The following is a 72,089-nucleotide window of genomic DNA, read 5'->3' on the forward strand; positions in this document are numbered from 1 at the left end:
ATTCTTACTTCTGATTCAGGTTATAAGTTAATATCAAACTCTTTGATTCCTTCTACCTCACCATTACTAAGGATTCTCTCCTTTTTAAATTCCTTATGTTCATAACAAGAAATGAATAAACTGCGTGCTTCATATATACCTTGGTACGTGTATCTTATTTTCAATATAAACCCATCATCAAAAACAATTGGAAAATGACGATAAAACACATTATCGCTTTCTATGTAGCCACATATTTCATTTTCTTTTTCCAACAAATCCCTACGAAAATATTCGATTATTTCCTCCGTAGTCATTTCTCTTTTCGATTCTATATTTTTAGTTATTGAAGGAGATTTTGTTGTTGTAGATATTTTATTATCTTCCACATCAACAAAATAGAATTAGAGGTATAATTGTTGAGGTATGCCCACATTTGTTATTTGTTTATTCGCAAGATCATAATTTCGATCAGCAGTTAATGGGAAACTAAGAGAAGAAGAAGAATCTGTTGGATGCTGAATTTTATGTGTTACGAAGTTGAGACAAATTTTTGTGGTTTTATGTTTTGTCTCACTCTAACCAATGTGATTTTGTATGTTTTGTCCTTGTCTAGGTACGTGACTAGAATATGGGAGTGTGTGACATGAATGCTAATGAGGCTTTTAATTGCGGTTTTGTGGTTTAGCTAATTAGCATAAAATAAGGTTAGCTAATTAGCATAAAGTAAGTTTAGCTAATTTGCATAAAGTAAGTTTAGCTAATTTGCATAAAGTAAGTTTAGCTAATTTGCATAAAGTAAGTTTAGCTAATTTGCATAAAGTAATTTTAGCTAATTTGCATAAAGTAAGTTTTGAAAGTATGTACGATCGATAGGTAGGTTAATTAGCATAAGTTGTAAAAATCATATGGAAAGTAAGTGCTCTAGTATGATATCATAATTCAATAAAAATAATAAAAACAACAAGAACGAAAAAAAGAGAAAGAAGGAATTTTTGTGGTTAAGTTAGTAGTATGAAAATATAAAATTAAATTGTTCAACTATATGAAAATAGGTACGATCAGTAGGTGGGTTAATTAACATATATTGCAAAAATCATATGGTCACTAAAATCATATTAGAGGTAGAAACACAAATTTATATGTATATATGTATGTAGATAATAGTTTATGAATGAAAATTTTTTGAATAAATCAAAGATCATTAATGAATGAAATATAAAAAAAGTAAGAATAATAAAATATTATAATTATTTTTCTGATTTACATAATGACTATTGATAAATTTGGACATTATAAGACAAATGTAACCCAAAAAATTCTACTTCCAGTAGTATAAATCAAAGATCATTAATGAATGAAATATTCAAATACACATACAAATACACACACATACACATTTTGAGGATAGTATTAACATATTTCGTTTGAAGACAGTGACTTATGGTATGAAAAGTTTTCTAGCTATTAGAAGTTTCAATGAAATTGCTAAAATTTACTCAGAATTGTTGTGTACATACATACTAGATAATTCTCAATAATTCTTTTCTATTATTTAGAAATTTGGAAATATTATTACATTTTTTTCTTTTAAATAAAAGTTTGATTTAAAATTCATAATGATTACATCATAAGGTAATGCAAAATCATTTCCAACAAGTTGTTAGAATATGTAATTGAAAATTAGGAAAACACATAGTTGTAAATTTTAATCAAAACGTGTCCAATGTTTTTAGTACTAACCTAAACTTGCAAACGTTTAATAATTTGTTTTAAAAAGAAAATATGGAAAATGAAATCTGATTCAATTTAGAAATTGAATCCTTCTTTCAGGAAATGAACAATGAAGAAATGAATAAGTGAGAAAAAGCATTCCAAAAAACAATGTTGGAAGAAAAAGAGAAAACATTGGATCTTTTGTGTCACGAAACCATGTTTGACAGTGGAGACGAGGAAGAGGAAAACTGTATAAGATAATAAATTAAAGCTGAAGGAAGAAAAAACTTAACATCACTGTTAAGGTTGAAAAAAGGGAGGATTCGAAATTTAATTTGTTGTTATGCTATTTGTTTCGTTATTAAAATTTTTAGTTTATGTATTAATAAAAATAGTAATAAGAAAAATGTAATTTAGATGAAAAATAAAATAAATATTTAAAAGAAAACATTTAAAAACAAAATTTATCTTTTTATTTTCTTTATTATTTTTTTTCAGAAGGAAGGTCAAATAAAATTTTGTGAGCAAATATGTAATTGCAAAATAGGAAAAACACTTTATATAATTGTAATAAATTACATAACACAAAATAATGTAATCATGTTTTAAAATAATTAACTGTACTACTTTATTTAGAGTTTTTGGATATCTTTTCTACAAAAACAAAAATATTTTTTAATTAGTAACCTATTTTGATATTCTTATATCAATTGTCTTAAAATAATTCCGTGGTTTTTTCTTAAAATAATTCAGTTTCATTTTTTGATTAACAAATTGATTTATAGAATATGTACATATGTAATTGTAAAATAGGAAAAAGTAATTTTTTTTTTTTTTTAATCTAATACGTGTACATCAATAATTTTTGTGGTTATTGATATTAATATTTAGTTTGTTTATTGCATATTTCAATTTTGTATTATTGACATCATTGTTGATTGTTTTAAAAAAAATTAGGGATTCCGTGGTTTAATTATGTTTATTGTAAATATTATATACCTGTAATAATAACTATGTAAAAGATATTCTTAAAAATAAATACGTGAACATTTATAAAAATTATTATTTGTATTCACGAAATACATAAATTCACCTGAAATTTTTGTGGTTGATGCATAATTTTATAGACTATTTAATTGTATAATTTATGTGAAAGAGTGTTTTTTTAAATTTAAATTATGTAAATAATATTAAAAATCCTTCTATAAAAGGTACAACATTTTCTTTGTGATAATCATAGTAAGCTAAATTTTAAAGTTAAAACATTAATTTCAAAAAAAAAAATGAGCAACATTAATATCATTGATGACGTCCTTATCATGCCAGCGCAGAAAGGAAGAAGAAGCGACGGAGAAGTAAATGAATCAGCGTCAACATCAGGGCAACACCACAACCAAGAGCGGCAACAGACCCAAGTAATAATACCATCTGCGGCTGATATAGTCAGCTTTTTAAACAGTACAGTGAATGCAAGTGCAGCAAAAAAAACGCTGCTAAAGACGAAGGAATTGGAGGCAAATAAACTATATCATATACAAGCATTGAAAAGGGTGCAATCACCCTATGGGATGAGAGTCATCGTAGAGATGGCAACAAAAATTTATTATCTAAACAAAAAATTGTCTGATACTATATCAGACGATTTTTTAGAAACTTTAAATAAAGAAAAAAAAAAGCCTATGAACCCAATCAATTTTACGGTGCAAGATGTTTTAAGCCAACATAAGCTGGCTTTTAACCAATAAAAAAGTATGTTTGTATATACAAAAAAAATTGTAGAAAAAAATAAAAATTATTTATGAATAAAAAAATATTAAGATGTTTTTATTTTTTATTGTTTTATCTTAATTTTTTCAGGAAAGAGGAGGGAATTTAATGAAAAAATATTAAGATTTTTTGTTTTTTACCTTAATTTTTCAGAATACATATTAATAAATATTCATATAGTAGTCAGATCAATCATTCTTACTTCTGATTCAGGTTATAAGTTAATATCAAACTCTTTGATTCCTTCTACCTCACCATTACTAAGGATTCTCTCCTTTTTAAATTCCTTATGTTCATAACAAGAAATGAATAAATTGCGTGCTTCATATATACCTTGGTACGTGTATCTTATTTTCAATATAAACCCATCATCAAAAACAATTTGAAAATGACGATAAAACACATTATCGCTTTCTATGTAGCCACATATTTCACTTTCTTTTTCCAACAAATCCCTACGAAAATATTCGATTATTTCCTCCGTAATCATTTCTCTTTTCGATTCTATATTTTTAGTCATTGAAGGAGATTTTGTTGTTGTAGATATTTTATTATCTTCCACATCAACAAAATTAGAATTAGAGGTATAATTGTTGGTAGTATTATTAAATGTTATCAATTTAAAATTCAAATCGATTGAAATGCTTTCATTGTTGTTGGGTAGTTTCAATAAAAAAGTGATGTTAACTGTTGGAAAATCTCTTTCCATTTTTATTGGAAAGATTGAAGCACTTGAACAAATTAATGTATGATAATATAAAATTATTTACACAAAAACTGCTTTTGTAACCATTTTATTTAGATTTTGTTATTTGGTAATATTATCTGTCTGAAAAGAAATATTAAAGTCTAAAAATAACTAATTTAAAATGCAAATTTTTATTATAAGGAAATCGTTTTATTTTTATTATCTCAAAATAGAAAAAATTTATTAAGAAATTGACATTGATAATGAACTTATGTCTAAGTATGTATGTAATGAATATTGATAATGATCTTAAATATATTTTAATCTAATTATTTAAAACTACAAATCTTACAATATTACATAGCATGTTTTTTAACATTGAATCAAAAGTTTTGTATATATATTTTAAAAATTGTATTTGCTTTGTATAAAAAGTTGGTAAATATAATATACAAATAAATAGATTTTGAATTTGGCTTATCTTGTTGTTGTTGTTTTTGTTTTTGTTGTTTTCTCAATTTCAACTTTTCAATGTTATCAACAAATTCAACATCTTCGAGATCGCTAAAAGGACAATCTATTGGAAAATGTTCTTTCGTTTGACAATTACTTTTTGCATATGTACTACCAATGATAAATAAATTCCCATCAAACACTTCAATTCGTAAATGATCTTTGGAACCAAATTCGAATTCAGGTCGTAAAATGCTTTCTGGTATACTTTCACAATTTTTCAAACGAAACAATAGAATTCTACTTCCATTTTCTGGTGTAATATATACATCCATAACACAGTTTTCCAACACTGTTGCATTTACTATACTAAAATTGGACCATGCTGCTTCACAAATACAAAATTTTGCATTGTTGTTAATTTTTTCACACCAAAACATGTTTCCATTTTATTTTTATTACTTGTATTGTCGGTTTTAAATTCGAAAACACGATGTTGCTGTACTTATTGTGTTTGTTCTTATATTTAGACAAATATGCAATATTTATGTTGTGTCAATTTTTGAAATTATATATAATTCCATAATTTTTTGGATTTCATAATATTTGAAATAACTAATGCTTACACAATGACATGTACCGGGACCAGTCTCAGCATCATTATCTGACTATACACAATCGCTGAAGTGTGTTCCATGTATACTAACATTAGAACCAATAAAAAAATAATCAATTAACTTCCGAAGATAACGTAAGATGATTCCTTTGTGTTCATGCAATATATGTTTATCAAATTTTGACATGAATTGAAAAATATCTTTTATATTATTATTTTCAGTCTTGATTGAACTCTCTTGCGGTTCGGTAATTTAGATAAAATTCTCTTACTCGTAAAATTCATATTAAACTCTCATATTTCTTTACATATATTACAAGTATATAATTATTTTTGTAATTATACCTACCTTGTCTTTTTAGCACTTTTCCAAAAAATTTTTGAAAAAAAGTGCTTATTAGTTTCACTCTGTCCGTCCGTCCGTCTGTCCGTGTGTCTGTTTACAAAACTTCTACACCCGTGAAGATAGAAAGCTGAAATTTTATACGTACATATATCTTTACTAGAAACTTATTTTCGTAGAACAAAATTTTTATCTATCTCCCCCCTTCTAGAAGTTTTACCCCCCCAAAACATTAAAAATGGCCTTTTTTAACTATTTGTTGCAATGAAACCATAAGCATTTTTGCAATTTTGCAAACGCAGAAAGGTAGCGGCTTGCTTCCCCTAGCGCGGTATACTATAGTTAAACTTGAGAAAAACAAAATGGCCGTTCAAATTTACCGTTATCTACACCCCAGCCTGTAGAAGCTTGAAATTTTAGGAGCTTTTAGACATTAACAAATAGTTCATTTTGTTAGAAGAAAATTTTTTTCCATCTCTACCCCCTCTCAAGTTATCGCCCCTTGAAATTTGTAAAATTTGAATTTTTGACACCCTATATTTCCGAAACCGCAAGTTTTTTCGAATTTCTATAAACGCAAAAAGTTAACGGTAAATTCCATGACATTAAAAAATATAATTATTTTTCTTAACTCATACAATTAAACATTAAAATCGAGCATTATGTTAACCCCTCTTTATATTAATTCTTGCTTTATTTCAAAGACTGCATGTATGCATCATCCTAAATATATGCAATCCTAGAAATAGTTTTGTATATGAATGAAAATAATTTTAATAGTGTGATAGGTATACATAGACTGTATTTAAAAGCAGAATTTTCACTTGTTTAAGGGAAAAGTGCTACAATACAAACCATTGGTTTGACCCAACTTTATTTTCTACTAATTATGCTGAAATAGCATCTAAAAATGATAATATTATGGAAAATGCTAATAAAAAAAATTAGACCATGTGACAATGAAATAGAGAAAAATGATATTGATAATGAAATACAGACTAGTGACAGCAATGAAAACAACAACAACATTGATATTGATAAACAAATGCAAACTAATGGCAGTCAAACAAAAATGCTGGCAATAAAAATAATAACAATGCAGAAATGATAAAATTCCACCAATTACACTACTTAAATCTACAAATAATATTATTAAACCTGAATTAAAAATTATATCAATGGGTGTAAAAATTTTTTGCAATTCCACTACATCATATACAAAAGTATATAATGCTTTGAGCGAACGAAAATGAGAATTCTTTACCTATGAATTTAAAAATAGAAGGCCATTTAAAGCTTTTATGTCTGGAATAGAACATATGGAAGAAAATTAAGTAATGGATATGTTAAACGAAAAAGGCTTAAAATGCACTAAGGTTAAAATCATAAAAAAACTTAAAAAACTTAATACGAAGGTGCCATTGTATTTGGTTTTTTTTTAAAAGAATTCCGTAAAAATGTTCGAACTCAGCAATAATTTCTGCTATATAAATTATACCAGGGTGCGATGGGATTATAAAATTAAAAGTGCTAAAAAAGTAACGCAATGCTCAAATTGCCAAATGTTTGGACACGGGTCAGATTTTTGTAATGTAAAAACTTATTGTGTTATATGTGCGGGTGATCATGCTACAAAAGATTGCAAGGCTGAGCAGGTTAAAAACTGCGTAAATTGTAAAGGTGACCATAGTTCTAACGATCCCGTATGTCCTCTCCGGCAAGCTTACATTAATATAATAAATAAAAAGAAAAATTTAAGAACTAGTAAAACAAAAGTTCCACAATTTTCATTAAATACTAATTATGATTCGAGATTTCCTAAATTTAATTATACACCCGTCCAAAATAATATTAGCAACAATAAATGGAGTAACGTCGTGACTAATTTTCCTAGTACATGCGGCGATTTACAATCTGCATCTAATTCAGATTTGTTTACTACAGACGAGATTAATAAGTTGAATTGTTAACAAAGCTAAATAAATGTTCTAACAAACAGGAACAATTTATGGTAATTACAGAGTTATCTGTTAAATATTTATATAATCATGATTAATACAATTTACAACATAAGATTAATTACATGGGACGCTCGATCGATCCATGGTAAACAAACCGAATTATTCGAATTTATGATCAGAGAAAATATACATATTTGCCTTGTCAGTGAAACTTGGTTGAAAACAAACATTAAAATAGGACATCCTGATTTAAATGTCTATAGAAATGATAGAGTCCAGAAAAGAGGTGGCGGGGTTGCTTTTATTATTTTGAAAACTCCATACCCCAAAGCCACAATATAATACCACAAATTAAAACTAACGTAATAGAAAATATTGGAATTGAATTATTTTTAAGAAATTCTGAAATCATTAAAATTTACGCGACTTATTTTTCAGGCAAAATAATTATAGAGAATGGTATAAAAAATACTAAAAAGGCTAAGGATCTACTATGTTCAAAAATGACGTTTTAAAATTATCAAATTTAAAAGGAAATTTTTTGGTTGGTGGAGACCTAAACTGCAGAAATCGCTCATGGGACTGTTGCAGATCAAATAGTTGGGGAAATATATTGAATGAGCTTCTTATAAAAAATAAGTTTGCATTACTTTATCCACCAGAATCTACATATATACAATACCTTACAATGACAAGGCAAACCCGTCAACATTGGATATTTTTTTGACAAACAAACAGGAAATTATTTCTCAACCTACTACCTTAAATGAACTTTCGTCTGATCATCTACCAGTTTTAGCAGAAATAAATGTAGATGTATGCAGGCATGAGCCTAATTACTTCAACTACAAAATACCAATTGGGATCTGTACAAAAAACATCTGACTGATCATTTTAAAAACTCTACAATTATTGAGCTGAATGATATTGAACAAATTGATACTTCTATATCTATATTTAATGATGCCATATATAACGCAATGAAAATATGTGTACCTGTTAAAAAAATAAAATCGTATAATGAAAAACTACTTCAAAATATATTAATAACAGTAGTATAATAGGCGGGTTCTGGAACACACGGGCAACGGGCAAAAAATTTTTTTTAAGAAAATTTCTCAGAGCATGTAAAAAATTAGGTATGAATGAATGAAATTTAAAATTTTTTGAAATTTTATATTATAAGGGTTGTGTATGCGGGTGGTTTGATATTGTAAATGGGGTGATTTGAATTTTATATGAGGAATGTATTTGGGTGGTTGGAGATTGTATATGGGTGTTATATGATATGGGTGATTTAAAAATATCAGACATGAAATTAAAAAAAAATTATGTAATTTCAAACATTAAAAAAACGGATACGAAATACGGGTTAAGAATATTGGCTACTTTCAAAAGATTTGCAGTATTTTTACCTATAAGAATCAACACACTTACCGATGACGACATGATGAAGTTAAAAACAGCATACGGTATAATTAATAAGGGTCAATTCGGCCGCACATATAAATTAAAATTTATGAAATCCCTAATAAAAGTGGACTCTGAAGAGGATGATGATGATGATGATGACGATGGGCAGAAAAAAATGCTAATCCAAAATGTAACAGATTCTGTTACATCTGATGAAGATAATGAAATAATCATGATATGATATTATTACAGTAGAAATCTGCTCGAGTGAACATAATAAAAACACAGGCTGTTCGTTCTATTGAACCTGTTCACTGTATTAAATGTCAAATAAATTAAACTAAACAGTAGTTTTTAAAGCTTTATTGTTTCGAAAAGTATTCAGTTACTTTTTTTTTAATTTTGTTTTTATTTGAAATGTTGAAAACAATATTTTCTCTTACATGTCTAAGTGTGACTTGGTCGGTTAACAAGATATCGTTGTCTGCAGCCCATTGTATAGTCTTATTTAGCGCTTCAAGGGCTTCATAATCAGAAATTTTTGCTTCAACTGTTTCTATCACATTTTCGGTTAAATTAGTAACCGAATTTGGCTCTTTAACTTCAGTTTTCTGCTATTAATCGCGCACACGGTTGATTTAGCTATACCAAATTTCTTAGATAATGTTGTAACACTTACTCCTGACTCTAAAGATTTTATAATTTTAATTTTTTCATTTAAATTCAAATGTTTTCTTTTAATATTTGTTTTCGGCATTTTAAAAAAACTTGAACACTTTTATTTTATCGAAATTACACTTTAATTGAATGCCATTACCTAACACAATGTATGACTTATATGTTAAATAAACAAAATAATGCTCTCTTTTGTAATTCAACTTGAAAAATCCCGTTACAATGAGAAAAATAAAAAGAATAATATAAAAAAAAACAGTTTTGTAAAATTTGTTCACTATACTGGGCACTTATAAAAATTTTTGTTCACAGTGTAAGGCAGTCAATGCTAAAATTTTTATGTTCACTCGACTGGGAAGTTCATAAAGTCGGGCGTTCACTAGAACAGATTTCTACTGTATTATAATTAATTAAAAAAATAAAAAAAATTAAAAAATAAAATAAAAAACGATAAAAAAAATTTTTTTCATTCATATTGTGGCTTCATTTTTAAAACAATTTCAGTTTTAATTAAAGGTTCAACATATAAATATATATATAAAATGTTGTGTGAAATTTGTGGTAGTGAATTAAAAACAATTAGAAATTTGAGGAGGCATTTAGATATTCATAAAAATAAAGTTGGGTCAAACCAATGGTTTGTATTGTAGCACTTTTCCCTTCAACAAATGAAAATTTTGCTTTTAAATACAGTCTATGTAGTCTATGTACCTATCACACTATTAAAATTATTTTCATTCATATACAAAACTATTTCTAGGGTTGCATATATTTAGGATGAATGATTTATGCAGTCTTTGAAATAAAGCAAAAATTAATATAAAGTGGGGTTAACATAATGCTCGATTTTAAGGTTTAATTTTGTGAGTTAAGAAAAATAATTATATTTTTTAATTTCATGGAATTTACCGTTAACTTTTTGCGTTAATAGAAATTTGAAAAAGCTTGCGGTTTCGGAAATATAAGGTGTCAAAAATTCAAATTTTACAAATTTCAAGAGGCGATAACTTGAGAGGGGGTGGAGATGGAAAAAAAATTTCTTCTAGCGAAATGAACTATTTGATATTGTCTAAAAGCTCCTAAAATTTCAAGCTTCTACAGGCTGTAGTTTGGAAAAAAAACGACATCAAAAATTTGCAAAAAAAGGACTTTAGATAACGGTAAATTTGAACGGCCATTTTGTTTTTCTAAAGTTCAAATATAGTATGCCGCGCTTGGGGAAGCAAGCCGCTGCTTTTCTGCGTTTGCAAAATTTCAAAAATGCTTATGGTTTCATTGCAACAAATAGTTAAAAAAGGCCATTTTTAGGGTTTTGGGGGGGTATAACTTCTAGAGGGGAGGAGATAGGTAAAAATTTTGTTCTACAGAAATAAGTTTCTAGTAAAGATCTATGTACATATAAAATTTCAGCTTTCTATCTTCAAGGGTGTAGAAGTTTTGTAAACAGACACACGGACAGACGGACGGACGGACGGACGGACGGACGGACGGACGGACAGACGGACGGACGGACGGACGGACGGACGGACGGACGGACAGAGTGAAACTAATAAGCACTTTTTTTCAAAAAATTTTTGGAAAAGTGCTAAAAATAGAACTTTTTCATGTGAGATATGTGATAGAAAATTTACTCGAGCAGATACATTACGTATTAATAAAAAAAAATTGCATTTAAAGAAACGAAAGATTGATAGTGTTAACATCGATATTCAATTAAAAAAAAAAAAAATTTATTGTGAGACATGCGAAACAGAAGTTGAAGACTCCAAATGGTATTATCATCTACGGACTAACGCGCATAGAGAAAAATGTGCTTTGATAGTAGATGCGAATATAAAATACATAAAAGGAGGTTTTCGAAACAGAATTGAAACTTACATAATTGAAAATATTGATAAATTTGAACTCTAAAATTTTAAAACGTGAAGGCAATATAAAATATAATTTAGAATTATTTTGTAAATATGTCAAACCGCAGACATTGAATGGTGATGATGACGGTTCTTCTTACCCTGAAACAGATATAAAATCGTTTATGAAAAAAATGAAGTTAATAAATTTGGAACATGACATAGAAAACTTTTTGATTGAGTGCAATGATAGAATTCGGAAATTGATGGATGAATTTCAAGAACGAGAATGTGGTTGGGCTTTATCAGATATTTTACATGTGGAAATTAATATAAATAAATATGAACCAATTTCAGGTTCAAGTTATATTGATTTACCAAAAAAAAACAAAAATAAAAAAACCTGCGTCAAGCATTTTTAAAGGTTTCTCATTCTTCTAATAGAACTAGTTCTTATAAAATTATGTGCAACATTAACCAAGAAGTTATTTTATTAAACGAGAAGATTAGTTTAAACTTTACCGGACTAGAGTTTCCTATGAAAGTTGATGATATTTGTGTGTTCGAAAATTTGAACCCAAATATTAGTATAAACGTTTTTGGGTTAGATGAAAAGTTCAATGTTATTGGGCCATATTATCATACAAAATTAATTAAAACTAATCACATTAATTTATTGTTGATTGAAAAAGAAGAACGTTTTCATTATGTGTGGATAAAGAATATCTCTAAATTATTAGTTAACAAAATTACCAAACATAAAGGAAGAATATATATGTGTTCAGGATGTTTATTACATTTTAACTCACAATCCATTTTGGAAAAACATAAACATGAATGTAATAAAATTGTAACAAGGCTTCCTACAAAAGAGAGTGAAATTTTAAAATTCAAAAATTATTATCAGCAACTTGATGTTCCATTTGTTATATATGCTGATTCAGAATGTATTTTGGAAAAAATTCAAGGTTGTCAACAAAATCTTGCTATATCATCAACAACAGATATAGAATTGCATACACCAATTGCCTTTTCATATTTCATTAAATGTTCTTTCGATTCAAGCTTGGATAAATACAGAAATTTTAAAGGTAAGTACATATAATAATAACATATTTTTTAAATGAAATGTGGTTTCAAAATGCAATATATATTATATATTTATATATATTTTTAGGTGAAAATTGTGCAGATGATTTTTTGAAAAACTTAATAGGAGATTGCAGTGATTTATTTGAAAACTATATTTTGAAAAAGAAGCCCATGATACCGCTTACAAAGGAACAAATAACTCAAAATTTAAATACAAAAGTTTGCCATATATGTGAGGAGGAAATTGAATTGGAAGATGATGAAGTATATGATCATTGCCACTTAACTGGGAAATTTAGAGGAATTTCTCATAATAAATGTAATCTTAGCTATAAGTTAAAACATTTTTTTCCAATATTTTTTCATAATTTTTCTAATTACGATTGTCATATTTTATTTAAAAGTTTAAATTGTGTTCATGGATCAATTAATGTAATTCCTTTAAACAAGGAAAAATATATTTCTCTAAGCAAATGTATTAAATCGGATTATAGTGGTAAATATTTCACATTACGATTTTTAGATTCTTTTAGATTTTTGGGTTCAAGTCTTGTTAGTTTAGGTAGAAATTTAGAAGATAATCAATTAATTAATGTTAGAAATCATTATCCTGATAATATAAAATTTAATTTAATGAAAAATAAGGGGATATTTCCATATAATTATATGGATTCCTTAAGCAAGCTAAATGAACAAATGTTCATTTCGCTTGCCACCTCAAGAAGCTTTCAAAAATCAAATTTTAAATTCAGAATTTTCAGATCTAGAATACCTTCACGTGAAAAAAGTATGGGAAACTTTTAATTGCAAAACATTATGGGAGTATTTAGAACTTTATCTTAAAACAGATAACAGTTTTAAAACAGTTAACTGACATATTTGAAAATTTTAAAAAAACTTGTAAAAAAATTTATAATTTAGATCCCGCACACTTTTCTCTTAGTTTAGCTTGGCAAGCGATATTAAAATATACAAAAATAGAGTTAGAATTATTAACAGACATAGAAATGTTAAAGTTTTTCCAAAAAGGAATACGAGGAGGTATTTGTCAATGCCCTTGTAGATATGCAAAAGCTAATAATAAACATATGACTGATTTTGTGCAGAAATTGATAGTCAATATTTATTTTATTGTGATGCAAACAATTTATATGGTTGGGCAATGTCAAGTTATCTTCCCGTAAGTTCATTCAAATGGGTTAATAATTTCTCTAATATTGATGTTCTCAGTATAGCAGAAATTGGATATGTGCTCGAAGTTGATTTGAAATATCCACCTGAATTGCACGATAAGCATAAAGATCTACCATTTTGCGCTGAAAATAAAGTTCCACCAATAGGCAAATTAAATAAGCTAATAACAGATTTAAATGATAAAAAAAATACATAATACATTATAGAAATTTAAAACAATGTTTAAAAAATGGTCTCATTTTACAACATATTCATCGGGTAATTGAATTTAAACAAACAAATTGGTTAAAAAATATATCGATCTTAATACAACTTATGATAATAGAATGAATACTAATAATCTTTCCGATAAAAACTTTTTTAAATTAATGAATAACGCAGGTTACGGAAAAACAATGGAAAATGTAGAAAAGAGAAAATTAATAAAAATAGCTTCTTCATGGGAAATAAAGGTAAACGTTTAGGTGCGAGAGCTTTAATCGCAAGGCAAAATTTTCACAGTATCTCCCAATTTACGGAAGATTTGGCAGCTATACAATTAAATAAAATGGAAATTTTATATGACAAACATATACATATAATTTTATATTTAGGATTTACTACACTTGAACAATCAAAGATATTAATGTACGATTTTCATTATGAATACATGAGGCCTAAATTCGGTGAAAATGTTAAAATTAATTATATGGACACTGATAGTTTTGTTTATAGTATAAATACTGATGATTTTTATAATGATATTTATCCTGATGTAATGGACACTTCCTGTAATCCTATAATAATCCTATCCTATTAATAATGTATATAATTTTCCTTGTGTTAATAAAAAAATGATAGGTTTGTTTAAAGATGAGGATAATGGAAGAATTATGAAAGAATTTGTAGGTTTAAAAGCAAAAATGTATATGATTGATGTTAGTAATATCAAACCTATTAAAAAAGTAAAGGGTATAAAAAAAACTGCTGTAAACGATTTAACTAATGATGGTTTTAAAAATTGTTTTTTTAATCATGATATAGTAGTAAGAACATGTTTATATTTAAAACTAAACTTCATACAATGTACACCCAAATGAAGTAGCATTATGTCCCAATGATGATAAAAGATTTATATTAGATGACAAAGTTAACACTTTAGCCTGGGGACATTATAAAATAGCCTAATTAAAAACAAAATATTTTATATATATATATATATATATATATATATATATATATATATATATTGTTACGTCACCACCATGTTTTACTCTGCATGACACGCTGAGTAAAACAGAATTGCCCGGGCATTCATCAATAAATTCAAATAAAGATTGCCCTCTACCGTTTCGTTTCAATAAATAAAACCTTTACTTTAACATTTACTTGTTGTTATTTTTGACTAATAAATGACAACTTTTTCTTTTAACGTAATACGTTATGTAATATCCATTTGCAATTCATCGAACTACCTAAATTTTAATTTAATTGTAATGAGACACTAGCATTGCGCAAGTAATTATAAAAAAAATAAAAAAAAAACATTTTTATTAGAATAATAAATTTTAAATAATAAGTGAAAATTGCCAATCAAGCAATTTTCACTTTTAATAAAAAATAGTATTGGAAATAAAATCGTGGATAATTTTTAAGTAGTTAGTTCGTAAGTGACCGCCAGTGGAAATGATAATCATAATAATAATAATAAAAGCTTTAAAATAAAAAAAATTTAAAAAAGAATTTTGAATAAAGAAAAAATTCCACAGGTAAAAAAGAGCAAATTTTTATGCGCAACCTTTTGAAATACGTAAGTATATATATATATATATATTTTGTTAAATATATATATACATATATATATATATTGTTAAATAAAATATTCAAAACATGTAATAATGATTATTTTTAATTTATTACAGTACGCTATTTATACAGATTCTGTCAGAAGAAAAATTAAAAATGTAAAAAACAAATACATAGGTAAATAAAAAGAAATCTTAATTTTTTCCTTACATAAGTCTTTATTGAACCAATTCTTTATACATTAAAAAATTTTTTTATTTTTGTTACAGACTTTCATTGATTATCGGTTTTCATTTAGATTTTTTGTTGTGTTGATTGTTATGATTTTCTTTCTGATATTGTTGTTTTAGGGCCTTTCCCAGTATGTCAAATGCATGCAACTGACGTTAGTCATGAATCCCAAGGCAACATGACACTAGCGTCATAAATCCCAACATATGTTGCTAACGCAATTGATTGTCATTTTAGTTTTTTTTCGCATGTTTTTAAAGGCTATTGCATAAGTGATTTGTTGATCTTTTTATATTGTTAAAGTTGATTTTTTATGTTATAAAATGAATGAAGAAAACAAGTATTTTATTTAAAAATATGTATGTAAGTAAAATAGTTTGTCAATTTTTTTTGTAGTAGCGAAGAATTTTGGAATAAGGAGATGACTATGTTATTGGTAGCAACACGATTGAAATACGAAAACCAGTTTAAGTCAGGAAAGCGCAAGTTTAGTGTTCTATGGAATTCAGTCGTAAATGAAATTAAGACTATTAGCTCAGATTTCCATTTTGAAAAAAAAGCGTGCAAAATAAAATTCACCAATCTGCTAACCACTTATAAGCGGATCAAAAAGCGGAATAAATTAAGTGGCAGAAATGCTTCTGTGTGGCCGTATTTTGAATTATTTGATGAGGTGTACGCTGTTTCACATTTTGTAAGTCCACCACAGGAAAACTAGTTTCGAGACATTTGATACACAAGAAGACGATATTGAACCAGCTGGGAAAAAAACAAAAAAAAAAATGAAATATTTGAGTTTTTGAAAGAAGAAGCTGAGAAAGAAGAAAAGCGCCATCAAGAGTTGGTTGAAATTGAAAGGGAAAGATTAAAAGTATTAAGAAGTTTAAGAGAGCTTTTCCACTCAAACACTGAAAATGAATTATAAGAGCCAATTATGAATTTCGATATATACTAAATCGTTAAGTTTCATTTGTAAACTACGTATAAAATTTTATGCTGATTGAACTTTCTATTAGGAAATTAGAATTTCGCGATGTATAAAATCATCTAAGTACATAAATTTTTATTTTGAAATTTGTTTTTGTTGTGGTAATTTAAAATTGAAATTTATCGATTTAGCACTAATTGAAATCTATAATTAATGCTATAGCTATTTGAAACTGCCATTATATTAAAATTTGGAATATCAAGTTTTTCTTTTCTTTGTTTTATTTGGGCTGTTAAAAAAGCCAATCGTTCAATTGAAGTACTGATCTTGTTTTTATTTTCGGCTGTGAAAAAAAGTCAATTTGTTTTGTGAAATTTGAGATTTTTTTCTTTTTTATAAATTTATATAAAAACATATTTCTATATAATTTCAACTTTTTGTAGTTATTCCTTATCACGTTACTTTGTTTTTGGGAGTCTGTAAAGCTCGTCAAATAAAATTTTTTTAAGTATATTCATTTTACTTTTCAAATTTTAAATTTTCCGCTTTATTGTAATGTAAACAAGAAATATAAAATGTCAGTTGCGAAAATTGCTCAAATTATAGGTGATTGTCATTTGCTAAATCAACCGATTGACGTGATTGACATGATCGTCAAATCTTTGACATAACTGGGAAAGGGCCATATTATGATTAGAATTGTAAAGCTAATGCAATTGTATAAAAGAACTGTAAAAAAATAAAATAAGAATCTAACATAAAAAAATTTGTTTTAATTATTTATGTTTAAGATGACTAAAGATAAGGTTATTAATTTAATTGCGCACCTCAAGAGAATCGATTCTTAAAAAAATATTTATGGAAAGCTTTTTTAATTATTAATCTAAAATATGAGTAAGAGAGCTGTTGTTGAAGAGTTGCATAAGTCTGCAAGAAGAAATTTTCGAAGACGTAGGGTTATTATAAAAGGCTATGATGTTTTATGGCAAGCTGATTTAGTTGAAATGGGAGCTTATGCAAAGGAAAGTAGGGGATATAAATTCCTATTGACTGTTATAGACACTTTCTCAAAATATGCTTGGGCTGTACCAATAAAAAATAAAACTTCTGATGCCGTCACCAAAGCTATGGAACTTATTTTTAAAGAAGCCAAACGATATCCAAAAAATCTTCATACCGACGATGGAAAAGAATTTTTTAACAAAATTTTTAAAAAGTTGATTAATAACTATCAAATCAATCATTATTCTACATATAGCTCATTAAAAGCCTCTATTGTGGAACGTTTTAACCGAACTTTAAAAGAAAAAATGTGGAAAGAATTCAACGGAAATTATAAATGGATAGATATTACTCATAAATTAGTTGACCAATACAATCATACAAATCATCGAACCATACAAAGACGCCCAGTAGATATAAATAAAAATAATGCTGACGAGTTGTTGTCAAGGGCATACAATCATATTAAGATTTCACAACGAGGCAAATTTAAAATTGGTGACTCAGTTCGGATAAGCAAGTTTAAACATGTTTTTGAAAAAGGTTACACTCCTAACTGGACTACAGAAATATTCAAGATAAGGAAAGTGCAAATAACAAACCCTGTAACATACTTATTAGAAGACTACAAAGGTCAACCAATTGAAGGTGGTTTCTATGAATATGAGTTGCTTAAATCTAAACATAATGACATTTATTTAGTAGAAAAAGTTGTAAAAACTAAAGACGATAAAGTTTTTGTAAAATGGCTTGGTTTTCCATCAAGCCACAACTCCTGGATAAATAAAACAGATTTAATTTAAAAAAAAACTTCTTTTATTTGCAACGTATACATATTTATAAATACAATAAAAATTATTTGAAAAATTAAATATTTAAAGATATTTCTATATGATATTTTGCTTTACCTTGCGTAAATCTAATATTGTATCTGCTGAAGATTCATAATCAGTATTGAAAGCGGTATATGTCTCCAGCTCACCACTGCTTGTAAGTCTTTTAGCAGCAGTTGTGATATACTCTTGACAATCAATTTTTAAAAATTTTTCTTGAAAGTTGGAATTATATGAACATCGTATTTTAATATCTTCATCTTCACCATATTCCAATCTGAAATGTCTGTAAAAGACCTGTGCACTTTGTATTATTCCACCGATAGCCACTTCTTTTGCAATCAAATCGTTTTTAAAAGCTTGGATTGCAACTGAGTCAGCTTTCAAATAATGATCTTAATCCAAATAGATTTCAGTTGTTATTGTTGCTGTTGTTGTTGTTGTCGTTGGTGTTGTATCTGATGATGATGATATTTCTATTCTTGATCCAGATTCGGCTACATGTTTAAGGAAATGCACCGACAGATTTACTTTTATAGTTTCGTTATTAGACAGAACTATATTAAAATCAGTGCTCTTATAGGATGACTCATCTAATCTTATCTAATAGATGCCCGCACGCATCTTGTTTTATTATTTGAACGATGTTAATATCATGATAGCTGACAGTCAAATGATATTGGTTTTACTTGTCTGTTTTTATTTATTGATTTCTTTTGCATGCAGGTACTTAATGTGATTTATTATTTTACACATGTACAAGAATTTTGATAAATGTAATTCTGTTCCTTGTTGAAAACCTTCCATATAATCCATATTTTCCTCATTGAATTTTTCAAGAGCTGTTCTTAGTTTTAATAATAGCTCTCCAATTTTTGCTTTATTGTTCTTTTCATTATACATATTCTCTATAGAGGAAATATACAATATTCCTTCTTCAAGTTTTTGTCTAAATATAGATTTTTTATTTTGATTTACTTCCTCTTTAAAATCATTCACTCTCATGAATTCAGGTGATAAATTTTTATTGTTTGATTCATGGGGAAATATATTTGAAATATTGCGTTCAATCATTTCCCAATCGTTTTCATTTGCAAATGGACAATTACTTGCAAAAGATTTTGGTTTATTACGAACATTGGATTCATTCAAGGCATAATGTATTTCATCCGATACAATTATATCTCCACCAGAAACCTCAATTTTTAAATGTTGCCAGTTCAGTTTCTCCATAATTCTTCTTTGCGAATCTGAAACTGATTCACCATTCCTTAATCTTAATACACAAAGCCTCTCTCCATATTCAGGTGATAAAAATATTTCTAAATTATCCGAAAATGTCTTGAAATTTGCAATTTTCATGGATTTTCACCTTTTATCGCAAATACAGTACTGCTGACCATGCGAAATTTTTTCAATCCAAAACATTATAAAGATAATTTGACTTCTTCGCTTGAAAGGTAAACTTCTATTGAAAGAAAAAGGTCAAAATATTCTTATACTATTTATAATTATAACAAAAAAAAGTTTACTCAATAGACTAGATGACTATGGCTGAAATTGAACTAAACTTAATTCCATACTTACCTTATACCCATTACAGAATTTTTTCTTACCTCTAGGCTATAGAAAAACTTTATATAGTGACACATTTTCATCAAATATAAGTGATATGTGATTATGTTCATCATGTTATAATACTTTTCTTATTATAGGGAACCCCCTGACGTAATTTTTCATGTTCAGCATTATAATATCATTTAATTTTTTAATTCCCTCATTCTCTACATATACTGTACAGTTTTAATAAAATTTCTTATCTCTTATAAAAAACTGAAAAAATTTTTTGAAGAAAAACGCAGAAATTTTTCTTATCTCAAAACTTTTTATTTCGCATTTTTAAAAACTCGATAGGGTACAATTACCAAAAATGTACGATTTTCATACATTATTTTAGAAAAACAACAAAAAATAAAAAGACCTTGAATAAAATAGTATAACCAACAACTATTGGATGCATTTTCTTAAAAAAAAATGAGTCCATATCAATTTTTCCATAAGAATTAACGATTTGCCGACGGGAAAATATAAAATTTGTAACAGAAACCCCATAATATTAGAATTTTTTTTCGATATTAGAATTTTTTCCATTTGCCGACGGGAAAACGTAAAATATGTAACAGAAACCCCATAGTATAACTACAAAAAAAAAACACATTGTTGAGTGTTGCCGTTGTAACCCAAAGCCGCCGCCAGTCTAGCATCCGCCTCCCAGCAACAAAAACATCAACCTTCTAAATATGCATGTATACATCGTAAACCATATCTCAATTCTGTAATACTATCCAATTTTTTTCCTCTTCTATCTAAAATATACTTGAATAAAATACTATAACCAACAGCACACAATCCTCATATAAAACTCAAAGCACCCATATATAAACCTCAAATCACCCATATCATATACCACCTATATACAATCTCCAACCACCCATATACATTCCTCATATAAAATTCAAATCACCCCATTTACAATATCAAACCACCCTCTACCTAACCCATACAACCCTCATATTATAAAATTTCAAAAAATTTTAAATTTCATTCATTCATACCTAATTTTTTACATGCTCTGAGAAATTTTTTTAAAAAAAATTTTTTTGCCAAATAATATTCATAGTTATAAGCGAATAATGCATGTGGTTAATTTTTTTTCATATGAAGAAAGTATTTACAAAATAGAATTTAACATTATACGGTTGTATGAACAAACCGAAATACCTAATTCTCTCCTTCATAATTTAAAACGATTAAAGGAAGATTTCAATAGTATCATACCGCATCATGTCGCTAAAAGAAGGTTAATAAATATGATTGGAAGTGGTTTACGTTTCTTAACCGGAACAATGGATAATAATGATAGAAAAGAAATTCAAGAACACTTTGATCTTATTGAAAAAAATAACGCTCAGATAATAAATAATTTAAATGATCAAGTGTCTATAAATAAACAAATTTCAGACCAGGTTAAAAACATAACCAACCATGTTAATCTAGCTCAAAATAAAATTAATAATGAAATTGATAAAATTAGAAATAGCGTTAATAAAATTAATGAAGATTTAAAATTGTTTATAATTAAAACAGAAATAAATGAAAATATTAAATTTCTGATATTAAAGAAATTATTCTTGCAAGCAAATTGGAAATTTTATCAAAAAACATTATAACACAAGAGGAAATAAAAGTTCAAAACTTTACAATTGAAATGTTACCTTTTATTCAAAATTGTGTGCTTTTTAAAGAAAATACAATTATTTTTGTTTTGTTTATTCCAAAATTTATTAAAGAAACTTGTTTTAAAACCATTGTTGAAAAAATTGCTAATAAGAATAATTTCTTAGAACTTAATACTAATATAAATGAAATAATAACATGCAAAATATTTTTAAAAATGTAGAAAAAAAAGAAATAATGAAAAAAGATTTAATATCATTTCAGGATGAATGTATTTCAAACTTGCTTAATACAAACCAAATGAAATGTCACTTTCAGGAAAATACTTTACCAGAAATAAAAAAATTATCAGATACAGTAGTAATTACAAAAAATTTGAATAAAACACTGCTATTTAATAATTGTGGACAAAATCCACAAGAAATTCCCATTAAAGGAAATAATATTATCAAATTTACAAACTGTAAAATTTCAATTAACTATATGCGATTTGAATATCTTGAAACAGAATATTATAATAAAATTTTACCTTATGTAGATCGGAATATTACTATTGACAAAATTGTCAAGGAAATCCATTTAGAACATTTGTACTATAGTCATGTTAATAATACAAAGCATATTCAAGAAATAAAAGCTGATAATACTTGGAGGTGGTATACGAACGTTACCACCAATGCCAAAAGTGGTATTTTCGCTCTATTAACATTTTCTATTGTAATAATAATTTTATGCAGGAAACCATGTGTAGGAAATTCTAAAACAAACGTTGAACTAAAATGTATTCGCCAGGAGTCGAATCTTAAGGGAAGAGGAGTTGCATCTCCATCCACTCAAAATACTGAAAACCCTAATAAGAATAATAATAACACAAATATTGTTCTTTTAGATTACCCACTACAATTATAATAAACTCAAAAAGATTCAATCAGTACTTTCTTTCTTTTTATTTTTTTTTCTTTTCTTCCTTTAAATAATTTTTCATATCTCATATCATACGAGTATTTCAAAACAAAAGTTATTGCTTGGAACAATTACATTAATGTGTGAAAGAACGACACACTTAAAAATCGTTTATGTTTCATTTTACATTTTTTATTATTATTGTTCTTACATTGTGTTAAACCTAAAATACGATACAATGCGTAATGAGAATGACTAATAATAAATAATGATTAACATTTGGTTTGCATATTGAGTAAGTATTCCAAATATTTTAAAAATTATTATTATAAGTGGTATTTTAAAGACAAGCAAAATTAACGATAATTTTGTAATGTGTTCTAAATTAAGAAAAGTATTTTTTTTTGTTTTGTGTAATTTTTGTAATTTTTAAGAACGTTTTAAATTTTTGTAAAACCAATAAAGTTGAGTTCATTTTTTGTCAATAAAGCGATCGGTTGATCGACTGAAAATATTAAAACTAGTTTTTTCGATTTTCTCACAAAAGACGCCCTTGCACATAAGTATATCTTCAAAGACGAAAATGTAGAAGAAATTTTACAAGAGAAAATGCAAAATCTTTTGTTGAGGTAACTTGAGGAATTTCAGGAAAAAAATAGTGGTTATCAATCCAAAACAACTCTTAAACTCCTCAGGGACATTATGAATTCGCCAAGATGCCATTCGGTTTTAACCATTCTCCTGCAATATTTCAAGAAATGATTAATTATGTTTTGCTTGATATACTTATTTTCGGTACCTCTCTTCGAGAGCATGAGAATGTTATTACAAATATTTTTCAAAAACAAAGGAATCACGTAAAATTCTGAAAAAAACTGAATCCATTAAAAACCTGAAACTTCCAAATTCACATAAATCAATAAAAAGCTTTTTAGCAATAATAGGATATTATGACAAATTTATAAGGAATTACGCAAAAATTGCGCAACCCTTAATATATTTCCTTAAAAAGGATTGTAAAATTGACTTTAATAATCCAAAATATATTGCTGCTTTTAAAAAACAAAAAGAAATTATCGGTCCAATCTTAAAATACCCAAATTTTAATCACATTTTTACCACGACTAGTGATGCAAGCGATTATACAATCGGAGCTGTTTTATTGCAAAATGAAAATCCGATCTCATTTGCAAATAGAGCATTGAATGATCGTGAGACTCCCTACAGTATTATGGAAAAGGAACTGTTAGCATTTATATGATCTACAAAATATTTTAGAGCGTATCTGTATAGTGTTAGATTTACAATAAAAAAGGATCATAGGCTTTTAATGTGGCTAAACTAGAACTCCAAAGAAAATCAGTTGAATTATTTGCCAATGATTTGATAATGATATGAATTAGTCTTAGTAACTTTAACTTAAAACCAAAAAAAAAAGGAAAAAAGTGCTTAACCTTATTTTACAAATTTATAATTCGATAAAAATCTTTAAAAAAAGTAAAAGAACTTCTAATTAAATAAAAAAAAACAATAACAATAAATATGTAATGTATGAAGTGTAACAAAAAATTGAAAGACCTCAGAAATATTTGGAATGTAAAATCTGTAAAAATCAATCCCAATACGTCTTGTATCTGTACTTTATTTGCCTCTTTTACGTGCGAGAAATGCAGCATTTCTCAATCTCCACTTTAGGATTAATTAGATCTGGGAAAAATTTTACTGTGGAAGCTAAATCCGGAGAGGGTGTTGAAGAAGTAAGTTTGGTTTAAGAAATGTTGAAAAATATTGAGCGCAGGTACTATCTGAAAATGCAGTTCTAACTTAGTACTAAATTGCAGCACATTTGTTTAATAAGAACTGCTTCAACTACAAAGCAGTGTTTTTAAAAATTCAGAACTGCAGTAGCAGCCATTTTGAAAACTACAACTGCAATTAAGATATTTCAGAAACTTCACGCAACATCGCATTTTTAATTTTCTAACTGCGCTAACTTAAATTGAATATTAAGCAAGATGGACGATGATGATATAGAAGATTTATTAGCGTAAGTTTTTTTTTTTTTTTTCTACTTACTGTAAATAAATAAATTCTAATAATTTAAGGAATTTACAAGAAGAAAGATTTTGGGATAGTGCAAAAATTAAATTTTTAATTCAAATGAGACTGGACGATGAAAAGTGTTTTAGTGAAAAAAAAGGAAAAAGAGTGTGTTATGGCGTCTATGTCTTCGGAAAATCAAAAATGTTGATAAAAATTTTCCTTTCACCGTCGATGAATGTAGTAAAAAATTTAATAATTTATTTACTACATACAAAAGGGTAAAAAATCGTAATAAGGAATCTGGAAACAGTAGGACTCATTGGGAGTATTATGAAACATTTGATAGAATATATGGAACTACTCACGTTATTTCACCGCCGGAACAAAATTTGATATCTTCTTTGAATTTGGAAAGTAACGAAGTAGCTGGAGATATATCAATATTAGAAGAGTCTGAAAATAATAACCCTAATCATATAGATGTATCAGAAAATGTGGCACCGCGAAAAAAAAGAAAAAGTGAAATTACCCTATTTTTGGAAAAATTTGAAAAAGAGGAAGAAAAACGTCATCAAGATTTTATAAAAATTGAGCAACAAAAATTAGAAATTGAAAAACAAAAGCTTCAGTTGTTAAAAGAAATGTCTGATGGGTCTAATAATTATGTACCTTAATAAGGAAAATGGTACAAACTTGTTCATATATGTATGTGTATATGTGCTTACATATTTTTTTAATACTGTGAATATAAAGCTGTGAAATCGCAAATTAAGTTACTTAATAGTTTTTTTTTAAGTTTTTGTTTATGACTGATTGAAATACAAAAATAAAACATAAATTTTAAGAAAAACAATATTATTATTGAATTCAATTCAAATATTCAAAACAAATTTACATATTCCAAATTTTTTCACAAAGTTCATTTCGTTTAGTAGATGCTTCTATATCGTGTTCATCGACATTATCTGCAAATACATCACTTTCTTCTTCATAATTTGCATATATAATTTCATCCAGTCTTTCATTACTGTTATCTATTATAAAATTGTGTAAAGTTACACATGCCATAACAATGTACTTAACTTGGCATAGGTCTCTACAGTTTATAAAATCTAAAATTTTAAACTTTTGTTTTAAAATACCAAAGGATTGTTCAATATGAACACGTTGCGAGCTCAAATAATAATTAAATTTCCTTTGCTTCTCTGTAAGTTTTCCGTAGTCCTTAAATGGTGTCATTAAGTAGGTATGGAGAGGATATGCACAATCCCCTACCAAATGACTGTTGTTTGGGAGAGTTTGTGTACCTTCTTTAAGGGCTTTACCAATAGGACTCTTATGCCAGACAGATGTATCATGTGCTCGCCCAGGCCATCCTATGAATACATCAAGAAACCTGAAGTTCGAATCACAAATCGCCTTAAAAAAATATCTTATTAGAAATTTTCTAACATATTAAAATAAATAGACCTACTTGCATTAAAATTGAGTAGAACCCTTTCCGATTATAATAACTTTTCTGTTCTAATGTGAGCGGAACAATTTTTATATGGGTTCCATCAACTGCACCAGCAATATTTGGAAACTTCTTATTTCGGTTGAAGTTATTTATGATTACATTATGTTGCTCATGATTCGGCCATTTTATTGTACTTAGATTGGAAATCATTTTTGTAACTTTTTTCACTGACTCATTTGCAGCATATAAAGAAACGTTAAATCTATTCGAAATATCACGGTAACAAATTCCCTTATTGCCAAGAAACCAAATGGTTATGTAAAGTGCTAAATCTAATGGTATTGATGGTCTACCATATTTTGATGTGTGCCACTGAGGTTGCAAGTCTTTCAATAATTTCTAAACATAAAGTATGCCACGCATATCATATTTAATTAAAAACATTACCGTAAAACAATCCTTTTCCATCCTAAAGTATGAAAAATATATATGATTCGGCATCAAACTTATTACTTTCATATAATTCGCAACTTTAGGAATAAGCATTTTGTTATACTTTTGAATGTACATTAAAAGTACCATATTACGCGATTTTTTCTTTCTAATAAAATTTCTTAAACTCTTATCTCGATTTGCTTCTGTAAGATATTCGAATTTATAATTTTTAATTAATTTTTTCCTTAAATCCATTTTTTATGTCTAAAAAATAACAACTTCAATTTTGTACTATTGGTAGAACTGCATTTTCAAATATGACTTAGATAAAGATTTGCAAGAACTTTTTTACTACGACAAAACAAATGACAATTTTTTGCAGTTGTCAATCAATGCGAAAAAGTTTTTTTAGTTTTAAGTTAGAAATGCGTACGCATACTGCGTTTTCAGAAGAACCTGCATCCACGAGTTATATGTCGACAAGATCTGAGCTCTGGAATGGAAAACATTACATTATTTGAAATCGTAAATATATATATGCCTATAAATACTTAAGAAGATTTTCCAGTAGCGATATGAGATTAAAAATTCGTGTGTGCAATAATTATGGATTAAGAATTAATAATCTTAATTCAGTAAGTATCCTTATTGCTCTTCTGTACTTCACTTTTTCGCATTATTGTTAAATTTAATAATATTAACATAATCAATCTGTTGAAAAAATTATGTTATTATAGAATTTATTTTACTTTAACAAATGTAAATGTAGTACGCATATGTTTTGTTCTTGTTTAAGTACGTGACTGGAATATGGTGTTTATGAGATGAATACTAATGAGAACTTTGATTGCGATAAAAATTTAAGTTTAGTTATTCAGCATAAAAAAAGTTTAAACCGGTGGCGGACGGCAAAAACATGACTGAGCTGTACAAAATATCATTAGTTGTGTCTAAAAGTACGATACATATTTGAATTGCGTAAAGAATTCTGTTTTAGGAACGTAAAAAATAAAATTTTTCACAATAAAAATAAATTAAAATTAAATTATTTAAATTTAACAATAAATACATATTGAGATACTACGACTAGATTATTTTAAGGAGGTTAAAAATCAGAAAAAGTTATTGTTGCGAAAATCTAATTTATCACTTGAGAATGAAATTCTTTTTAATTTTTTAAATCTTTATATTTTTATAGCATGTAGCACATACGCTTCGTTAAAAAATGTTGTGCCATCAGATTGTACTATATTCGTTTGCAAGACCGAAAAATTTCTTTTCTGATGCACAAGTTTTGCCAACGTTTTCTTTTTGTCAATCTTCTTTTTAAACTTGTTTAACTCTGTCCGTCCGTCCGTCCGTCTGTCCGTGTATCTGTTTACAAAACTTCTACACCCTTGAAGATAGAAAGCTGAAATTTTATACATAAATAGATCTTTACTAGCAACTTATTTTCGTAGAACAAAATTTTTATCTATCTCCCCCCCTCTAGAAGTTATACCCCCCCAAAACAATAAAAATTACCTTTTTTAACTATTTGTTGCAATGAAACCTTAAAGATTTTTGAAATTTTGCAAACGCAGAAAGGCAGCGGCTTGCTTCCCCTAGCGTGGTATACTATAGTTAAACTTGAAAAAAACAAAATGGCCGTTCAAATTTACCGTTATCTAAAGTCCTTTTGTTCCAAATTTTTGATGTCATTTTTCTTTTACACCCCAGCCTGTAGAAGCTTGAAATTTTAGGAGCTTTTAGACATTAACAAATAGTTCATTTTGTCAGAAGAAAATTTTGTTCCATCTCTACCCCCTCTCAAGTTATCGCCCCTTGAAATATGTAAAATTTGAATTTTTGACACCCTATATTTCCAAAACCGCAAGTTTTTTCGAATTTCTATAAACGAAAAAAGTTAACGGTAAATTCCATGACATTAAAAAATATAATTATTTTTCTTAACTCATGCAATTAAACATTAAAATCGCATGCTAACACCACTTTATATTAATTTTTGCTTTATTTGAAAGACTGCACAAATCGTTCATCCTAAATATATGCAATCCTAGAAATAGTTTTGTATATGAATGAAAATAATTTTAATAGTGTGATAGGTATACATAGAATGTATTTAAAAGCAGAATTTTCACTTGTTGAATGGAAGAGTGCTACAATACAAACCATTGGTTTGACCCAACTTTTTAAGTTGGCCTTTCTAAAGAAAGTCTCCGGAAAGTAGAAGGTTGGATGGATATTAGATGTTTATTATCCAAAAAATTTCTTCTTCATTCCAACAAAATGTTTTCGAAAACAAAAATTTTTGTCAAAATGCAAATCCATAAAAATAACTAACTGTAAAGGAAAATCTAAAAAATCTAAAATTTTGTTTCAAATAAAAAACTTTATTATTTTTTAAAATTTTATTTTTATTTTATTTCTTCTTATTTAATTCTAAAGTGTTTCATTTCCAATTCATAGTAATAATATTGAACTCAATTCCATAGACAAAAAATAACTCTACTTTTATTTTAATTTTACTTTATACCATGTTTTTTTAATTTGAAAATACAATTTCATAGACATTGTTGTTTAAAATGAATTGATGAACAGCGTTTGATTATTTTTGAATTGAAAATTTACTTAAAAAACGAAAGTCTTGAATGAGGTCTTGAATTCACCAAAATTGTTTGGAAAAATAAAAACTTCAGTTTAATTTAAGTCAATTTTTTTTTGTTTAATGTTACTAAGACCTAAATTTATTTTTGAAAAATATAATTTGATATCTTATTAGATTTTAAATATTTCAATTATTGCATACAATTATTACTAATTATTACTAATTATTACAACTTAATTTTTAGATATATAAGTATTATATCACAGCATAACTATTACACGCTACATATTTTTCATATTTCTCGATATCTATTTTCATCTTATTACTAACAGGTTGTTCCCCAGTGTATTTGAAATTTAGCAATCATTATATCAAGCACTTGATTTACAAATGACAATTATCTTCAATTTGGCCACTTTTTGCAATTGACATACATAAGTATTAAAATTTTATAAAAAATACCCAAGACAAAAGAAAAATTCAATTGAGTTGGCAAATTACATTTGATATTGAGGCTTACGAAACACACAAATTTTAATTGTGAAAATTTTGTCATAACTGGGAAACCTATATTTTGTCATTAAAAAATTATTTTCATATTTACTTTCACAAAAGTTTGTATAAAAAAATCCTTAAAATTAAATATTGAGAAAGATATTTTTAAGTAAAAAATTATTCAATGAAAAACCGTTTAAATAAAGTTAGGTCAAACCAATGGTTTGTATTGCAGCACTTTTCCCTTAAACAAGTGAAAATACTGCTTTTAAAAACAGTCTATGTATATCCACCACACTATTCAAATTATTTTCATTTATAAACTATTTCTAGGATTGCATATATTTAGGGTGAACCATTTATGCAGTCTTTGAAATAAAGCAAAATTTAATATAAACAGGGGTTAACATAATGCTCGATTTTAAGGGTTAATTGTGTGAGTTAAGAAAAATAATTATATTTTTTAATTTCATGGAATTTACTGTTAACTTTTTGCGTTTATAGAAATTTGAAAAAACTTGCGGTTTCAGAAATATAAGGTGTCAAAAATGCATATTTCACAAATTTCAAGAGGCCATAACTTGAGAGGGGGTGGAGATGGAAAAAAATTTTCTTCTAACGAAATAAACTACTTATTAATGTCTAAAAGCTCCTAAAATTTCAAGCTTCTACAGGCTGGGGTCTAGAAGAAAAAAGACATGAAAAATTTGGAAAAAAAGGACTTTAGATAACGGTAAATTTGAACGGCCATTTTGTTTTTCTAAAGTTTAACTATAGTATACCGCGGTAGGGGAAGCAAGTCACTGCCCTTCTGCGTTTGCAAAATTTCAAAAATGCTTATGGTTTCATTGCAACAAATAGTTAAAATAGGCCATTTTTAGTGCTTTGGGGGGGTATAACTTCTAGAGGGGGGGAGATAGGTAAAAATTTTGTTCTACGAAAATAAGTTTCTAGTAAAGATCTATGTACGTATTAAATTTCAGCTTTCTATCTTTAAGAATGTAGAAGTTTTGTAAACAGACACACGGACAGACGGACGGACGGACGGACGGACGGACGGACGGACGGACGGACGGACGGACGGACGGACGGACGGACAGACGGACGGACGGACGGACGGACGGACGGACGGACGGACGGACGGACGGACCGACGGACAGAGTGAAACTAATAAGCACTTTTTTTCAAAAAATTTTTGGAAAAGTGCTAAAAAATGCAGCTATTATTTTTACTATTTTTAAAGTCAAAATTTCTAACAAATCTTGGTGAAAATGCAAAAAAAACTACATATTTTTAATTTTGTATCAGTAGAAATGTTATGCTTTCCTATATATGGGTATACTCAATAAAAAGGGCGGAATTTCGTGTTATCGCAATAAAAATATATAAATTTTTTAAAGTTATAATTATTATTTAGATCAGTAATAATAAATTTACGGTCACACTTTAAATCGAATAATTCAAAGCAAACTGACCTACTATAACGTTGCGTAATAAAAACGTAATACAAAATAAACTTTTAAAAATTTTTGTTTGTCTTTAAGTTATAATAAACATTTTTTGTGACCTACTTCTTAATTTGGGAGAGGTTTTGAAGGAGAAATATTGAAAGTTCATGTGGTAATGCAGGTAATCAACGTAATACTCTTACCAAAAAAAAAAAAAAAACAAGAACCGCTTCATAAAAAATGTTCAAATTGGAATAATTTAATACAATTTGTGAAAATTTTACTTTAAATTCCATACATTTTGTAATTTTTGCTACATTATACTTAGAATTAATTATCGAAAAAAATGCCAAAGGTTTTTTTTGTCGCTCATGTAGAGTTCTGTTTTAATACATTAGATTAATTAAGTAAATCATATTTATTATATAAATTCTTTTTTATTCATTAACTATTGAATACACCTCGCACTTTTTCAATTACATATTTTATAATTGAATTTCGAGTTTCGAATAGATGTATAATTTTAATACATACAAACACATATATTTATTTTTCTCTTTCGTTAAATCTACTGCATGCAAAAAATTTCCGATTGCGTTACTTTTATTTCTAATTTAACATTACAAAAGTATATTAGCATAAGTATAAGTCTTAGTGCATAATATTAGTGCAAATTCAGTTATTTACAATATTCATTTCAAAAAACTAGTCATACGTTATGTTATCGCATAATTTCTTTAGAAAACATGTTGAATTGTCGATTTTTTTTCTAACATTCTAATCAAAATTGAAAAATTGCGGTTCAGCAATCCAGTAATAAAAGAAAATAAAAATAAAATTTTTAGTTTAGCTGTTATAATAATTACTAAATAAAATCAATTGTTATCCTTTATAAGAAAATAAGAGATGAACGAGTGAAATAAAAAAAAGGTTGCATAAAGTGTTTTAATCAAAAACAACTTAATAACCCGTTAATGAAGAAACGTAAGTATTTGGATCAGCATTTCAGATTGGTGCGGTAGTGAAATGCAATTAATTAAATAACAAATCTTATAATAAAAATACACTTCGTATTAAAAACTATAAATCACAATAAATATATCATCTTAAGAACAAATAAAATTGTAATTTAAATAAAAAAAACTCATATTATAATGCTATTACATTATAATATAATCCTGTATCAGGAACTTAACACTTCCAAATACAAACATACAAAAATTCAAGTTTTTCTAATATGACAAGAAATTTAGTTTTTTTGGCTTTTTTAAAATCCAACATATTAAAAAAACACTCCTATGTTAATTATAAATATCCCACTTTTTTAATATATATATATTTTTTTAAGAGTTGGTCTCTTGAGTGACCAAGACGTGAACAAAAGGAAAACAACTATTAAGCAATGGCTTGAAGGACAAAATAGTCCTGCCAAAACTAACATAAATAATAAAGAGTAAGTTATTTATTTAATAATCTAGCAATTATGAATCGTGATTATCTTTTTGATTGTTATAGTGATTGAAAATTAATATTTTAAAAAAATTTTCTGAATTTTTGAACTACACGACAAAATTAGAATAGAATTATGATATGTTGAATGATTTTAATTGAATTATGAAACTATCGTTAAACAGTGGTATTTCTTATTAAGTTTATCTTATCGGTATTAACTTTCCCAACTGAACTTTCAAAGTTTATCAAATACAAAATGCATTACTGCAAAAAATCTCTAAATCCTAACTTACATACACATATTCTTGTTGGATATAATAATTGATATTCAAGGATTTCGCAACAATGACAATAAATTTATATTGAAAGAAATAGCAGATCTCAGTTTAAACAACGGAATTCAACATTTTATTGTAAAAGTACCGCATAGTTATCATAATTTAGATTCTAAAGCAAAAATTACAAAGAAATGGTTAACAAATAATCATCACCGCTTCAAATGGTGTGACGGGATAACAAAATTTTGTAATGTAAACAATTTTCTTGAATTTTATATAAATAAACAAACTAGAATTTATGTTAAGGGGGAAGAAAAGAAGCAATAGATTTCAGGTCAATTGAAACATTATATTATAGACATGAATGAACATGATTCATTTACTATCAGAACTATGAGAAATCAATTCAAAAATTGTATTAGAAAATATTCTTTTAATCATGTTGGATGTTGTCCATTAGAAAATGTGTATTTATAAAAAATAAAACTGCTGACTTTAACTAAATAACTATATATAAAAAGGAAAAAAACTCAAATTTATATCAGTTTCAATAAGAAAGTGGAACAGAATTATATTATTTAAAAATGGATCTGTATAAGAAACCTAGATTTATGGGACAACTGAAGAGAGATATCAACTACGCCGTTTTTAAAATGAGAGTTAAAAGCAAAGATGATTCAAAAAATACTGGTACGTCAACATCATCTTCCTCAACACAACAAAGAAATGAATTGCTGAAACTATATATATACATATATATTATGTATAATGTATCATATGACACTTGTTTATAATTCAAAATAATTTTATATGTATAATATTTTTTTTTAAATTTTGTAAAATAAAATGTTTAAATCGTATAAAAAAGTTTTTAATTTTTCTTATAAAATTAAAAAACTGTAATTCAAACTTTGATAAATTTATCTCAAAGTTCGTTGAGTGGAAAGTGTTAGAGAAAAATATATATATAGACGAGTAAAATATTCTATTGCGTGGGAGTCAAATTTTATGTTTTAGATAACATTATTATTTATAACTCCTATTTCTTTCTACAGGATATAAGTTTCCTGGATGACATCATCATAAATTATAATTATAAATATCCAGACAAGAAATATAGTTTTAGTTTGTGTTTTTATTCATATCATGATATTTTTCTATATATTAATTTGTATATAGATGACATCATCAATTATAAATATAGAAATTAACTGATAAGAAAATACCATATGGTTTAAATATTCACAGATATGATTTTTTTTACATATGTTTATTTAAACTCTGGATAAAAGCATAATATATTAAAGTTCTGGATTCCTATATTTCCAGATAATATAATATTATTTCCTATTCCTTTTTATATTTTAACACATATCCTGGATGACATCATCAATTAAAAATAATTAAAAACCGAAAAAATAATATCCTTTTTATAGAAAATATTTAGTACAAATACATTTTAACAATATTTTAATAGAAATCCTGATTAGGTCTAGAAAAAACCAAAAGAAAAAATAATGGCAAATAAAGTTTTAGATTCTCTCAACAACTTAAACAAGTTATTGCCAACAAAAAAAATATATGATTTACAAGTCAAAAAATAAACACAAAATTTAGGAAACGTATTATGTGTGAGGTAGACAGCACGTTTTCTACCTTCTTACCAGCAATAACATAATCAAGATGATGAACATGCCATCAACATACGGATTTGTAATCCGTGAAATTAAAGGAAAGTCTGTGGACCTGGGGTTTGTAGAAATTGATTCACTAAAAAACAGAGCTTTTGCAGAACTGTATGATGATGAAGATGATGACATCTACCCGTTAACCCAAAAATAATACCTTAAATAAATTTTTTGTTTAAATTGAATAATAAAAAATAAAAAGTTACTTATACATATTGTACTGATAAAAAATTATTTTGTTTCATTTATATTATATTCTTAAGGAAAATATCTATATCCTGAAATATCCTTGTTTTAATTTTCTGAACTTTTTTCTATATATAAAGCAAGTATTTCTGCTTTACGAATCATTTCACATAGAATATTTAATTTGTACACTTTAACGTAAAAGAGAAAATTTTAACATAAAAATGAATAGTTTGAGTATTTGTACAAAGTGTGGAATTTCTATAAGATCGTCACATTTAAAAAGGCATCTTAGAACTATACACGGAAATACTGAGGCTTTTGTATGTATGTAGTATTTGCAGCAAAAGTTTTAACCGTTCAGGAAACTTGAGACGTCATTGTAAGCTCCATGCAAAAGAACACCTTATACAGGTATAAGGCGAAGATACTGTTGATTTATCAAATCAACCTAAAATATGTAAAACAGATTTAAAAAAAAAAATATTACCTGTGAAATCAACTCAATTAAAAGAAGAGGAAATACGTTATTGCGACCATTGAGAATTAAATGTAACACGCAAATATTGGCCGTTTCATATTAGAACAAATAGCCATAAATCTAAGTGTTTAATTGTAATTGGAGCAGCTTTAAAATGTATAAAAAATGCATTTGAAGGGCGAATAGTAACTTATATTAAGGAAAACGATGATAAATCTATATTAATTCCAAGAGATTTTCTCTTAAAGATAAAAGATGAGTTAATCACGAAAATTAAAGAAGACATAAATACACATATTTCTATTAAATTTAATATGGAGCTGTTTGCCCAATTTTTTAAAACCTCAAAATATTGATGATGAAAACAATATTGAAAATCAAATAAGTATAAAATCATTCAATGCCAAAATGCATGCAGTCAATCAAAACAGCAAAATTGAAGATGTTTATGATGATATGGTTAATGGAATTGTACCTTAAAGTGAGGAATTCCAAGAAAAAGGTAACTTTCTCCAGAGCAAGAAAAAATTATTAGAAGAAGCATGGAAAGAGTTAGATAATATCCTAGCAACAAGTAAAACTTTAGGTTTGAGACAATTACCTATGACAGACGAGGAAAGGAGAAATTTTTGGAAAGACCCCCTTCTTAATAAGAACAAGAAAAAAATAAAACAAATCAAGATAAAAAAAAACACTAAAACAAAAAATAAAAAATTAAATTTTTCGACGTTAAAAAGGTTTAACAAAAGCAAATTTTTTTTATTGTCAACGTTTTAATATTAGTAGGTATATTAACAAGAAGATTCACCAAAAAAAAAAAAATGGATCAGGTAAATAAAAACTTAATTTTTTTTTTTAATCTTAAATTATTATATGACAAGTATACACGACTAGTTTTATACAGTAATAAGTTGAGACTCAAACGGTATTGGTTATGTAGTGTAAGTACACTACAAAAACCATGGAATAAAAATATTATTTTTTCTATTAGATCAATTTAATAGAGACGTTCTTTATTAAATTTACGGAATTTGTGACAAACTTTACAAATACATTTATTAGAAGAAACCAACCTGAATCCAATATTGAAGCAGTAGTAGAAGAAACTATTCAATTAAATGTTAAAAAAAAAAATATTCAATTAAGAATCTTTTAAAAAATGGTAAGTTTTTATAATTCAAAAAATATTTTGTTTTATTTTTAAATAATAGACATTTTTCAACAAGGTACAGGCTCAAGCCTTGTAAACGTTATACATCAAAAAGAAAAATTTAACAAAAAATTTGGTGTTATAACCAAAGAAATAACATTTAAATTCGAAGATTTTGAAAATAAAAATGGATCTTTGTTTGACCATCTTAATAGATGCTTTGAAAAACTGATTTCAATCATAACAGAAGGTTTAGAGAAGCAGGATTTTATTGGCATAAAGATATCAATACCAAGTTTGGAAAACACCAAACCTATCGGACTAAGTTTTAGAAACATCCAGCAACTAGACTCAAATTCCATTTTGGGAACACGAGTATTTTTTAAATTTTTTTACCAATCGTAGATCCTTGTTTTTTAATAAAAAAATATTAAATTAATAATATAAAAAGAGTACTACAAAAGACACACAAAATTTAAAGTTCAACTGAGTCTGGTTGAGCGGTATTCTTTTTTAATACATAATATTATAACGCTAAAGTTATAACATAAAAAAATATTCTTGTAAAAAATATGAATGACGAACTTTCTCCAGAGCAAGAAAAAATTATTAGAAGCATGGAAAGAGTTAGATAATATCCTAGCAACAAGTAAAACTTTAGGTTTGAGACAATTACCTATCACAGACGAGGAAAGGAGAAATTTTTGGAAAGACCCCCTTGTTAATAAGAACAAGAAAAAAATAAAACAAATCAAGATAAAAAAAAAACACTAAAACAAAAAATAAAAAATTAAATTTTTCGACGTTAAAAAAGTTTAACAAAAGCAAATTTTTTTATTGTCAACGTTTTAATATTAGTAGGTATATTAACAAGAAGATTCACCAAAAAAAAAAAAATGGATCAGGTAAATAAAAACTTAATTTTTTTTTTTAATCTTAAATTATTATATGACAAGTATACACGACCAGTTTTATACAGTAATAAGTTGAGACTCAAACGTTATTGGTTATGTAGTGTAAGTACACTACAAAAACCATGGAATAAAAATATTATTTTTTCTATTAGATCAATTTAATAGAGACGTTCTTTATTAAATTTACGGAATTTGTGACAAACTTTACAAATACATTTATTAGAAGAAACCAACCTGAATCCAATATTGAAGCAGTAGTAGAAGAAACTGGGGAAAACGCTCCTAATATTGAAACAGCACTAGAAAAAACTGGGGAAAACGTTCCCAATATTGAAACAGTTCTAGAAGAAGTTGGGGAAAATGAAAATGATTTAAATCAACAAGGTACAGGCTCAAATCTTGTAAACGTTATACATCAAAAAGAAGTTGGGGAAAATGAAAATGATTTAAATCAACAAGGTACAGGCTCAAGCCTTGTAAACGTTATACATCAAAAAGAAAAATTTAACAAAAAATTTGGTGCTATAACCAAAGAAATAACATTTAAATTCGAAGATTTTGAAAATAAAAATGGATCTTTGTTTGACCATCTTAATAGATGCTTTGAAAAACTGATTTCAATCATAACAGAAGGTTTAGAGAAGCAGGATTTTATTGGCATAAAGATATCAATACCAAGTTTGGAAAACACCAAACCTATCGGACTAAGTTTTAGAAACATCCAGCAACTAGACTCAAATTCCATTTTGGATTTGAGTCTAGTTGCTGGATGCATTTTGTAAAAGAAGATTTTTTAGTATAAATAGTGCAAATTTTTTTATATGAACACGAGTATTTTTTAAATTTTTTTACCAATCGTAGATCCTTGTTTTTTAATAAAAAAATATTAAATTAATAATATAAAAAGAGTACTACAAAAGACACACAAAGTTTAAAGTTCAACTGAGTCTGGTTGAGCGGTATTCTTTTTTAATACATAATATTATAACGCTAAAGTTATAACATAAAAAAATATTCTTGTAAAAAATATGAATGACGAACTTTCTCCAGAGCAAGAAAAAATTATTAGAAGAAGCATGGAAAGAGTTAGATAATATCCTAGCAACAAGTAAAACTTTAGGTTTGAGACAATTACCTATCACAGACGAGGAAAGGAGAAATTTTTGGAAAGACCCCCTTCTTAATAAGAACAAGAAAAAAATAAAACAAATCAAGATAAAAAATAAACACTAAAACAAAAAATAAAAAATTAAATTTTTCGACGTTAAAAAAGTTTAACAAAAGCAAATTTTTTTTATTGTCAACGTTTTAATATTAGTAGGTATATTAACAAGAAGATTCACCAAAAAAAAAAAAATGGATCAGGTAAATAAAAACTTAATTTTTTTTTTTAATCTTAAATTATTATATGACAAGTATACACGACCAGTTTTATACAGTAATAAGTTGAGACTCAAACGTTATTGGTTATGTAGTGTAAGTACACTACAAAAACCATGGAATAAAAATATTATTTTTTCTATTAGATCAATTTAATAGAGACGTTCTTTATTAAATTTACGGAATTTGTGACAAACTTTACAAATACATTTATTAGAAGAAACCAACCTGAATCCAATATTGAAGCAGTAGTAGAAGAAACTATTCAATTAAATGTTAAAAAAAAAAATATTCAATTAAGAATCTTTTAAAAAATGGTAAGTTTTTATAATTCAAAAAATATTTTGTTTTATTTTTAAATAATAGACATTTTTCAACAAGGTACAGGCTCAAGCCTTGTAAACGTTATACATCAAAAAGAAAAATTTAACAAAACTTTGGTGTTATAACCAAAGAAATAACATTTAAATTCGAAGATTTTGAAAATAAAAATGGATCTTTGTTTGACCATCTTAATAGATGCTTTGAAAAACTGATTTCAATCATAACAGAAGGTTTAGAGAAGCAGGATTTTATTGGCATAAAGATATCAATACCAAGTTTGGAAAACACCAAACCTATCGGACTAAGTTTTAGAAACATCCAGCAACTAGACTCAAATTCCATTTTGGATTTGAGTCTAGTTGCTGGATGCATTTTGTAAAAGAAGATTTTTTAGTATAAATAGTGCAAATTTTTTTATATGAACACGAGTATTTTTTAAATTTTTTTACCAATCGTAGATCCTTGTTTTTTAATAAAAAAATATTAAATTAATAATATAAAAAGAGTACTACAAAAGACACACAAAATTTAAAGTTCAACTGAGTCTGGTTGAGCGGTATTCTTTTTTAATACATAATATTATAACGCTAAAGTTATAACATAAAAAAATATTCTTGTAAAAAATATGAATGACGAACTTTCTCCAGAGCAAGAAAAAATTATTAGAAGCATGGAAAGAGTTAGATAATATCCTAGCAACAAGTAAAACTTTAGGTTTGAGACAATTACCTATCACAGACGAGGAAAGGAGAAATTTTTGGAAAGACCCCCTTGTTAATAAGAACAAGAAAAAAATAAAACAAATCAAGATAAAAAAAAAACACTAAAACAAAAAATAAAAAATTAAATTTTTCGACGTTAAAAAAGTTTAACAAAAGCAAATTTTTTTATTGTCAACGTTTTAATATTAGTAGGTATATTAACAAGAAGATTCACCAAAAAAAAAAAAAATGGATCAGGTAAATAAAAACTTAATTTTTTTTTTAATCTTAAATTATTATATGACAAGTATACACGACTAGTTTTATACAGTAATAAGTTGAGACTCAAACGGTATTGGTTATGTAGTGTAAGTACACTACAAAAACCATGGAATAAAAATATTATTTTTTTTATTAGATCAATTTAATAGAGACGTTCTTTATTAAATTTACGGAATTTGTGACAAACTTTACAAATACATTTATTAGAAGAAACCAACCTGAATCCAATATTGAAGCAGTAGTAGAAGAAACTATTCAATTAAATGTTAAAAAAAAAAATATTCAATTAAGAATCTTTTAAAAAATGGTAAGTTTTTATAATTCAAAAAATATTTTGTTTTATTTTTAAATAATAGACATTTTTCAACAAGGTACAGGCTCAAGCCTTGTAAACGTTATACAACAAAAAGAAAAATTTAACAAAAAATTTGGTGTTATAACCAAAGAAATAACATTTAAATTCGAAGATTTTGAAAATAAAAATGGATCTTTGTTTGACCATCTTAATAGATGCTTTGAAAAACTGATTTCAATCATAACAGAAGGTTTACAGAAGCAAGATTTTATTGGCATAAAGATATCAATACCAAGTTTGGAAAACACCAAACCTATCGGACTAAGTTTTAGAAACATCCAGCAACTAGACTCAAATTCCATTTTGGATTTGTTTTCATCAGTTTCGCAGTCAAATACAAACTTTATGCTGACCGATTTATTGGAAATAATTGTGACAATTGTTAAAATACCCTCAGGTAAGGGACGTGTTAAAATGACTTTTTTATCAGACGCGGAGATTTTAAAAAAAAAGCCCAAAGTATTATTGATAAAGGTGAAACAACAGATAATACTTGTTTGCCAAGATCTATATGGATTGGTAAGATTTTCGCTGATAAGGTTAACGATTCAATAAAAAAAAAATATTTAAGAAAGAATTCTAAAATTTTAAATTTGAAAGTAAAAATGTTATGCAACAAAGTCAAAATAAATGTTAATAAAAAAAGTGGGTACAATTCAGGGGATATTTTTAAACTTCAGAAATATTTGACAAATTACAATATCTTTTTGTATAAAAATAGACAAAATTGTAACGAAAAAATCGTTTTTCGGGATACAAACATAAAAAGAATAAATTTATTTTATTTAGAAAAAATGAAACATTTTATAACCATAAAAAATGTTTGCAAGTTTTTCAATAAAAATAAAGAATGTGAATTTTGTTTTGAATTGTATGACAATAGACACATATGTTCATTGAAATGCAAGTATTGTTTAATAAACCCTCCGTGTGGTTTTATAAATGATAACTTTATAAAATGTTTGGAGTGTAATCGTGGTTTTAGAGGCCAAATATGCTTCGATAACCATAAAAAAATAAATTCCTACAAGAATTTTACTGTATATTCACAAATACAGATTTGTCAAAAATGTTTTAAATTTTCGATTTACAAAAACGCGAGCATATCTGTAATGAAAAGTATTGTGCAACATGTGGAAAATTTGTTGATCAAAATCATTTGTGTTATATTAAAAAGTATAAAAAAAATCCTCCTAAAACTTTTTCAATTGTATTTTTTGATTTAGAATGTACTCAAGACAAAACAATTAAATCAGCATCTTTACATGAACATAATTTATGTGTAGCTCAGTTTGTTTGTAATTTATGTTATAAGAACGATGGTAATTTCGAATGTACTAAATGTAAAAAACGGACACATATTTTTGAAAACTGTGTTGAAGAAAATTGTGTAACAAAATTTGTAAACTTTCTGTTAAAAATTACTGCCGACCAAACATTAAAAATTTGTTGTATAGCACACAATTTTAAAAGTTATGATGGTCAATTTGGGGTGCAAGGATTGAGGACGCGAATACATAGCCTATCCCAATCAAATGGCAACCTCACCTGCCCGTGGTGCTCCCTGCTTTTACGAACGAGGCTCTGCCGACCCAGTATCTGGGGGTATATCCAGATCACCCTCTTCTAAGGGGTTATAATACTTAGAACTGGTCCTCCTGGTAGGGGGTTGGGCGCAATGCTTACAACTTTGCCTCGTAAAAAACAACCTGTAATGAACCTGCAAACAAGGCCTCGGAACGATAATAGGATTTTACGGTACAGACCAACGCATTCACTCACGGATATTGATTTGAAAATTTCGACATGGAATATTCTGACAATGTTGCAGCCTGGTAAAATGGCTGAAATAGCTGCACAACTACTAAAGTACAAAATAAATGTAGCTGGACTACAAGAAATAAGATTCTCCGGGCAAGGAGAAATAAAGAAAAAAGATTACTCTTTATTCTATAGTGGAGCAAAGAGGCCCGGTCAGTTTGGTACTGGCTTTTTCATTGACAAAAACACAAGAAACTCTATATTAGAATTTGAAGCAGTAAATGATAAAATATGTTACATGCGTCTAAAGGGAAAATTTCAAAATATGTCCTTTATGGCAGTGCACGCTCCCACTGAAGATGCTGAAGAACAAATAAAGGATGAATTTTACGGCACACTGGGGAATTTCTGTAACAGAATCAGTCGTCATGACATTATCATTCTTTTAGGTGATTTTAACGCCAAGATAGGCCAAGAAAGCTTCACCTCCGATGTGTGTGGAAGGTACTCCCTACACGATGCCACAAATGAAAATGGTATGGGAATTTGTAATTTCGCAGCAAGCATGGGTTTGTGGATCAGCAGTGTATCTTTTCCCCACAAAAATATTCACAAGCAAACATGGAAAATTCCCGGATCTACAAATGCAAACCAAATTGATCATGTATTAATTGACAAACGACACGCAACATCAATAATTGACGTAAGATCATTTAGAGGTGCAAATTGTGATTCTGATCACTTTTTGGTCGTTGCCAAACTGAGACAGAGAATTTCAAAAGTAATAAACAAGAACGCTTTTAGAAGAACCATCTGGGACACTGGAAAAATAGTAGAAAACTTAGAACTAAGAGCGAGCTATCAGAGCTCTATGGCAACAAAACTGAACAGCTGGCAATACAGTGATGATGAACCTGTCTCCGAAAACTGGTCGAAACTAAAAAATGCCGTAACTGAAACCGCAGAACGAATAATAGGCAAAAAAATTACAAGTAATAACGATTGGTATGACCAAGAATGTGCAATAGTCAATGAAATCAAGAACCAAGCGCGTACTAAATACCTTGAAAGGCCTACCCGAAGTAATCTCTTACGCTATCACGAAAAAAGAAAAAATGCTAAGCAAATTCTAAAGCGTAAAAAAAAAACGAAATTGAGACAGCAAATAGAACAAATTGAAAACGACTTTAATCAAAATAAAACGAGAAACATGTACCAAAACATAAGAAAACAAATAAAAACATTCAAGCCCAGGACAAACGTCTGCAAAGATAAAAACGGTGCAAGAATAAGGGAAAAGGACAAAATATTGGGGCGATGGAAAGAGCATTTTAACGAAGTGTTAAACAATAATAATCTAGATCCAAACGTAGGAAATGATAGCACCGAATTGATATATTACACCGTTGAAAACGAGATTCATCCTCCCACTATATATGAAGTTGAGGAGGCTCTCAATAGGCTAAAGAACAATAAATCCAGTGGCGAGGACTCTATTGTGGCCGAATTATTAAAATATAGTGGTGTTGAACTGTGCAACAAAATGCATGCCTTGGTCGTTCAAATCTGGCGGAGCGAAATTCTACCCAAAGAATGGCTGACGAGTATAGTTGTTCCCATACACAAAAAGGGCGATAAAACAATATGCGACAACTACAGGGGTATATCGCTTCTAAATGTTGGCTATAAAGTATTTACGAACATACTCTACAAAAAAATGAGCGCTCTCGCAGAAGAAATCATAGGGGATTACCAAAGTGGTTTTAGAAAGAATAGATCCACGACGGACCAATGTTTTATACTAAATCAAATTTTCGAAAAATTTTATGAATTCTCTGTTGATATACACTGTCTTTTTATTGACTTTAAGCAAGCTTTTGATTCCGTGTATAGAGAAAGGATATACCAGATACTACAGAAAAGCGGTATTCCTAAAAAACTGGTTGATTTAGTTAGATGTACCCTAACCGGAACATTGGCGAAGGTACTTATCCAAGGAAGTTGCACTGAGCCCTTCACTGTTGCATCGGGGGTAAAACAAGGGGATACGTTATCTACTTTAATATTTAACTTGGTTTTGCACGAAATTATAAAAGATATAGATCCTGGAGGTTCAATTTTTAATAAAAGTACACAGGTTTTGGCATATGCAGACGACGTTGTAATAATAAGTACAAGATTAGATGAACTAAAAAACAGTTTCGAAATATTAGAGAGGCAAGGAAAAAATATTGGACTAAATATTAACCCAGAGAAAACTAAATATATGCTGCGAACAAAATCAACCAGACAAGGTCAAGATTTAATTTTGGGAAATCAGCGCTTTGAAGCTGTAAAAGAATTTAAATATTTGGGAATGATTTTTAGTAACCAAAAAGACGTTACTGTAGCAGTTCAAGAACGAATTCAAGCTGCAAACAGAGCCTTTTTTGCCCATACAAAACTTTTCAGATCCAGGCTTCTAACGCAAAGCTTAAAATTGAGAATGTACAAAACACTTATAAGACCAATTCTCACATATAATTGCGAAGTGTGGACTCTGAAATCCACAGACACAAATATGATTGCCTCCTTTGAACGTAAGATATTAAGAAAGATTTTTGGCCCAATAAGGATGGAAGATGGAACCTATAGAATTAGATATAATGATGAGCTAGATAGTTTAATTGATGGCCAAAATGTAATACGTTTCATAAAATCAAAAAGAATACAATGGTTAGGACACGTTGTTCGCATGCCAGAAGAGAGAGCCGTGAAAAAAGCTTTTAGTCGTATACCCCAAGGAAACAGAGGGCGCGGGCGCCCACGTAAAAGATGGCTAGAAGCAGTAGAAAAAGATTTACGCGAAATGCAAGTTAACAATTACACACAAATAGCGAAACAAAGAGATCGTTGGAAGGCAATAGTTGCAGAGGCTTTGGTCCACCCAGGACTGTGACGCCGAGAAGAAGAAGATGGTCAATTTATTATAAGTGAACTTTTACAGCGTAACAAACCTTTGGTACCAATTATGGGAGGGAATAAAATTTTAAAAATAACATTTAATTACAATATTTTTTTTATAGATTCTCTTAATTTTTTACCAATGCCTTTGGCTAAATTTACTTCTGCATTTGGTCTTCATCAGAATGATGTTAAAGGGTATTATCCCTATTTATTTAATACAAAAGCAAACTATAACTATATTGGAGAAATTCCAAGCATTAAAATGTTTTCTTTAAATAACTTTAACTCACACGAGTTAGAAAAATTTTCTTTATGGTATAATAATCTAAAAAAATCAAATTATATTTATAACAATAGAGAAGAATTAATAAAATATTGCATTCAAGACGTAAACTTATTGCGTCAGGGATGTTTAAGATTTATGGATAATTATCTTCAATTGTTGAATGTTAATCCTTTTTTTGAAACCTTTACCTTAGCACAAGCTTGTTTAACTACATACCGTAAACATTTTTTAAAAGAAAAAACCTTAGGTATAGTTCCAATTAACAATTATCGTAAAAAGAATAATCAATCTTGCATTGGATTAATGTGGCTTGAATTTAAAAACCAGGCCAGCTGTGGTAAAATTCAATATGAATATGTTTTACCAGACTGTGGATTACAAGTAGACGGTTTTAATCAAGATACTAACACTGTTTATGAATTTTTAGGATGCTTTTATCATGGGTGCGAAGACTGTTTTTTCAACAGGGACTTCGTTGTTTATGGATTTAAAATGCAAACTAAGTTTGAAAATACTATGTACAAAATAAATTTTTTAAAACAAAAAGGATATGTTGTATGTTATGAGTGGGAATGTAAATTTAAAGATTTATTAAAAAATAATCGAAAAATAGAAAATGATATAAAAAATACTCCATTAGTTATATTTACCCCGATTAATGCTCGAGATGCTATTTTTGGAGGTCGTACTGAAGTATTTAAATTATATTATAAAATCAAAGCAAATGAAAAAATTTGCTATTACGACTTTACTTCTCTTTATCCATATGTGAATAAAACTTGTAAATACCCAATAGGTCATCCAAAAATTTATAATTTTCACGAATGTAATCAATTCAAAAATGATATTAGTAAAATAGATGGTTTATTTAAATGTTCTGTTTTACCACCACAAAATTTATGGCTTCCAATACTACCAATTCGCGCTAATAACAAAATGTTAATGGTTTTATGCCGCACATGCGCGGAAAGGGAAAATGTTGTATCCAAATGTACTCACAATGATACAGAGAGGATGCTTTTTGGCACTTGGACAGATATGGAATTAAAATTAAGTGTGAAATATGGATACAAAATAGTAGAAATACATGAATTTTGGCATTATGATTGTGAAACTTATGATCCGATATATAAAACAGGTGGACTTTTTACTGACTACATGAACTATTTCATAAAATACAAGACTGAAGGTTCGGGTTATCCAACTGGTATACAAACTGAATCTGAACAAGATGCATATATAAAAAATTTTTTTGATAAAGAAGGCATAATGTTAGATCAATCCAAAATTTCTCTAAATCCTTCACTACGAAATCTGGCAAAACTAAAGTTGAATTCATTTTGGGGAAAATTAATACAACGAAATGATCGTCATATAACGACTGTTGTACAAAACATAACACAATTTCATAACTTGATTCATTCAAATGGTGTGTCAATAATGGATATATTAGTTGCAAGCAAGCATCAGATTTGGATTAGTTGGAAATACAATTTTCCTGAAATGAATCCTGTTCTTAAAAATCAATCTTTAATAATTGGAGCTTTTACTACGGCGCATGCTAGATGTCTACTTTATAATGAAATTAGCAAAATTGGTAAAAATCTTTTGTATTGCGATACGGATTCTATGATTTTTGTTCAGCAAACTGAGAATGAATATGATTTAAAGATAGGTAAAATTTTGTAGATATATATATTTTTTCGTATAATTTTGTATAATTACAAAAAATTATTTGCTTTATAGGTACTTTAATTGGAGATTTAACTAACGAACTTGCATCATATGGAAAAAATGTTTACGGTACAGAATTTGTATCAACAGGTCCCAAAAGTTATTCGTATCGTTACTATAATCCTGATACAGATAAGTTTGGAGAAGTTGTTAAGTGTAAAGGAATAACAAGCACTAAAAGTGAAACATCTTTGAATTTTGAACACATGAAGGAAATTGTTACCGACCCTTTTGGATGCAGTAATTTGTATTTCACAACAGTTAATAAAATTAAACGCCAAAAGCATTTTCAAGTAACATCAGAAGATGAAAAAAAAAATTTGGATTTACATTTACAAAACGAGTGTGTCGTAGCAACTTTGAAACAATTCCTTACGGATTTTTAAGTACTTGGTAAGAATTAAATTCTGTATAAATTGGTAAGTTGTTCTTAATAAAAATTCATTTTAATTTCAAATGTCCACAAGAAATATGGAAAAAAAATATTTAATAGCTGACTTACAATTCATTGTTGGAAGCAACAATCAATATTATCTAAAGGAAATGGCGATTAACCACAACAAATCAGTTATTACTACCGCGTATTACTTTAGACCTCCTTATCCATATGAAGAACTTTCTGTTGCAGCACAAAAACAAAACAGTTGCAACAGAGATAACATAAACGGTTTGAGTTGGAGTGATGGTCTAATTGATTACAACTGTATCCCTACTATCATTGAAAGTTTTTCGATTTACAACAGAATTTATGTAAAAGGACTTGAAAAGAAAACATTTTTGGAAAAATATTTGCCGAACCAGATAATTAATTTGGAAAATAATATACCAGCTTTAAATAAACTAACAAATTATGAATCATTTTGTCAAATCCATTTAAATTCAAATAGTCATAATAAACGTTGTGCTGTAAAAAATTGTATTAACATACTCATGCATTTATTAAAACAAAGTAAAATTTGATTTAAAAAAAAGAATATGTTTTATTTACATGTTATATTAACGTTACATATTTCAGAGTCATTAGTTAAATTAAAATCATACAAGTAGCAAAATATTTGTTCTGCCATAAACATAGGTACTTCGTAGAATAATCTGCTATAATTACATTGGTTAGGTGAAAACTGCATTGGAATGTAAAAGTCGTCCTGAGATAACTTGGTTACACCCTTTTCTTTGCATTTTACAAAGTATTTGTGAATATATGTCGCAACATTATCACTAGCATTGTTATTATAGGACATTATGGCTTGTATGTAATCCAACATTTCATTCAATTTCCAATATTCTTCTTGTTCAATATTAAAGATTTTTTTGTCTTCTTGATTGAACTCCAAGATGCTGCAAACTGGTTGATCTTCGTTCATTATTCGAGCTGACTCCATATTCTTGGCTTGCTTGTAAAATGAGTGCCATTCGTTATAAAAAACTTAAACTGGTTTCTTACTATTCCGATGAAAAACTATTTTTGACTGAAAAGTGTTGCAATCAAAACCTATTACTACTTTGCACGTTTGTTTTGTATTCAAAAAATATGTGTAAGAGAGTAGTAAATTTTCCATTTTAGATGATCCTTTTTTAGATATTTTTGCTAGCTTCTTGGAAGTTGTTGCTTTTTTTTTAGAAGACGTTTTAAGTCAGGTATCTCAAAACTGAATAAATCGTTTAAAATATGCGGACTGTGGTATTTATACTTTTTTTTCAAAAACTATTACTGTGAAATCGGTTTTCTACATATTTGTAACGTGTTGTTTATATGTGGCGTATACCTGAATATTTTCTTAAACAATTTCATAACAGTTTTGTCATTGACATTTTGATTGTTACGGTTAAAAATATCCAGGAACCTTGACATGCTATAACCTTTACATCTGTACCATAAATATACGCAGCAATATTGACCACAAATTTCTGAATAGTCCCCTTGCAATCGTTTGTAATTGCAGACAGTGTAAGAACTTTTTAGAACTTTTTTTAAGAAATTGTGAAGCTCTTTTTGAACAGGTGCTTGTCCATACGAATCAAAATATTCAATAAATCCATTTAAAGGTACAAAAATGCATATCCAATGTTTACCTGGTTTAGTATGAACATCAGTATTTACCACTACAAATCCAGGTTTTTCAAAATGCTTAGGAAGCTTGTCTAGGGGAAAAATTTTTGTGTTTGCTGATTACACGACAATACATGTTTAATTTCTAAAGTGTTCATTGTACTGATTAATCGGCTGATTCAAAAGAAATAATATCATAAATCTTAGTATTCTCTTTTAAATAATGTTTTAAAAATTGCATGCTGGAACGACCATTTGTTATAATAACATCAAATTTTTCCATAAATCCGCGAAGCTCTTTGTTTTCTTGCTCATTAAATACATTGCCGAATTTATAGTTTTTTGTGGTATTTGGCATAATTTCTTTTGTAGGAAATTTGTAGTTTGTTTCCTTGGTGATTATTTTGGAATTTCCTCTTATTCCAACACATGTAACATTCTTAACAAATATATAATCGGTATTATCAGAACAAAACGTCAAATCGACAATTGCACAAGTTTTTTTAGACATGTTTGTTGTGTAGTGTACAACACTTGATTAATTTTAAGTTTGTAAAAATTGTTCTATTTATACATTTGTGTAGACATTGCAATTTTTGTCTATTTGAACGTTGGAATCAAATTCTCCATAAATAAGTGCTGTTAATGTAGATGGAGTTGGTTTTGATAATCTTGCTTCGATTCTTATAGTTCCTTGATTAAGTAAACCTTGGCAAATTTCAATACCCGATGCATCTGGTGTTAAATCAAAAGCCAATAAAAAGAAACCATTTGCAAACATAGATTTTGTTATTTGATGTCCTCTATCGTTATGATAAATTCCTGTTCCAGAGAATAACGTATGATAAGCTCTTGTATTGCAATTATTATCATCAGAAAAACTTGTTTCTATGGCAGCGTTTGGTACTTGCACACTATTAACATAGAGCATGAATTGTGAAATATCAAAATGCTTAAAATTGTATGGATTTTTTTATCGTTTTCCCGAATACCCTGCATTTTCAGTCATGCAAAAAATAATCGTGTTTGGTAATTGGCCAATAAAAACATTATCTAGCGAAATTGACGAACTATTACTGGGGATAGTAAAATTTTTCACTTTCACTCTTTTATAATGATATTTAGCATTTGATTTTTCTAGAACGGCATTGTGAGCTAACAATACACTAGGATTTATTGTTACGTGCCGCATAAATAATTTAGCCTCTACAATTTTAAATTGTGATTCATCAGAGTCATCCGCAAATAGAAAGAAATCTGGTTTTTCTAATGTAAAAAGAATTCGAATATCCACATTATTTATTAAATGAGTGGGTTGATTAAACATATCCACATGAAGTTTTCCCATAAGCTCAACAACGTTACTATTATGATATAGTTTTTGACGTTCCTTTGAACCATTATTATCAGATCTAGCTATATTCGGCTTATCTAAAATCCATCCAGCACATTCTAAATGAGTAGTTGCAGCATCAGTTCCATAATTTAATAGAGATTCAATATAAGCTCTATAATGGTAATTTCCATCTGATGGAGTAATATTTTTACCATTAAGTTGTACGTTACATTGCTTAATCAGAGAATGCAAAATATTATTAACCACACTCGGTTGTTGAATTGTTTTCTGGAATTGAATTGTTGAATTAGGAACGAAACAAATTCTATTATTGAAGGGTTATCCAGAGAAGCAATGGGATTGTATGACACCTCCTCAGATTTTAAAATATTGGTTTGTATTGGCGGAGTTGCAAATAAATCTAACTCTGATTTCATGCATTCATTCATTTTTTTCTTGTTTTTTTAATTAAAAATATCTGTTTGGTGAATTTTTCTGCGTTTGCTCTTGGCTTTACGTTTCTTTTTATTTGAATGAGTTAATCTCGTTGCATGAGTTCTTTTTATAGTCCTTCTTTTTATACCTCTTCCATACATTTCATTCAATTTGTTTACAGCTCGGCGTCTTAAATTTTTTAGTGCTTGTTTACCTCTATCTTGTAATACTTCTTTTGGATTTGCTCCAGCAGCAATATCAGATAAAGCATTAATTCCAGTATCTAAAGTCTCTTGTTTTACCAAATTTAAGCCAGATGATATGAGTGGTTTTAAATATTTAAACAACCCTCCAAAAAAACTTCCAAGTCCACGACCTCTTTGATATTGCACACTAGACTGCACTAACGGGCCAATATCATCAATACCTCTACCTGCTTGAATTAAATAATACTTGTAATACGAACGATTCATCGTATAAGAATAAACCACATGAACCTGCCCACTTATTTATATCTTTTGAAATGCAATACAATTTTTGTAGGTATGTTACTTCTGGAGAAATTTATATTATATCCAAATTTATCGCAAATTAAAACTGAAATACTATCAAAGTTATCTTTGTCTATACTGCAATATTGAACTTTTTCAAATTGTATTATTGTATCCGCAAAGGGATTGATTGTGTTTATAGTTTTCATACATCTTGTCATTGTATCGCCGATATATTGCGGTTCTATTATATCGGTATAAACAAACAGCATATCAGTTTTTGTTTCCGGAGACGTCAACAACGTATTTGCTATTATATGATAAACCTCAATAATTTTAGTTTTATATTTTTTAAGTTCTTTTTGTAAAACGAGTGCTTGTTGAAAACATGTTTTTAATAAAAAGTTTACTGTATACCCAGTACCAGCCAGTATTCGTATTTCGACCACAGGTCTTTCACTGCATAGTTTTATGTACTCTGTATGAGTGGTATCTATTTTAAATTTGTTATCCAAAACATAGTTAACATCATTTGAAATAAAATTGTAGATTTCCCATATCAATTGTTGCTCCACTTGCTTTCTGGTGTATCCTGGATTTGGAGAAATATTTTGAAACAGCGTGGGTAATAAAAGCGTTTTCCAGTCACATCGTAGTTCATTTTTATTATAAGGAATATAGGTTTTTCCAATACCGATGGAATTTTTTTCTGCTGTTCCAATAAATATTACAGCAGCTTTTTCGTAAACTTCTCCAAATGTATTTGGAATAAAATTGTTCAAAAAAATTTCAGAAATTCCCACTTTCCAATTACTCTTGTTTAACTCAAAATGCTTTGGGAATTTATTTGTAAATTTTGATAAAGCACTTTCTGGAAAATATTTTATTGAGGCATCACTTAATAAAGTTATATAAAAATCCTCTTCCTGATTTATTTGAATCGTGTCCATGGTTGGGTTGATGAACCAGAATCAGATTTTACTTTTGTCTTCTTACGTACAGGAAAATTCAGTTTTAGCTGTTTATCGTCTGCTTTTGTAGATGATCGAAGTACTCGTTTTGAAGGTTTTTTAGGGCTTTCAATAGGAACACTTATAATATCTCCTGAATCAGTTTCAAACATGCGCACATTTGGTGTATGAATAGATTTGCGTGGCTTTAAACGTGCACCTTCCGAAGCTACTGATAGTGCTCTATCTCGGTGAAATGATTCGTCTTTCATAGTATCGTCAAAGACATCATCCTCGTCTAAACTCCAATTTTCAATTGGTTCAAATTTAAAAAGCTCCTCTTCAGGTAAAAATGTAGTTTGTAAACCAATATTTTTTTGGTATATATCATCTGTTTGAACACTAGTATTTTTTGTGCCGGTTTTACGCGTGTTTGCGTGCCTTTAGACTCTAATAATATTGGCTTATTTAATGAGTTAACAGGCGTCTTTGACATTCCTTGGCGTTTTTTGTTACTAAATTTCATCAAGTTTTGACGATATAAATACCATTTCTGATTATCATTTAACTTTTTGTTAAATAGAATAGCTTTTATATTTCTATCAATATCCGAAAGTTCATTATCGTTTATGATATTTTCTTTTAGTTTATTGTATAAGTCTGGTTGAATAACAATCATCCGTTGCAATGTGTTGTTCATTTTGTATATTTTGAAATTAGTTTTCCTAGTAAACCCGATAGAACTGTACCGATTAACATTGGTAAAAAACCACCTTTTTGTATAATGAATTTACGTTTAGCGTTTATAGATTTTTTTGGGCAAGCTAAATATCGAAGTTGACTTTTATATTTTCTTATTCCCAATAATTTGTTTTTGGAAAGTTTTGTATTTCCATTAAGAATGTTCAATGAAATTTCACACAAAGTTTTTATCACCTCAGAGTCACAATTCTTTATTAAAATATTTCGAAATTTTGTTTTAGATTTTTTTAACGTATGCAGTATATGCTGGTTTGCTATCAAACGTTTCAAATTTCTCACATAACTTTTTATTTTTTAATTGATCTAGTGTGCAAAAGCACACACAACTTTTTATTTTATTATCATATATATCAGTTCTGAATTGAAATAAATCGTTTATACCTTGCGTCAGGTCTAAAATAATATAGCTATATGGCTTCGACGTCGTCTCATTATATAGCTTTTGAAATTCTTTAATGTTTTCTGGTACTATTTGTCGTGCCAAAGGTAAAATTTGCGATTTATCTCGTGGATTTTTAAATAGAACCAAGTACTTTGCATTTAACGATATATCTCTGCAGAATTTTCCTTGATGAAAAACATTTTGTGATACAAGCATGATTGATAGGTTGCGATGATGAGATCCTTTAGTAAAAAGTTCGCAAACTTTTTTACTGTAAGCATCAATCATTAAATCATCCAAAATAATCATTGTTGCAATATTGCTATCATTATTTAAATTTTCTGGAATTTCATTAAAATATTCAATTTGGGTAAAATTTAGGTTTTTCGGCATTGCGTTGTTTTCTTACATCACATAATATGTTCTATTTCAGGCTGAATTAATTTATTCATTTGATTGATCAAATTACAAATAAATGTTGTTTTGCCTGAGCCAGACGGCCCAGCTATTATCATTGTAAACGGGTGATGGAATTGAATCATGTTTTAAACACAAACTTTTTGCAGCTCTTGATAATAAAATCTTCCGCTTATTTCTTTACCCTTCAAATCGTGCAGTACAAATAACGGATAAGGTTCTCTATTTATAATTTTATTTACTATAAAAATTTCTTTCGTCCATTTTTCTGTCATGTTCAAAAGTTGCTTTTTTTCTACGTACTCGTACTAAATCTCCGACAAAAATGTCAACAAATAATTTAGGGTCTTTTTGAAAACGTTTTTTAAAATTGTTGTAAATTTCTTTAGTATGTTTTAATTCAACTTCTGCAGGACGAAATTTTGTGGTACTGTGTACAGAAATATTGTAACTTTTAACGAGTTGCGGTAAAATGTCTATGTATCTTTTACTAGAACTTTCTGTAAAGAACCTGAACATCTTTTCTTTTAACGTTCTATTGAATCGTTCAACCACAGCCGCTTTATTTGTTGATGCTATTATTGGAAATCTTTGTTTGATATTATTATGTTGTAAAAAACTTTTAAATATTATATTTTTGAATTCTCTACCTTCATCTGATTGAACTGTTTCTGGTTTTCGTTGACTTTTTAATATAATTTTACTAAAGGCTTTTGTAACTTCAGATCCTGTTTTTTGTTTTAAAGGTACTACCCAAGCAAATTTCGAAAAAACATCAATTGCTGTTAACAAAAATGTGTAACCATCATTATATTTTTTAAACATTTTTAAATCACAAAGATCTATTTCCCACAACTGATCAATTTTTTGAACTAGGTAATGATTTCTTGGAAACTTTGTTTTTACCGGGTGATGTAACGTATAAGTTGGTTGACTCCTCAACCCAGCTTGAATTTTTTTCAGAGATATTTTATCATGTTTTAAAGCCTTGTGAAGTTTACTAATTGAACCATAAAGGTTTTCTGTATCTTTATCATAATATGTTTTAAGTATTTTAGAATTGACATTACCCATATTAAAAGCAACTTGTAAGCTTCAAATCTTTATATAAAAAGAAAACATTACAGAAAATTAACTTCTTATATATTATATTTTCTCTAAATTTCTAAAAAAAGTCAAATTTTAATAAAAAAATTTACAAAATGCGTTTCTTAATTCGACTAACAGGTATCGGTTTTTTATTCAAAATTTACATACATTCTGTTTAACTCTATAAACAACAGATTCTTTATTCATTCAAAACTTACATACATCCTATTTAACTCTATAGATAACAGATTCTTTATCCGGCTGGAAGACAAAAAATTTTATATCTTGGCATGCCTACGTTTACGTTAATATTCCACCACGATTTATATTTTTCTTTTTATTTTGCTTTTTATTTTTTAAAGCTTTTTGTTTTTTTATATTGGTTTGCTTGATCAAGTACTACTCGAAAAATATTTTATATCTTAGCATGTAAGCTACGCCTACGTTAATATTTCACCACAATTTATATTTTTCTTTTTATTTTGCTTTTTATTTTTTAAAGCTTTTTTTGTTTTTTATATTGGTTTGCTCGATCAAGTACTACTCGAAAATATTTTATATCTTAACATGTAAGCTACACCTACGTTAATATTTCACCACAATTTATTTTTTTCTTTTTATTTTGCTTTTTATTTTTTTATTTTGCTTTTTATTTTAAAAGCTTTTGTTTTGGTTTTTTATATTAGTTTCTTAGCAAAAGTGCTACTCGTAAATACCCTTTCACTCACTCCAATTTTTTTTTATATATCGTCGGCAAAACTGTGATACCACGTAACTAACAATTTTTTCAAAATTTACTTTTTTGCATTTTTGGAAAGCTTACGTTAAAATACATTGAAAAAAATTAGCTCTAACAAAAATTTAAAAATATAAATATCCTTAAATCGATATTTGTGCCACCTCGTATCTTAGAGTGCAAACAAAAATGACATGTGCTGCCACGTATCTTACTTGCGTGGTTGCACCGTTTCAGTTTTGAAACAAATGGGAAATGAAAAAAGGGATTTTCCCCAAATACGTGTTTACACAATAAATCGTGGTAGCTCTTGCAAATATTAAAGAAATTTGAACCTGTAAGTTGTTAAAAACTCAAATTAATAATTTTAAATTAATCTCAAGTAAAATATGGAAGATAATAATGGATTGGAATCTCTTTATGCTGAATTATTTGGTTATGAAAGTGATCAAATAGAAATAATTGAAAACACAGTAGAAACTATTGATTTGGATAATTATATTGTGAGTTCAAATAACATGAACATCAAGTTAGAACCAAACGAGGGTAAGGTTTTTTTTAACAGTGAAATCATTCAAATTAAATTTAAAATGGATCAACTTTAATGTAGGAGTTATTGAAGTGAACAACAGAAGCAATACACCATCTAATAATGACATGCCAATAAATAGAAATTCACCAGATATATTTGAAGGAAATATTGATGAAAATATAACCGATGGAAATATAACGTGCGTCCAAACTGTAAACAACAACAACAACAATTCTATATTAAAAACTAAAGCACAAAGAAAATGTTTCGGCAAAAATGCTACTTTTTCCAAAAATAAAAAACTTCAAAAAAATCTGTTATCTGAAAATGATCGCACCAATAAAGAACTTCGAGAACATGGAGAAAACTATAAAGGCTGGAGTATGAAGAAACGTGGCAAAATGCGTAGTAGTAAAATCTTAGGACCACATCTCAAAAATGTGCGGCCTCCAAAAAATTTAAATGTAACCAGATAACCGAAGAGCAAAGAAAAACGCTTCATCATGAATTTTGGTCGAGTATGTCATGGGACCAGAAGAAAGTGTATGTGTCATCTTTAGTGAAACAACTGAATGTTGATAGAAAAGTAGTTGAAAACAGTCGACGTTTGTTTTCTTTTCAGTATGGATTAAAAATCGACAATAATGAAATTCTTCCTGTTTGCAAAAAAATGTTTCTGTCAACTCTTTCTTTGGGTGAGTGGGCTGTGCGTAATTGGGTAAAAAGTTCTACTAAAGGAATCAAAATATTGTAACTGAAACTCGTAGGCAAAAGAAAAAGGGATATTCTAAAAAAAACAGTTTTTATCAGATTTTCTTGATACTTTACCTACATTACCGTCGCACTATTGTAGGAAAAGTTCAACAAAAAAATATTTGGAACCAACTTTTGGAAACCAGAAAACCGATTTGTACCAAGAATATAAAAATCGTTCTAATAATGACATCACTTATAAACATGAAGCTTTATCTGCTACAATATTTAACAAAATGGTAAAGGAGAAAAATCTCTCTTTCCTGAAACCAAAGAAAGACATGTGCGATACATGCATCAGCTATGATACTAAACATATTGGAAAACCAGAGTTTGAAGATCATATAAATAAAAAAGACAGAGCTAGATATGTGTTGATGTGCAAGCGGTAAAATTGACTCCTATGCTTACAGCTTCTGCATTATATTACAGAACAAAATTGTGCTGCCATAACTACACGGTGTATGACTGGTTTGACGAAACGGATGCTGATCTTTCATCTAATACATTTGCCTCGTGTTTGATAAGTTATCTTACAGAAAACTGTTTGGGGGCTGAAAAAGTTATAATTTGGTCCGACAATTGCCCTTATCAAAATAAAAACAAAAATCTCTCTAACGCTCTACTGCACTTCGCTCTTGAAAATAATATTACAATATACCAGAAATTTCTACAGAAGAGTCATACTCAAATGGAAGTTGACTCTGTTCATTCAACTATAGAACAAAAGCTAAAAAATAAATCGATTTATGTACCCAATGACTATTGTGAATATACAAAAGCTGCAAGAAAAATTAATCCTTATAATGTAACAAGAATTTCATACGATTTTTGTCGAAATTTCACCAACAACAAAATATATGATGACATTAGACCACCCCGAAGCTTAAATGCAAAAGTTAATGATATAAAAGCAATTAAATATGATCAGAATGGAATTCAAATAAAATTAGATTTTGATAATAAATGGACTGATTTGCCCAAAAAGCGTGGAATGACCCTCAAAGCAACCAGAATAACAAACTTTGAGCAACTTCACACAAAAAGAATAAAAATTACTGATACTAAATGGACTCATTTACAGGAGTTGAAATGTGTAATACCCAAAGATTACCACTTATTTTACGACACTTTGCCACATTGATTTTTCATTTTAATAATTTAATGTATCTACTTATCTCGTAACAATATTATTGTTATATAACAGCAATTTGGTTTAATAAAATGAATTAATATTATAACTAAAGTAAACTATTTGAATTAAATCATTTCAAAGTTTTGTTTCTTCTTCTTATGTTAAAATAATGTGTAAACACTTATCTGCGTATAAGATGCGAAAAAATAATAAGGTGCAAACTCGTAAGTACAATTTCGAAAGATAAAATCGAAATAACAGTAAATTTCAATTTAATGCAGAACAAGTATAACATTTAAAGAAATTTAATTAAATTATAGTAAAATTTTACCTTAATTTACGTATTTTATTAAGTTTTTTGTGTCTCCTTAACAATTTGTGAATTCGTACTTACGTGGTATCACAGTTTTGCCGACGATATTTTACTACGGAGAAGTACTACTATACTACTCATATCATTGAAGAAAGTATAACAATTGAAGATCAATTGTTATTAGATATTGACAGTACAAATGTTTTTACTCAAAATACAAGTTCCTCTAAAGTTCAAAATAACAATCCTGTTAATGTCGATGAGAACAATGAACTCTGTAATATTGAAGCCGATAATTTCCCTCAAAATGACGGCAATAGAAATGCTATAAATTTTAAAGAAACCGTAAATCTTAATGAGAATGTAAAACGATTTGATTACAATCCAAACAATAACTTACAATTTGATAACTCGAAAAATCATGGAAATATGTGCAACGAAATTGAAAATATTTCAAGAACTCGCAGAAACAAATCAGACAAATTTAACTTGCGTGACAATAAAAACAAATGGTTATGAGAGCTTGGGAAATCGTATAGTGGCTGGACTAGACCAACAGGATCTAAAGGTCTAAGAGGTACTCAAAGAAGTGACAGAGAATTATGACCACCTTGCACCTCAAATGCATGCAAGAAAAGTGTTGCCCGACGTTGTGATATTTTTCCAAATCATCTTCGTACAAAACTTTTCAATAACTTTTGGGAGTATATGTCATGGGACCAAAAAAATATCTATGTTACATCTCTCATAAAAATTATTCTAATCAATAGAACAACCGTTTCACATTCGCAAAGAAAATTAGCAAAAGAATATTTTGTGCCCGATGAAAGTGGTAATAAAGTTCAAGTCTGCCAAAAATTTTTTCTCAATACCTTTGGGTTAAAAGAAACTATGATTCGACACTGGGTTTTACAAGCAGAAAATGGAATCGTTACGTCACTGGAAGTATGTAAAAATAGGAAAAAATTAAAACAAAATATTGAAAAATGTAAATCTGAGAATGAATTGCAGAAAGAATGTCTCGTAAAATTTTTAGATAGTCTGCCTAAACTTCCGTCACACTATTGTAGAAAAAGTTCTACCAAAATTTATGTTTAGCCGGGGTTTGGTTTAAATAATTTTTCGTCGATTTATAAGGAATATAAAAAGTGGTGTGAGGAACACTCTGAACACAAACCTCTACCGAATTTCCTGTTTTCAAAAAAGAAACTCAAACCTTTAGAAGATCATATCAAAATCGGAAGTAATGGCTGATAAAAAAACGCCACGAAAGAAGAGAGGACGCACTCCCGCACCAGAATCCCCTCCAGCAGACAAAAAGCGAACAAGATCTCGTTGACAATCCAAAACTGAAGCATCAACTACCAGTTTTTTAACACAGAAAGTATTAACTTTCGCAAAATCCGAACTTGATAAACAGAAGAACTGGGAAGCTTTTGGCTCCGTTACATTCTGGAATCGAAAAATCAATAGAAAATCTTAAAAAACTGATGGAGAAGGACGAAGAAATAATCAATCCATTCCACTCAATAGATCTGGAACTTGATGATGACTATGAAGAAGAGTTGGTTCTTAAACAAACAGGAGAAAGCAAAGAAAAGACAGATATAGAGCAGGTTTGGAGCACGAAAGGCTCGTCATACTTATTAGATGATACGAATAATATAGAGAAGTTAGGCACAGAGCATTGTATTGCAGCTAAAATCTTAGCTAGAGAAAGAGAACCAACACTACCAGGGCCTTCTTCAATTCAAGGTAAGCAGGCCCTGATCCCCAAGAGTTGTATCCCTAGAGGATGCAGTATCTCAGACGATAATTGGGGCAGAATAGTAGAAGGAGTAGCTAAGCTCCTCTCCTTAGCATTTGACGGCACTCTAAGTTACTCCACCATGGAAAACACCACCCACGGAATATATTTTGAAAGCTTTATGAGTTCAAGCAAAACTGAGAGCTCTGCTAAAAGTACCCAGAGAGTAGACAAAGAAGTGGACGAAGTAGATTTTGAGACAGAATTGATCAAGGAGAAATTGAATGAACTGGAAAAGATAATATCAGAGGGTGTCATTTTCAAGAATAAAATATATGGTGATCTCAAAAAGTTTAGTTCGGCCCCCCTTAAATTGACAACTGTTAGGTAGATAAAAATTATTCAACAAAACCTGAACAGCGATCCAGAATCCATTCTTTTAGGATGGATGACCACATCAAAAGAAGGAAAAATATTCTTAAGAACTTTAAATTAACAAATATTGTGAAAGAAAAAAACATTGGCTTTCAACTACCAAAAATAGATCAATGTAATGAATGTTGCAGCTACAAAGTAGGAAATCTGGCAGAAATTTAAACGGACATATTAAGGGAAAAAATAAAGCTCGTAAAGAAAAAGATCGTGACAAAGAACGGGCAGCAAAAGGTGAATGTGTAGTGTTAACTCAAGATGTCCAAGCTGTAAAAATTTATCCTATGCTTAATGCTTCTGCTTTGTACTACAAAACCAAGCTTTGTTGTCAAAATTTTACCGTATATAATATTACATACCATCATTCGAAAGGCTTTTGGTTTTCGGATATTGAAGCAGTCTTAAATGCCTCCACTTTTGCTTCATGTATCATAAATTACTTAGAAAATTCTTTCCAAGAAGACATGTCCATTATAATATGGAAGGACGAATGTGGCTACCAAAACAAAATTTCTACTTTTTCAAACGCTTTACTGAGCTTACTAGAGCAGAAGTTTTTGGCGAAAGGACACACACAAACGGAGGCAGACTCCGTCCATCCTACAATAGAGAGATGTCTCAAAAATAAGCCAATCTATGTGCCAAATAATTATTGCGAACAAACTCTTTTAGCAAGAATTCATCCATTTCCCTACAACGTAACAAGAGTAGCTTTTGACTTTGTTAAAAATTACGATGAAAATTCAGCATATCCGTCAATTCGACCTGGTCGAAAAGTTGGTGCCCCTAAAGTTAACGATATCCGCGTACTTAAATATACGCCGGTCATATTTAGTATAAGCTTAATTTTGATGACGATTTTGTTCATTTACCAATTAAGAAGAAAAAAACAATAAAAATTAATAAACTTGCAGATTTTAAGCAAAGCCACGATGCTCCAATCAAAATTAAACATAGTAAATCGACAACTAAAAAGTGTAATACCTCTGGACTATCATTCCTTTTAGGCCAACATTCCTCATTTGGATAAGGATAACCAAATATTTTTTTTGTTTAGTTTTTCCTAACATATTTTATTAGTTAAATTTGTTTAATTTCTTGATTGTTTACTTGTTTTTTTGGAAATTAAACGTACATACATACATATTTTTCAAATTTCATTTCCAATGAATTTAAATTTAAGTTAAAAATTGATAAGTTACCGGTTTGTTTTTTCTATTATTTAGTTTTAATTTTAGTTTTGTCTTTTAAGTAGATAAATTAATTTTTGTGATTTTTAATAATTTGTGATGAATAAATAATAATTTAAAGTAGTTTTTTTATAATAAAAATTATAATTTCCATAAAAAAAAATTATTTGTGTTTTAATTTAATAATTTAAGTAAGGTTTTACTTCAGAAATATTAAATACAAAAGTACAACTATACAAATATTAAATACAAAGTAAATTAAATGCAAAAATATACCTGGAAAAATGTTGTGTTACAATTAGTATATTAAAATAACTTTTTTTTTTAAATTATGTTTTTTACTGGATAAAGTATTAATTTTTGAATCGGAAAATGTTATGGTTTGTTAAGATGTTGGAATAAACTTAAAAGATATAGGGTTTTTTCTGTCTCCTGAAAAATGCACTTTTTTCAGATACCATAAATCACTGTTTTTTTTTTCCTTCTTCACTCCTAGGAGGAGTATAGGGCTAGTGTAAGTTATACATATATCCTCTTCCAATATAACCCAAAAATTCAACATACACAGAAAAAATTAAATTAGAAAAATTATCTAAATTAGATTATATGATTACAAATTTAATGAATTCAATTAATCTTTAAATGTTTTTGAATAATTTATTTAGACGAATCATTAACGCAAAATAGACAATTAGATGATTTTTCACTCTTAAAATCAACTAATTCATTAGAAGAAACAACTAATTCAATAGTTGTTTTTACTAATTTATTAATTTGACATATTAAAAAAAATATCTTAATACTTGAAAAACATCACATTTGCAAAATCAACTAAAGATTATATGTATCAACTAATGTAATTATTTGAAAACATTAAAAAAATTAATTGATTTCACCACTTATATTAAATAATTTCACCACTTTCATAAAACATAACTGTAAACCTCAAAATTTTTTCGATTGAGTAAATTATATGTAAGCCAGTACATACTCGTACCTATTCTCAGTATTGTTTTATTTGTGAAATTGGCAAGATTTATTGTAATGTGTTTGTTTTTAAATAATTTTTGTAAGTGATTTCTAAGCTACATATGTATATAATTGAAAAAACTAAAAATAATAAAATATTGTATGTACGTATTAAGAAAATTTTGGTAAAACATAAATAATGAGTGAAGAAATAAGTGAAATTTATTACGTCATTTCTGATGAGTTTTGTGCCTCGTTATTGCAAGAATGGAATCTTAGTGAACTAATTCAAGATTTGCCGGTATCTTATAAAAAATATATTATTTTAAAAACAAAAAATAAAAAAATTTTGGTTTAAGATAAACAAATTGACATAGAAACATTAAAGTGCTTGACTTTGGACGACATAAATGCATTGATTCCTGTCGAGAGATTGGGTCTTCGAAGCAAATTTCGTCAAAAGTTATTTGGGTGGAGAAGAGAAAATGTAAGTAAAATTTTTTTTCTATTGAATAAATAATTTTATTAATAATATTGTGCAGCTAAAAAAAAAAAGTAAATTTAGAAGGTCTGACTTGACAAATCATAAAAGCTATAACACAAATGCTTAAACAAATTAATTTTAATTTATATACATACATATATTTACAATTTTTTTATACTCGTATCTTTTTGCTTTTAATATTAAAAGAAATTTTACTAATTTAAGATTCAACAATTACTTAATTAAATTTATTATACATGTTTAGGGGTATGCAACTCCTCTAGCTGACACGGTATCAATTAATTCATCAGTTCAAAGCTGGTTAACTTCTAATTTATCACCTGCATGTACACCTGAACCGGTTGGAGTAAATACTGAAGTGCCTGGCCCGTCCAAGGAAATCGATAAAGATATTACCAAAGATTTAGTAATTTTAAAATTTATCAGTTATGTAAATTTTTTAATCAAATGACTTAATAAATAATTGCAGGATTGTAGATCTCTATTGGGCAATTCATTATTAGGAAAGGATATTTTAAAAAAGGACACTATAAATAACGCTGATCGTAAATACATAACACAAATAATTTGTGAATACTGGCTAAACAGAAATTATTATCCAAAACAAACTGACTACAAAAATGCTGCGTCGCAAGTAAGTAAATTATTTGTAAAAGAAATTGAGGTTTGTTAAAATTATTTTTAAAATGACAATGTAAAAACGTTTTTCTTATTTAGGATTTATATATTGGAAGTAGTACTAAAAGGGGTTTATTAGTACAAAAGTTTTATAGTTTAAGCAAAAGGTATCAGTCGTCTGGATTATTAAAAAGTAGATACAAATTGAAAAGAAAGGCTTCGACAGAATCTTCAATAGAATCGGTTTATAAGAAAGGAAATTTAGAAAGCTCAGGTATAATAAATTATATTATATCTAATAATAAATTAAAAATGACAGTAAAAATTTTATTATAATTTCAGAAGATTATTTTGAGGAATCTAGTGAAGTATTAAAAGATTTTGAATGGTTGAAGTTCAATAAAAGTCCAGAAAATTTAGTAATTGAAAAATGGCAGAAAACATTTAAATTAAGAGAAAATCATATGAAAAGCAATATCGACTTATTTTTACATTGGCCAATTTTAAAACAAAATATTGCTTCCCAATTGGTAATTTATGTTTTTTAAGAGATTTGTCCACATTATGTAAATAATTTATATTTTTTTTTAGATTGAACTAGACTTTGAAAAAAGATATCCATTAAAAAATACAATTTTATATAATAAGTGGGAAGGTTTCGTAAACAAAATCACAGTTATTTATAGAAATTCAATAAAAGATAAGCAAAGATTCCACAAATTTTATAATAAGTATTTTATTGAATTCAATATTAGTGCCCACAATTATAAGAAAAGACAACAAAGTGTGGAAGCCAACAATTTCTGATGCACAAAACGGATTTGCTACTTTTGTAAATGTAAGAAATTCAGTTTTAAAATTATAAATATAATATAACAATTTGTTTCTTTTTAGAGTATTAAAGAAATCCCATTGTGTATTAAAAACCGGAAAGAAAAATATCAAGACAATAATTTAACAATTCAACCATTAATTGTTGTTGTTGGACAGTGTATGCAGAAATCGGAGTCCTTTTACATTCATTATATTGAAACTTTCTACGAGTGCGAAAGTTTTTTAAAAGCCTTGTCGATAAGTTTTCAACTTCATCAAATTCTAAATATACAATATGCAAAGGAGTGCTTGCAGGTTTGGCTTTTCATTGAGAAATTCTTTTTTGATTTTCAATTTTCCGAAAAAGAAGGTAACGCTTTGATTACCCTCATTAATGATTTAAATAATTAAGATATGTTCAATACACGAGTATGTGGATAGTAGTTTTTTTTTTTTAATTTTTGTATTTAACCATTTTTTTTAATTACAGTACTTGTACTATAACTAATTAACATATTTAAAATGATTCAATGCTTTTTCTGTAAGCACAAATTCTTTTGTATTAATACGTACATTGCACATATTAAATTTTTGCATAAAGATATGCTAAACTACGTTTGCTCTTTTTGTTCCCAATGCTTTCAATCGGTATATTCTTTTCAGCGACATTTAAAAAGAAAACATGAAAATAAATTTATTCAAAATAATAATAATGTTGTGCAGGTCGAAAATGATTGTGAACTAATTAAAAAACAACTAGAAAATAATACTGGTAAACAACCAAATTCATTAGACATTTCTATTCCTGATGTAGTAATAGTTGATGAAAAGAAATTAGAACCAACTGAAATTATTAATAGTATAAATGAATTTGGATTAAAGTTATACGGAAAAATTAACTTAAGCAGAAAAGTAGCCCATGAAATCGTTAGTGATGTTAAAAATGATATTTTTCTGCCGCTGATAAATTTTTTGGATAAATCTTTAAAAGATATTCCAGGTGATTTAATATGTATTTGTGAACTCAGAAAGAATTTAGTTGAACTAACAAAATCTTTCGAAAACATTGCTTCAGAATATAAATTAAAAAGCTTTCTAAAAGTAAAAAATATTTATTCTGATCCAAAAATATTTATAACAGATAATTCTATTAGAACAAATAATATTAAAAAAAAAAGTACAACTGGAGTACTGTTATTTTAGATACAATGTTAAAAAATTACGAATTATTTACTAATTATAATATTATACAAAATATAGTGCAAGGTGAGGTATGGAAAAAAAAAATTAATGGAAATCAACATAAAATTATGATTCCTTACTTATTGTACCAAGATGACTTTGAGGTAAACAATCCTCTGGGGTCCAAGCGAGGTGTACATAAGCAATCTGCATTTTATATGTCTTTTCCTCTTTTGAGTTCCAATCAAATATCTAAATTAGAAAATATTTTGGTTGTGTGCCTTACGAAAAGCAGCGATATAAAATATAGCTCGGCATCTAATTATAATTCGATGATAAGTGAACTAAATTCATTAGCAGAAAGTGGTATTTGTATTCAGCATCAAAATGAGAAAAAAATTATTTATTTGGTATTAGCTGCAATTACTGGTGATAATCTAGGACTTAATAGCATATTAGGTTTTACAAAATCTTTCAGTTCAAATTTTTATTGTAGAATATGTTGTTGTAATAAAAACGATATGCAAGTACAAAGTCAGGAAAATGTAGAATTTTTAAGGTCGCAATTAAATTACCTGGACGGGGTAGAGCAGAACAATGTAGGCCAGACAGGTATTAAGGAAATGTGTGTGTTTAATAACATAAAACAATTTGATGTGACGGACAACGTTTCAGTCGATATCATGCATGATATTTTTGAGGGTGTTTGCCATGTTGAAATAGGAAAAGTTTTAGATTATTTTATTTTTCAAAAAGAATACTTTTCGCTTGCGAAATTAAATGAAAATAAGTCTTGTTTTATATATTGTGACATAGATAAAAAAAATCTTTCAGAAGATATAAAAGTAGAGCATATAAAAAATAAAAGTTTCAAAATGTCTGCTTCTGAAATGGAATGCTTTTCATACTACCTACCACTACTGATAGGTAAATATGTTCCAAAAAATGATGATGTATGGAAATTTTTATTGTTATTATTAGAAATAATAGAAAGCATTATGAAACTTAGTTTTAAAGATTACGAAATTACTTACTTACAAAAAATTATAAAAAAGCATCACGAAATGTACATACGGCTTTTTAAATGTCATTTAACTCCTAAACAACATTTTATGGTACATTATCATACGGTTATTAAAAAGCTGGGGCCATTGAAAGCATTGTGGGCAATGAGATTTGAAGCTAAACATAAGGAATTAAAATCATATATGAATGTTATAAGTTCTAAAAAAAATGTTTCTCTAAGTTTAGCTACAAAATTGCAGTTATTATTTAGTTTCAAAGTATATTTAAAAAAAAATATTCAATCAACTATTCAAATCGGAAATTGTGTGCATTCAAACCTTTTTGACAAAATAGAAAATAATGCAGTATTAAAGGAAGAAATTTTAAAATCAATTAATAGTAGTAAAAGTATACAAATAAATAATACCTTATATAAAACAAATGATATAATAACATTTAAAGAAAATGAAACGTATAATTTTTTTAAAGTACAATACATCTTAGAAAATAAGAATAAATTTTATTTTGCGGGCTATAATATAAATATTATGAATTATAATTCGCATTATAACTGTTATTTTATTGATAATGAGCCTAAAATATGTTCTTCTGTAATATTAATAAATAATCAGAATATAAAATATCCTCCTATTAATACTTTAAGGTTGGGTAGTGAATATGTGTTAAAGATAAAAAACCCATTTATGTAACGTTTAATTTTATTAATTAATATTATGTAACATTTACTGTGTGAAATAAATTACTATTGTAAAAGAAAAAATAAATCATTTTTATCATTATTACCGAAAGCTATATAGCTATAATACAGCTTGCTAACAGATGGCCTATTAGAAGATTTAACTACTTTTAGTAGTTGAGTTTATTAAAAGTATTTATTGAAATCGTCTATTTCATTATATGAATTTTACTAATTATAATTTAGAGAAATCATCTAATTAAAAATAGTCGAATCAATTAATCAGTTTATATGGCTAAAAATCAATCCATAAAATTAGATGAATTCAAATAATTTTTATATGAAAATGCTACTCTTTTTTTTCTGTGTAATATGTAATTCAAAATAATACTTTCGTTTTCTTTTTAATTATGCAATATCCTCTTTTAAAAATATAATTCAAAAATATAACTTCTATCTTGTTTTTCGTTTTCTTCTTTTTATTATTCTAAATCACACATGTTGGCTTAAGCCAGTCGTACTTCAAAAAAGCAGATTACTTAAGTAATAAAATAAAAAGAAGAAAACTTAAAAATAAAAACAGAATCTAATATTACCAAACATAAAATAATATTTTTTGTTTGGGTATAAAGTTTCTATATTAAAATAATTTTTTTTTTACTTATCTTGTTGCGCGGTTTAAAAATATATAAAGAATGAGACGTGTTAAAAATCCTAACGCTATATGGTCTAAAAGCGTACGCCATCATTCCGGCCAAGGTGGAGGTTCGACTAATAATGGATCTTTTGGAATTAGGGTAGAAAGTGTACTTAATAGTGAGATTAGTGCTTATTCGATACATCGCTTAATAGGTTATATAAATGAAGAAAGAGGTAGAAGATCTATAGATGGAGTTTTAGAACCAGTCTTAGATATTCTGCAGTCTAGAAATATAACGGATAAAGTATTATTAAATAATATGTTTTACGCCCAAGAGTATCCATATGATAATAGTTATATAACTGAGACTCACGAGTTTATGAAGATGGGATCTTTCGTGTTATCTTTCAATTCAACCAATTCTCTCTGTGCTAGAGAAGAAAGCTATAGCCCTAGTAATATTAGGATAGTGTTTAATATGCATAAAATGAAAATGTATGAAGGTGTAATTGAAAATGTTTTCTTAAACATGGATTCAGATAATATTAGTGTGATTTCCGAGATTTATGATGAATTGACTCCTGATGGAAAAATTTTGTACAAACATGGAGCGAGATTGACAGCTAAACTTTTAGAGAAGTTGCCAAAAACATCTGCTTTTAATAGATGGATACCATCTTTTAACATAAGTATAAATGATATAAATAGGATATTGAATATAAGGATATTTATGCCTAAGTCTATATACATGACTTTAGAGCTGATCCTTAGTAAGATATCGCATGATGGATTTATGAGAATAGGAGAATTACTTTTATATGCTAATTTATATAGAATTAGATATAAGAAAGTGATAAGTGGGATGAGTTTACGTATATATTTATTGGGATTGAGTGTGTTGGCAAAAAGCGTTAAGGATATAGGGGTTTCTAGTGATTATTCGATTTTGTTTTCTGTTTTAAGGGATATGATAATATGGATATCAGAAGGAAAATGTGATGATTGTTTTTTAAAATCATGTGAAATGTTGGTTGGAGAAATAAAATACTCAGATTTAAGTATTATATCATCGTCAAAAGCTATTGAAGTTTCAGAAGTATTAGAACTCCAGGTTATAGTTTCAAACGAGGAAAAATATAAGAAAGATGATTATAAGATAGATGATCCATTGACTTCTGGAATGGCTCCGAAGCTGTATGAACAACTAATTATTAAGAAAAAAATACCAGCTTATAGTTTTGGGTTGCATTCATTATTAGTTATAGATCAAAATAAAACAGAAATAGCTATAAGATTTAAGAAATCTTATCTAAGAGTGAAAGATCTGAAATTTTATATCTAGATGTTAGATATTTTTTAAGTTTATGTCACGGTATTGATCATTTTTGGAAAATATTAGGTAGTTATGTTAGAACAGGGACTTTTTTAGGGAGTGCATTATGGAAGAAGAATAATGGGATAAAGGTAAATGTTTATTCTGCGGATTTACATACTACAGTAATGAATTTGTATAAATTAGGTGAAAAAGAAACGTTATTAAGAAAGGGATGTGATATTTTGGCATGTATATTATTAAGCGGAAAGTTACCAAAACAATTAGTGTCAGATGTATTCAATCGAGATATTGAAGACTTATTACATAATCAAATAAATAATTTATTCATGAGCAATTATAATGGTGATGTACTTGCATTAGCTATGTTATATAAAGAAGTATTTATAACATTAAAAGAACAAAACTTATTTAATTCAACTGAACCAAATATATATGATGGTGAGATGTATATTGTAGAAGAAGATGACGATTCAGAGTCTGAAGAGGAAAATTTATGTGCACTTGACAATAATATTGGTAGGTGCGATGCGAATATAAATTCAATAATTTATGGCATTAATGATATGTCTATATCAACAGCTAGCACTGTGTTCAATACTAGGCTGATAATTCCAGCGAATGTTGACTTTCCAATGAATTTAGGACAAGTAAATGTTCCAGTTTATAGGGAAATTCCTACATATGGTGTTATTCCATGTTTCCCTGGTGATTTCACTCAAATTATGTTCAATGAAAATGTAAGTCAAATGGTTAACAATACTGTGGGCGTAGTATATAATGGTACTACTTATTTTAATTAGAAATTTAAAGATCTTTTATTATATGCTTTAAATTCAAAAGGAACTAAATGATTTTTATAAAAAAAACCTTGTTGCGCAACACCTATACCGTAATAAATTTTGTTTTGTTGCGTAACTGATTATTTCATATGAATTCTAATAAAAAACCTAAAAATAAGCAAATTGATTTCCTGATAAAAAAGAGAAAAAAGAAAGTTGACACTTATGTTTTTTTATTTTTTTGTAAAAGAAAGGAAAAATTATTAGCGTTGGTTAATTTTTTCAAGAATAGTAGTCCAAGTTAAGATTCTAAAGTGCGAAGTTATTTTAGAAAAATTGGAAAGTGAAAATTTTCAAATAAAAATTGTAATAATACTAGATTAAGTTTTTAAAATAATTAAAAAAGAAAATAATAAAATAAAACGTAATTTAAACAAAATTAAATTTAATTTCTAGTGTTTTATTTAATAATTCTTATACCTATTTTAAAAATAACAAGTGACAGTAAACTTTTTTGTGTTTTTATTTAACGTAAAAAAATAAAAGAACAAAAGTTGCACGATATCTATCATGCCCTAGTTTCTACAGTTATAGAGAGTTAGCTAGGTAGGTGACTAGCTTACCGTAAACAACACAACAAACTGCTACCTGGAGTTAAGGACGGGCAATCCGCCGCCGATCGACTTGAGGCCTTATTATAACACAGCGAAAGCTATTACCCTATGTATATCTAGGAGACAGATAGGATTTGGAACGTCACACTTCTTTCTTTCACTTTTTAGTTTCAACAACGTTCCAGTGCAGGGTGATATCTACATGATGTATAGAATAGGTTTGACTATAGTTCAGGAAAAGCTCAAACATGTACAAAGGGCTGTGAGAATATCTAATAATTTAAAGTTACTCAGCACGAACCAGTCCAGCATATTAATGTCTATAAATGATATATATAACAAGAAGGGCCGGAAACTACAAAGGAACCTGGCTCTGCTGGGTGCTTGAAGCTGTAATGAGACGTCTGGACAGCATAGAAAGCAATCTATGTGAAATAATCAACTCGATTTCATCGAAATTCTGTAAACCACCTTCGCCAAAGAATAATGAAGCTACTCAAAAGGCAGTGGAGTCTCTTCAGGATGAGATCGAGGCTCCATTTCCAAAATTATTAAGGAATTCCAATCATAAATTATTGTTAAAACGAGTGACCATAGCACAACCTACTTCGTAAAAGGAGCGCCAGTTTACGCTGATAAAATGTGAATGTTAAAATTCTTTCAAAGCAACTTTTCAATAACGGCCAACAGTTGCGATATAATTCATCCTGCGAGGTTGCGTAATAAGAGAAAGATCAAGTACAGATGCTTCAAAGTAGTGTTCCCGCAAAAGTACGATTGGTTCTTCAGTAATAAGAAGAAGTCTTTCACTTTTAAGAGCTTAACTTTTACTCGTTGGAAAAACAGGTATGTTCTAATTCTAAATTAGCTTCTACAAATATAAGTAAGGATACTTTTCCTAGACATACTAATTACACTAACAAAATATCTTCTTCAACTTCTAACAAAACAAAAAACTTTTTTAATAATACAAACATAGTAATAGTAACACTTCTAAAATTACTCCAACTCAGACTGAAACAGATTGTGCAGTTAACAATATGTTGGGTTCATCTAGCCAAAAAGTTCAAAAATACATTAACTTTGTTTATTTTGTTATGAAACTAGTG

General features: G+C 27.9%; 5 protein-coding genes across 5 annotated transcripts; 3 read left to right on the forward strand and 2 right to left on the reverse strand.

Annotated features, from left to right (window-relative positions):
- The first annotated feature begins 10,153 nt into the window (after positions 1 to 10,153).
- Positions 10,154 to 13,943, forward strand: LOC129605966 (uncharacterized). The gene is made up of 7 exons (XM_055516006.1): positions 10,154 to 10,231; positions 11,590 to 11,824; positions 11,875 to 12,552; positions 12,639 to 12,888; positions 12,958 to 13,340; positions 13,475 to 13,594; positions 13,660 to 13,943. The coding sequence occupies exons 1-7, from the start codon at positions 10,154 to 10,156 to the stop codon at positions 13,941 to 13,943; spliced, it is 2,028 nt and encodes a 675-aa protein (XP_055371981.1).
- An 11,127-nt stretch (positions 13,944 to 25,070) lies between these two features.
- On the reverse strand, positions 25,071 to 27,052 carry LOC129605967 (putative nuclease HARBI1). Its single transcript, XM_055516007.1, has 4 exons — positions 26,616 to 27,052; positions 26,184 to 26,567; positions 25,624 to 26,128; positions 25,071 to 25,162 (listed from the first exon to the last, which is right to left on the reverse strand). The coding sequence occupies exons 1-4, from the start codon at positions 26,856 to 26,858 to the stop codon at positions 25,071 to 25,073; spliced, it is 1,224 nt and encodes a 407-aa protein (XP_055371982.1). The 5' UTR covers positions 26,859 to 27,052.
- An 18,421-nt stretch (positions 27,053 to 45,473) lies between these two features.
- Positions 45,474 to 47,458, forward strand: LOC129605968 (uncharacterized). Its single transcript, XM_055516008.1, has 4 exons — positions 45,474 to 45,912; positions 45,979 to 46,023; positions 46,135 to 47,013; positions 47,085 to 47,458. The coding sequence occupies exons 1-4, from the start codon at positions 45,474 to 45,476 to the stop codon at positions 47,456 to 47,458; spliced, it is 1,737 nt and encodes a 578-aa protein (XP_055371983.1).
- A 2,232-nt stretch (positions 47,459 to 49,690) lies between these two features.
- LOC129605969 (uncharacterized protein F54H12.2-like) lies at positions 49,691 to 50,907 on the reverse strand. Its single transcript, XM_055516009.1, has 3 exons — positions 50,830 to 50,907; positions 50,115 to 50,746; positions 49,691 to 50,036 (listed from the first exon to the last, which is right to left on the reverse strand). The coding sequence occupies exons 1-3, from the start codon at positions 50,905 to 50,907 to the stop codon at positions 49,691 to 49,693; spliced, it is 1,056 nt and encodes a 351-aa protein (XP_055371984.1).
- A 5,202-nt stretch (positions 50,908 to 56,109) lies between these two features.
- Positions 56,110 to 56,728, forward strand: LOC129605970 (GATA zinc finger domain-containing protein 24-like). The gene is made up of 2 exons (XM_055516010.1): positions 56,110 to 56,266; positions 56,331 to 56,728. The coding sequence occupies exons 1-2, from the start codon at positions 56,110 to 56,112 to the stop codon at positions 56,726 to 56,728; spliced, it is 555 nt and encodes a 184-aa protein (XP_055371985.1).
- The last annotated feature ends 15,361 nt before the right edge of the window (positions 56,729 to 72,089 follow it).

The sequence above is a fragment of the Condylostylus longicornis genome, unplaced genomic scaffold, assembly GCF_029603195.1.
Source record: "Condylostylus longicornis isolate FDR11 unplaced genomic scaffold, ASM2960319v2 ptg000016l, whole genome shotgun sequence".
In the NCBI taxonomy this organism is placed as follows: Eukaryota; Metazoa; Arthropoda; class Insecta; order Diptera; family Dolichopodidae; genus Condylostylus; species Condylostylus longicornis.

Coding starts and splice junctions, on each gene's coding strand:
- LOC129605968 (XM_055516008.1), top strand. CDS start 45,474: ATGGATAATTATCTTCAATTGTTGAATGTTAATCCTTTTTTTGAAACC. Junction 45,913..45,978: donor TGTATGTTATGAGTGGGAAT/GTAAATTTAAAG, acceptor ATACTCCATTAG/TTATATTTACCCCGATTAAT. Junction 46,024..46,134: donor AGATGCTATTTTTGGAGGTC/GTACTGAAGTAT, acceptor AATACCCAATAG/GTCATCCAAAAATTTATAAT.
- LOC129605967 (XM_055516007.1), bottom strand. CDS start 26,858: ATGGATTTAAGGAAAAAATTAATTAAAAATTATAAATTCGAATATCTT. Junction 26,568..26,615: donor TGGAAAAGGATTGTTTTACG/GTAATGTTTTTA, acceptor CTTTATGTTTAG/AAATTATTGAAAGACTTGCA. Junction 26,129..26,183: donor TCTACTCAATTTTAATGCAA/GTAGGTCTATTT, acceptor TATTTTTTTAAG/GCGATTTGTGATTCGAACTT.
- LOC129605966 (XM_055516006.1), top strand. CDS start 10,154: ATGTTGTGTGAAATTTGTGGTAGTGAATTAAAAACAATTAGAAATTTG. Junction 10,232..11,589: donor TAGATATTCATAAAAATAAA/GTTGGGTCAAAC, acceptor GTCAAACCGCAG/ACATTGAATGGTGATGATGA. Junction 12,553..12,638: donor TAAATACAGAAATTTTAAAG/GTAAGTACATAT, acceptor ATATATTTTTAG/GTGAAAATTGTGCAGATGAT.
- LOC129605969 (XM_055516009.1), bottom strand. CDS start 50,907: ATGAATGAATGCATGAAATCAGAGTTAGATTTATTTGCAACTCCGCCA. Junction 50,747..50,829: donor ATATTTTAAAATCTGAGGAG/GTGTCATACAAT, acceptor ATTCAATTCCAG/AAAACAATTCAACAACCGAG. Junction 50,037..50,114: donor TGCATGACTGAAAATGCAGG/GTATTCGGGAAA, acceptor CTATGTTAATAG/TGTGCAAGTACCAAACGCTG.
- LOC129605970 (XM_055516010.1), top strand. CDS start 56,110: ATGGAAGATAATAATGGATTGGAATCTCTTTATGCTGAATTATTTGGT. Junction 56,267..56,330: donor CAAGTTAGAACCAAACGAGG/GTAAGGTTTTTT, acceptor ACTTTAATGTAG/GAGTTATTGAAGTGAACAAC.